This window comes from Electrophorus electricus, chromosome 6 (assembly GCF_041902795.1).
Source record: "Electrophorus electricus isolate QZ-2024a chromosome 6, ASM4190279v1, whole genome shotgun sequence".
NCBI classification, from domain to species: domain Eukaryota; kingdom Metazoa; phylum Chordata; class Actinopteri; order Gymnotiformes; family Gymnotidae; genus Electrophorus; species Electrophorus electricus.
The window spans coordinates 32,224,556-32,279,555 of record NC_137502.1 but is presented as its reverse complement, the minus strand read 5'-3'; the positions used below and the strand labels follow the sequence as shown (position 1 = coordinate 32,279,555).

General features: G+C 50.8%; 5 protein-coding genes across 10 annotated transcripts; 2 read left to right on the top strand and 3 right to left on the bottom strand.

Moving 5' to 3' along the window:
- Positions 1-11,221: 11,221 nt before the first annotated feature.
- Positions 11,222-38,509, bottom strand: tbcd (tubulin folding cofactor D). The gene is made up of 39 exons (XM_027021820.3): positions 37,856-38,509; positions 37,686-37,736; positions 37,506-37,603; positions 37,312-37,413; positions 36,685-36,831; positions 35,042-35,097; positions 34,503-34,635; positions 32,779-32,824; positions 32,544-32,676; positions 31,834-31,976; positions 31,354-31,414; positions 31,036-31,110; positions 30,677-30,771; positions 25,625-25,781; positions 22,680-22,737; positions 22,057-22,086; positions 21,729-21,814; positions 20,410-20,490; positions 20,255-20,328; positions 19,875-19,992; positions 19,223-19,283; positions 19,027-19,049; positions 18,861-18,892; positions 18,257-18,319; positions 17,931-17,983; positions 17,716-17,797; positions 17,158-17,276; positions 16,754-16,845; positions 16,386-16,526; positions 15,742-15,825; positions 15,388-15,546; positions 14,768-14,906; positions 13,305-13,426; positions 12,946-13,023; positions 12,721-12,810; positions 12,476-12,563; positions 12,191-12,300; positions 12,037-12,121; positions 11,222-11,463 (listed from the first exon to the last, which is right to left on the bottom strand). The coding sequence occupies exons 1-39, from the start codon at positions 38,025-38,027 to the stop codon at positions 11,449-11,451; spliced, it is 3,552 nt and encodes a 1,183-aa protein (XP_026877621.3). The 5' UTR covers positions 38,028-38,509; the 3' UTR covers positions 11,222-11,448.
- Positions 26,423-30,288, top strand: znf750 (zinc finger protein 750). The gene is made up of 3 exons (XM_081715307.1): positions 26,423-26,610; positions 28,386-29,566; positions 29,676-30,288. Exons 2-3 carry the CDS (start codon positions 28,413-28,415, stop codon positions 30,286-30,288), a joined length of 1,767 nt encoding a protein of 588 aa, XP_081571433.1. The 5' UTR covers positions 26,423-26,610; positions 28,386-28,412.
- A 143-nt stretch (positions 38,510-38,652) lies between the features above and the next one.
- fn3krp (fructosamine 3 kinase related protein) lies at positions 38,653-41,830 on the bottom strand. Of its 4 annotated transcripts, none has more exons than XM_035524903.2 (7): positions 41,721-41,830; positions 41,452-41,626; positions 41,104-41,255; positions 40,711-40,802; positions 40,293-40,375; positions 40,076-40,198; positions 38,653-39,660 (listed from the first exon to the last, which is right to left on the bottom strand). In XM_035524903.2, exons 2-7 carry the CDS (start codon positions 41,590-41,592, stop codon positions 39,322-39,324), a joined length of 930 nt encoding a protein of 309 aa, XP_035380796.2. In that variant the 5' UTR covers positions 41,593-41,626; positions 41,721-41,830; the 3' UTR covers positions 38,653-39,321. The 4 variants fall into 4 exon arrangements, with proteins under 4 accessions (XP_035380796.2, XP_035380795.2, XP_081572641.1 ...); XM_035524904.2 differs by lacking the exon at positions 41,721-41,830 and adding an exon at positions 39,816-39,894 and having other exon boundaries at positions 39,405-39,660; positions 41,452-41,714; XM_035524902.2 differs by lacking the exon at positions 41,721-41,830 and having other exon boundaries at positions 41,452-41,714.
- Positions 41,831-44,541: 2,711 nt separating this feature from the next.
- LOC113587308 (ketosamine-3-kinase-like) lies at positions 44,542-47,542 on the bottom strand. Of its 3 annotated transcripts, none has more exons than XM_035524835.2 (7): positions 47,489-47,542; positions 47,220-47,394; positions 46,872-47,023; positions 46,479-46,570; positions 46,061-46,143; positions 45,844-45,966; positions 44,542-45,428 (listed from the first exon to the last, which is right to left on the bottom strand). In XM_035524835.2, exons 2-7 carry the CDS (start codon positions 47,358-47,360, stop codon positions 45,090-45,092), a joined length of 930 nt encoding a protein of 309 aa, XP_035380728.1. In that variant the 5' UTR covers positions 47,361-47,394; positions 47,489-47,542; the 3' UTR covers positions 44,542-45,089. The 3 variants fall into 3 exon arrangements, with proteins under 3 accessions (XP_035380728.1, XP_035380727.1, XP_035380729.1); XM_035524836.2 differs by lacking the exon at positions 47,489-47,542 and adding an exon at positions 45,584-45,662 and having other exon boundaries at positions 45,173-45,428; positions 47,220-47,482; XM_035524834.2 differs by lacking the exon at positions 47,489-47,542 and having other exon boundaries at positions 47,220-47,482.
- A 1,986-nt stretch (positions 47,543-49,528) lies between these two features.
- LOC113587304 (4-galactosyl-N-acetylglucosaminide 3-alpha-L-fucosyltransferase 9-like) lies at positions 49,529-51,504 on the top strand. The gene has a single exon (XM_027025898.3). The coding sequence runs from the start codon at positions 49,849-49,851 to the stop codon at positions 50,968-50,970; it is 1,122 nt and encodes a 373-aa protein (XP_026881699.3). The 5' UTR covers positions 49,529-49,848; the 3' UTR covers positions 50,971-51,504.
- Positions 51,505-55,000: the final 3,496 nt, after the last annotated feature.

The following is a 55,000-nucleotide window of genomic DNA, read 5'->3' as shown; positions in this document are numbered from 1 at the left end:
TAGCCCGTAGCGCGAGCAGCCGGGGGCTGAGACGATCCCCAGGCCACGGCCATTAACAGAAACCTTCAGCTGCTGTGACATCACACGCATGAGCCATGCGAGCCTGCAGGGAAGACGGGAAACGGATGACAGTCTCTCTGCCAAAACACATGCTGAGGCGCAGAGCGAAGACAGGACCTGACAGAGAGCAGGAAAGAAAGAGGCAGCTGGAGAGAGAGAAAGAGAGAGAGAGAGAGAGAGAAGTAGTGTCTCTACAGACTGAGCCGCATAACTGCAGAGACAGAGGGGAGAGCAGCTAATGAGCGCAGCCTACTGTGCCCCACCCAGCATAGAGGAATTACACTACCTCACACTACCTCATTACACAACCTCGTACTCTCCTTACACTACCTCACACTACCTCATTACACTACCTCGTACTCTCATTACGCCACCTGATACTACCTCATTACACTACCTCACACTATCTCATTACCTCATACTGCCTCATTACACTACCGCATACTACCTCATTACACTATCCTGGAGGAGGGGTGGGGTCAAGCACACTACCCTGGTGGGAAAGGTTGGGTCAGGAACACTACCTGGGGGTAGGGGGTGGGGCCAGTTTATCCCCATAGATAAGAAACACACAAACACACACACATCACAATCAGCACAGAGGCATGTGGATAGAATGTGTTTACAGGAATGTGTGTGTGTGTTGAGAGAGGGGTGCTAGTGTGTGGCGCGTGTTTTCGATTGCTTTTGAACCCGCTGTACAAAGACATTGCCTGGGGACTGCTGTTGAGTGACATGTATCAAAGCAGATGTCTGTATTCTAGTCCCACGGAACCTGGCGGTCACAGAGCGCAGTGTATGGAGCGCACCCTTCCCATTACACACCTGAAGCACCATCTGAAAGCTCCCCCCTACACCTAATCAAGACCTGCTGGGTTGCTATCAGTGGGGGTTGCAGAGGACAAAGTGGGCTCCCAGAAGCCATGCATGGATCTGTGCTGTACACACACACACACACACAGAGGACTGAAATCCTCTGTGCTTTATTGCGCCACTCAGGAGTCTAAGCTGTGGAGCACTGACACACCCTGTCTACATGGATATGCTGTCTCCCTCCAGGTCTCCAGGTGGCGCTAATGAGCACTTCTTTATGGAAAAGTGGTGGTGGCGCACAGCTGGAACAAATAACTTCATTCAGCACGGCCTTCACTCACTATTCACTCACTATTCACTCACTATTCACTCACTGAAGTAGGATGCTCCATTTCAGAACACATCACGTGAAACATCACTATTAGAATAACATCACACTGTTAAGATATTAGGAAGTTAAAGTGCAGAGCTGTCCATGCATGGCCAGCTATATAATGTTGTTGCATGTATTATTTATAAAAATAACCTATACATTTCAAAGCATAGTCCTCTCAGAGGTATGAGGGCTTTTGTGTGTGTGTGGGTGTTAGCAGATACCACAGATGTCCACAGCATTTGAAAAGGTCTTTTGTAGCATACAGAGGAGGAGGAGGAGGAGGAGGAAGAGGAAGATTAGGAAGACAAGGATTGCTGAAAGATGGTCTCCATGTGCAAGAAGCATCGTCACCACATCACAGGATTCCCCAGAACAGCAGAGAGCAATCAGGGCTAATGGCCCAAGGCTCTGCCACCGCTCAGACAGAAAGCTTGTCACTGAGGGTGAAAGGATTACGCCTGGAAATGCCTAGTAAACAGCGTGGGGACAGTACTAATCCCAGTAAACAGCGTGGGGACAGTACTAATCGCAGTAAAGAGCATGGGGACAGTACTAATCCCAGTAAAGAGCGTGGGGACAATACTAACCCCAGTAAAGAGCGTGGGGACAGTACTAACCCCAGTAAAGAGCGTGGGGACAGTACTAACCCCAGTAAAGAGTGTGGGGACAGTACTAACCCCAGTAAAGAGAGTGGGGACAGTACTAACCCCAGTAAAGAGAGTGGGGACGGTACTAACCCCAGTAAAGAGTGTGGGGACAGTACTAACCCCAGTAAAGAGTGTGGGGACAGCACTAACCCCAGTAAAGACAGTGGGGACAGTACTAACCCCAGTAAAGAGCGTGGGAACAGTACTAACCCCAGTAAAGAGCATGGGGACAGTACTAACCCCACTATAAAGTGGGGACAGTACTAACCCCAGGAAACAGAGGAAACAGTACTAACCACAGTAGACAGTGGGAACAGTACTAACCCCAGTAAAGACTGAGGACGGTACTAAGCCCAGGAAAGAGTGGTACAGTAACGCAAAAAGAGGAAACAGATCCCCAATCAAATCCCTTTTGTTCCTAGTCCCCAGAGGGCGACCAGTACAGTATTTCAATGACAGAGCACGGAATACCTGCAGAAACCACACGGATATGCCTGTTCCCCTCAAGAGACAAGCCATCGTTTTCTCCCTGAAGGATGGCTTCCCCCAAAATACACCAGCAAAGCCAGCTGTGAACAGCCACACACAGGCTGCTGGTGGAATCTCACTGACTAGCTCACTAGCTTCCACTTTCCAGTGTGTGTGTGTGTGTGTGTGTGTGGGGGGGGGGGGGGGGGGGGGGGCATTCCTTATTAGCATGGCCAGGATTTCAGAGGTGAAGCTTTAGAAGACACGGATCACAGACAGATGAGGTTGGCTTGGTTGCTGGGCCGGAACAATGCAATGCAAACACTCGTGGGGGTGATTCTGAGGGACTGGGCCCGAGGATTCTGGGTAAGCATCTTTGTTGTGGTCGAATTCCATAACCACGGAAAGAAACCATCTACCGAGGAAATCAGGCCTCACAGTTCTAACATGAAACACTCCCCCTCACAACTCTCCACGGCTGATGGAAGTGATTAAAGTTATCTGGGTGTAATTCCACTCTCTCTGGGGTCTCAGGTCTTAAAATAGCGCTGTGGGGCGAGCGGATGTGGGAGTCCCGCCGCTCCGGCTGCGGGCTGTCATTAGAAGCGACGTGAGGCTGCCAGAGCAGAGCGCACGAGCCTGGCAGCAGACCCAAGTCCTTTCCCCAACCCCACCTGCTGACCTTGGGAGGAGGGGTGGTGGTGGAGGTGGTGGTGATGGTGGGTGGGTGTGGGGGGGTTAAATCGCTCCATCCTGCCCCGAGTCTCCTTCCCCCACCCAATCCGAGCCACAACTTCAAGCTCTGAGACATTCCACATGGATGCCCTTACACACACACACAGATATGCCAACATGGATGCTAGCACACTGGCACTTCCTGTGGGGCCGAGCGCATGTGGACAAGCTCGGTGGAGGAAGACAGCGACGATGGACCTACAATAAGAGTATCACGTAGCCTGCACACACAAGACTGCGTGCAAATGTATCCCAGCAGACATGCAGTCTGTTCTTCCTTACTGCCTCCAGAGTGATGAAAGGGTTCCTGATTAACGGATGGGCAGAATCTGGCATGCGTTAAACCATGGAGGAAAGAGCCGTATGAAGCCACTTTTCCCTCATTCCTCCATGCAGTGTTTTCTTGGCGCTTGTCCCGCGCGGTCAGTGCCTGCGTGGGAGGAAGCTTCGGTGGGGTGGTCAGGGGTGAGCCGCTCCGGCACGTCCGGAAAAAAAAACGGAGCCACGCATCACCGTCTGCCGACCCAAAATAAGCTCGCCACAGACCCAGGTTGCAGCAGGACCAGTGAGGGCACGTTGCCCCTCAGGTAACGACCAGTTAACGGGACAGACAGGCAGCACGTTTGCTTAGACCGGAGTAGCGGCACGGCTCAAAGGCACAGGCAGGGTGGCAGCTCGTGTCCAGAGCTCTGAAACAACAGAGCGGCTGCTGGCGTAAGTTCAACGGGCCAGAGACCATCAAACAAACAAGCCTGAATGTCTCTAATGAGTGTAACGTCAGCGCTAATGCGATACATTGCCTTAGCATAAATAAAGTAGCAAATTAAGTCATTTCTGATTTTTGTAAAGCAAGCATATTCAGCTTTAAAGAGTTCACTAGCAGATTAGTTTAAGTAGAATACAAGTCCAAGCAGTTTGGTGTCATGGACAACTGATGTTGAAAAGACTGCAGTGCCAACAGTTGCTCTCAGTCTGTCTGGGTATTAGCATGTAGTAGATATTTGCTAAAAAGCAGGAAGTGCGCCCATGCCCTGTCACCACCTTGGCACTTGGCAACGCAGCCTCTTCAACACATAAGCACACGTGTGCTAGTGCAGGGGAGCGCACGAAACTGTAGGGTGCTCCGGTGAGCGTTCAGGACAGGGGTCCCGCTGGAAAAGCCGGCAGGTCGTGCGAAGCGCTCTCCTATGGCCCGGTGTGACTCCCAACACGCGCCAAGCGACCGAGAGATTTCACATCCGTGAAGGAAGTGGTTTATGGGATGTGCTGAGCCTTCACCTCCCGGTTATCTTGCACAACGGTTTATGAGCAGAGTAGTGACTAGCAAACTGATGACTTCCAAAATTTCCCAGCTCATTAACACGGCTTTAGTCTATGGCTTTAGAGCAAAACTCCTGGAAATAACGCAGCAGAATTCTAAAAATAGAGAGAGAGAGAGAGAGAGAGAGAGGGAGAGGGAGAGAGGGAGGGGAGAAAAAAAAGTACGAAAGACAGCATGAAATAAAAAGGAATGTAAACATACAGGAGATTTCTGTCAGGATAATAAAGACGTCAAACAGTTACACTGAGCAATGGCGAAACTGAACAGTGCAGAGCGTGCTAGTGCGAAGTCACGCGTGACCTTGAATCAGACTGACTCAGATCCTCTGGTAATTCCCGCCAAATCCCAGGGCCTGCTAGAGTCCGTATTGGACCCCTGGGTGAAGGCAGGCCTTGGGAAGACCTCGTCTGGAGCGTCGGCCTTGGCTCGGCCTGATCCCGAAGATGACCTGCAGTTAATCTGGGAGGGGCGAACATGGCGTTTTTAATTAGCCAAGAATTCTGTTGCATAATCAGTTCCAAATGTAATGAGCACGAAAGGAGTAAGAGGAGGAGAAGAGGTAAAAAGATATGACTCTGTGGACGCCACTGACCTCTCGATGGCCCCATACTTGCTGGGTGTGTGTGTGTGTGTGCACGCGTGTCCATGTGTAGATTAGCTGAACGTTCAGGGGCTTAGCATGTCTGGTGCTATGTGATGGAATGACAGGCTGGCTATCGGAATCACGCTGGCCCTGAGTGAGTTATCCAGTTCCTGAACTCCGCATGACGCTGTGCTGTACCGGCTCCAGCCTGACCAGACACAGCGTGGCCTGGAAGAAGACCAAAGCGCGTGCGCGAGAGAAGGGCGGTAACTCTATCGTGCTCTGCAGACACAGGCCGTCAGACCCGCATGCAGCGTGAGAGCTCGCCATCGCTCGCCATCGGAGTGAAAGCGCCCGTGTCATGGTTGTGATGTATGACACTCGGCCCACTTGCAGGGTCCCACAATGCTGTGGGACTTCAGACAAAGGGGCTTCATGCACGCAATCAAAACACACACACACACACAAACAATGAAAACACGAAAAACCCCACAAACAATAACAATAAAGTGTAATGTCCACCAGTCATCATGTCAGAGGGGAGGCAGCATGTTGTGACCGGACCACCCTTTGAGAGAGACGACATGAGCCGGTCCAAAGCCACGCAGTTCTGGCCTCCGTCCAGAGTGAATCAGACCTCCTCCATGGTTCGCTCTGAAGTGGGCCGCCCAGGCGCCGAGCGACCGGCAGGAAGCCACTGGGTCCGGCTGAGGCGTTCCACCATCGCCGCTCTCTCACGCGGCCCAGCAGAGGCTGATCGGATTGGGGGCGAAGGGCAGCTGGCTGCCCCCATGTGGATGAGCTCATCCTGGAAACGGTCCAGCCCCCACAGAGCTTGGGAGGCTCGTGGAGTGCTGCCTTCCCTGCCAAGTCACCCTAGTGCCCCTAGTGGGAGGCCCCGCCACGACCGGGCGCCAACACAAGGCCCCTCTTCACACTGCAGGAAGGAAGAGGGGCACAGAGCCAGCGCCTCCCTTCAGGCCGGGCTCCGTAGTAACAGGGAAAGTCCTGAGCAGACATAAATACACTCTCCATATCACTTCGGAGGATGAGGTCACGGACAGGACCACGAGCTGGCACGCCGCCAGGGCCGGCCGATCGCAACGTGAGCTCGGTCGCCGCAGCCCAGCGGAGATGGTCGGTTAGCCGCGAGTCAGGGGAAGTGTCAGAAAAGGACAGCTATTTTCAGGCCGAAGTGGGACCTGGCGCCGGAACACGTGGCCAAACGGTCAGCGAGCGAGGCCCAACTGGGGCAGCGGAGGCGGTGCAGCGACCGGCTGGTTTGCTACGTGAAGGCGGCAACTGCAACCGCTAAAGGTGCTCACCGATGTGGGCGACTTCATCAAGCGTTAGCTACATTAGCATATTCCTTTAACAATAAAGATCCTGGCCCTTCCGCAGTAGAGACTGTTTTTAACGTGGAGGAAAAACGGAAGGAAAGTCATAAAGCCGCTTGAATGTGGCCCAGATCATATCCAGTCAGCACACTGAGTTATACTCGCAAAGCCCTAGAAGCACCCTGACCACACAGCTGGACAGCGACCCGCTGGTCTGGACAGGCAGATAAAAAGACTGCCTCTCCTCCCCCGGCTGCAGAGACATGGAAACACACACACGTACGCACAATTAAGTTCCGTCACCTTTATCACACAACCGGTCCACACAACAGCCTGAGAGAAAGCAGAGAAGCGCAGGGGAACTGCAGCTCTAATGGGCTCCACACGCTGATCTCATCGCCGGGCTCCGGGCCTTCACCGCACACGAAAACACAACGCATCATTCAGGCGAAATAACAGCTCACTTTGCGAGAGCAGCTGCACTGTTCATTAAAAGTATAATCAGGCCCGAAACTTTGCTGTAAAACTGGACAGCACGCTTGTTCCGCTCAGAAAATAAACCTGAGAGACAAAGCACACACACGACGTGTTGCGTTACACACGGAAGAATTTAGAGTAATAGGTCTGTAATATTTAATTCCACAATAACATCTTGAATATCCCGCTTTCCTCGGCTTCACCAGCCACAGGTCCGAGCCAGAATCTTGCCTCTCCGCTCAATTAACCACGCGGCATATAAACGTCTTTGTGCACGCGATATATAAAAACACACTGCCCATTAACCCGCGGGCTATAAAAACACGCGGTGCCGCAATTAGCCCACATTCCCAACGCGATCCAGCTGCCTCCTTCCTCAAATGACTATAATTCCAAACAACAACGTGGCAATTTCCGAGGCCGGGAGCGCATGCCTCTCGGACTATTGAATACGCCGTTTTGGCCAGATACGTAGAGCGGTTTCCACGAGAAAGACCGCATCAGCTGTCATGATCATAATTACAGCATCCCCGCTGTTTCTTCTATAATCGTGCAATTACAATATCTTTGCTATTTTGATCAATCATATAATTACATTATTCGACTATTTCCAAAGAAAATCCTCATTGTTTTGTAACTCTTTAGGTTTTGCAGAAAACAAAACAATTAACAAATATCTTTTTGACTGGGCACATGGCTTTTGCAGGCAGGTTTGATGAATGCTGGCCTCTTGGTAAAACACAGAAACAGCTAGCTTTGATGGTAGATAAAAAATAAGAATGAAGGACTATGTAACATATCTATTACACTTAAAGTCAAAAAAGAAAAAAGAAAACACATTCCTGACTGCTTCTCGGACACTCTACCCCAGTTTGGATAGCTAACTCCACGAGATTAGGCTTTCGAATCTAGCCTGCCTCTGAAAGAGAGATCTCTGTAAACATGTGCCTTACTGGAAACACATGCAGAACTGGCGACAATGCTGGTTTAAAGTACAAATCTCTCTCAGATGCCTGTAGTTATGTCATTTTCATCTTGATGCCATTGAAGGATCCTCACTCTCTTCTCACCAGAGGAACTTCATTAAATCAACTCCTTCAATTGCTTAGAAACCATCTAATCCAACGGCGAGAACGCCACAGTATCCTTCCAACCCAAACCCGTGTGACCTGGTAACACCCAGACTGCTCGCCTACGTGTTTTCCCCACTCTGCTTAGCTCCGACGACCAGCCGATGAACCGATGAACAGGTCCTGGGGCAGTCAACCTGGACCCGCTCTTATCTAGACCCGGTGTTCTACAAACTCCCGAATTACCTCGAATGTGTTCCTTGCCCAGTTCTGTCATGTGCCGTTACATACATTTTCCCCCTGCAGGGTCTTGTCAGTCTCTTGTACGACGTGACAGCTCAGTTCTGAGCAAGCGGAACACGGACTGGACCGCCCTGCCAACGTCGGGCTCCGTTGGCACACGTCAGTGGCTGCAGGGTTGTTAGCGCCCAGCCTCTGGTCAGAAACGCAGGCCTGTTGCGATGCGGCGAGGCGAACGTGCCGGGGCTCGTGGGCGGAGCGTGAGCGCTGCACGTGCCCCCTGCCAGACGCCCACAGCTGTCATAAAGACTGAATTCACAGATTGAACAGACCCTCACACAAGCTCGGTGTCTACGCGTGGGAGCTGTCTGACCTCTGCCAGCTGCACAGCTGGATCGAAATCTGATCAAACGTATATGGCAAAAAAAAAAAAAAAGACAAAAAAGACAAGTGACTATGGGGGCAATGAACCAATTAGGCAGAGGTTGAGCGGCAACATTCAGTCAGTGACCCCTTTACTAACAACATGTAGCTCGTAGACACTCGTGTGTCGCCAGCCTTTCACCAAGAGAAAGTAATTGTAGCCCCTCGGCAGCACACGAGGAAAAGGAAAAAGGAAATTGGTGAACAGGACAAAACACAACACCAGCAGACATCTGGGGAAAATCTGTGTGTCAGGCCAGCACGTTTCTCGGTAATGGGTATGTTTCTCTTAATGCTCATGTTCATGGACATTTCTCTTTCAGAGGAAGGCTATAATTAAAAGGCTTATTTATAGAGTGACCGGGCAGAGACTCTCAGCTCCAGCCCTAGTAACCCACTGCCCAGAACCAGGCAGCCTGGTCCCTGCTCCAGCATCCACGCTAATCTCAAGCAGGCTTCGGCTGTCAGATCCCATTAGGGCTCGAGATGCTCTCGAATGACATAGAAATGTGTCCCTGGCTCAATTCTGTCATAGGCCCTTACATCTAAACCTCCAGGGATGGCCCTGTCGTCAGTCTTGGTTGTGTCTGTAACCTTGGAAACCTCTGGTCAAATCCACTTCTCCGAGCAGTGTGCCCCAGCGTCTCTCTACTGGGCTATGCCATCAGAGCCAGACATTGCTAGCCAAACCCCGTGACACAGGAGAGGACAACATTCTCTTTCACATAAGCATACAGAGCCAGCTCCGTGACTGGCTGGTCACAAGTACAGCGTCGATACAAATAAACAGTGATGAAGACCAGAAAGGCCAGGCCCTCCACAGAGCAGAGACACAGTTATGGGTCTCTGTAGTCTTGGGCACCAGCTCTGTTTACAGTGTGAGCACCAGCCACCATGTTCCTAGACTGGTGTTAGACACAGTGCCGGGCTCCTGGGGAAAGTCCCATCAGCTCCGTTCCTACATTCACTCTCAATCAGTTTGGAACATCTAGTTTTCTCTCTTAAAGAGAGTAGTGCCTAAATTGTAGACTATTAAAACACTATTAACTTGAATAATCTCCGAACGTTGTGGAGCGCTATGGACACGGTATAATCCCACAGCAAACGGCTCAGGGGGAGCGGGTATCTATCCTGTTATTCTGATGGAGGGGGTGCGCGCAAACCCACCTTCTCCTGTGCTCTTGAAAGGCCTCCTTTGTGAGAGGTCCATCGCCATGACGACTGTCCCCCAACTGTAAGCCCTTTAGAATTATTAGCATTCTTGCTGATTCTGAGCAATGTAGGAAAAGCCGATTCATTTACCACAGATCTACCGAGATGAACACACACACGCACACACACAAACACTACGTCCTCACAAAAACAGGAATTCTCTGCCCGCACATTAATTAAAATCGAATTACAGAACGAAGGGGACCATGAAACCTGAGGCTGGAGGAAGGTGAACACACAGCCTCCCCCGCACAGATGCACAACACTCATACATCGCAGCCAGCAAGACCCTCGGAACTGGACCCAGAACCCACATCACGCTGGCCACCTTCACCTTTATATACATGCGTCAAAATGCCAGTCTGCCACTGTAATCCTTTTAAATTTCAGCTACATTCAGCTACTCATCCTAACAACTTAGAAGCTTGTGAAGATGATAGGCCAAGCAGGCCGAAGACCAGGTCTCTACCCATATAGGTCATTTCCTTAACAGATCATATGGCCGTTTTAAATACAAAGCCGTCCTGTAAGAGATACAGACAAGGGGTGTGACTGGGTGTCATTACTAATGCTCGGTCAGATAACATGATGACCTTGATTACTTTTATGGACATGCACAAAATCCAGCACGTCCAGTTCAGTTCACTGACAAAATGACTTTTGCCTAGCCTGTTACCTTTAACACCCAAGCAGAGCACTCTGCTTAATCAAATATTCAGAATTCAATACGGACACTTCTCCTGTTTGGACACTTTATCCTTGGGGCCAGCAGGGCTAACTGGTTCCTGTAATAAAAGCAGAGGTGGCATAACGCCAACACCACCTCCCGTGCGTGGAAACCATAGAGTGCAGGGTAGGGGTGTATCATGTTAGCGGGACGCCCGCTGCAGGGAGACGTGAGGACGGCATCCGGTCAAGAGCCAGCCATGTGATAGCCTGCCACGTCCCGCAGGCCTGTCTTGTTGTCCTGTCCTGCCAGGCCTGCCCGGGACCAGTCAAGCCGGGCTGGAGCTCGACAATCGCCTCTCTGTTGGCCTGCGGTAGAGAGAGAGCAGGGCTGTTCCTTCTCCCCGCTCGAGTACATAGTGAGAGCGAGAGGAAGGAGCCCCGCCTGGGGAGGAGTCACACCTCTGCTTCCCAGGAGGGTTAGGCTGAGCTCCAGTGCAGTCATCTCCCCAGAGCAGGCAGGTAATCTAACAGCTCCTCCTGCCCTCTACACTCGGGTTGTCTCTTAACCCAGTTATCTTAGCCTGGGAGGGTTCACCTAAAAGTTCCTCACGACGGATGTGCGTTTTTGAGAAAACTACTGGCGAGTCTACAAAACTGGACTCTTTATACACTGTCCAGTCTTGGAACGAAGGGTGTGAGATTTGAAATCATAATGAGGAACGGACACCAAAACCCCCCCAAAAACAACACTACAGAAACCGTAACACCACCCCAAAAAAAAAATAAAAAATGTGTTCTTAGATTTATTAACAGACAATAACAGTTACAGGAAGGTTAAAACATTCTGCCTGTTGTTGCCCACAGCCTATCAGAGGGCTGTCCGACATTCCAGCTCAGCAATCAGAAGACGAAGAGGAAGATGTGTGGGAACGGAGAGTGGCAGGGAGGCAACGGAACACCAGAGCACACGCAGTGGCGTCGGCGGGAGACCCACGGAGTTCCTGCAGCTGGGTGCATCTACTGCGCTGGACTCTGGAGGATACAAACAGGACGACACATGAGTGGGACGCAGGAACGCTCACAGATCTGGGCTTCAGCACCACTGGGGAAACCAGTGGAACCACCCGGCCTGCTGAGGAAGGTCCTGTGGCATCTGTATAAAACACAGACTTCCTAGGCGAACGGTAGCGCTAAAACACAGACTAATGATTAACGTCAATGTGATTCAGAAGCCAAAATGTCATTTACTTCCTAAACATGATGGGAAAACGCTGGGCTGGACGTGACTGTATCAACCCGGGATTTGATTGGGCGGATGTTACAAAACAACTCCGGTTGACTCAGACCTGGACACTAGTCTAAAGTCTATGGTGTAGGAGCGTGATGCTCTCAGGAACTGCTGAGAGCAGAGACATGAACGTCAGGTGGTGTGGGCTCATAACCATCATCTCCCAAATACACCCACCCATTACAAGCAGACTAAAGAAATTAATAATCATAAATAAAATAGGAAAAACAGCAATGAGAGTTTGCTGAGAGTTGTGATGAGATGAGAGTTGTTGTAGATGTTGGATTACAGTCTCTTAAAAGGTCTCAACATGTTACCTTGGCCAGCAACGTGGGGCGTGGCACTCCCAGCCAATCACAGAGCTGGTTTCTGTAGCCCCGCAGCGTGGTGAGGTCACTCTCCCTAGGAGACGGAACAATGAGGTCACTGAGGGCGGTTCAGGGTCAGAGGAGTCCTCATGTGGGCACTTACCAGTTAGTGTCACTGAGCACAGTCGTGACATCATTCAGCACGGCCAGATCGACAACATCATCGTAGGTCAGCAGCATCTCGTACACCTGACTAGCGGTAGATTTTCTGATCTAGAGAGAGAGGATTTACAAAAATACCAAACGAAAGAGTAAGAATCAAATGCGGAGACAGAGGAAAGGAAACGAAGAGAGAATGACATCGTACTGCCAGCATCAGAGTGGCTTGGCAGCTTTGCCCAGGTGGTGTGATATACAGCGGAATATAAAAACACACACACACACTCACCACAGGGAAGGGGTGACACAACAGGAGCATGAGCTGGACGAGGATCAACTTCCTCACGTTGCCCTGAAACTGGATGAGGCCGCAGTACCTGAGACAGAGAGAGAGAGAGCACAGTAATGATAGATAAATATAATTTAGGAAATGTTGATCTATTACTGTATCATCTGCACAGAATCCTAAATTATCAGTGATACACGGATGGTGATGGTGTGTGTGTGTACACGTGTACAGGAGGAAGTCCTTACACAGCTGCGCAGGATCGTAGCTTTTGAATGTCTTTCGACTTCTTGATCTCCTCTTTACAGAGAGCCAGCAGCTCAACACACAATGGATGACTGGAGGGATGGAGAGAGAGAGTGAGAGATAGCAATAATAGCATTAACCTCACACAGACACACATTCACGTGAGCAGGTTGGTGAGCCACTCCGCCTCCCCGGGGCGGGGCAGAGGCTGAGTGTGTACTGCTCACCTGTCCTCATGGACGAAGAGCTCGAAGCAGCCGTGAGACAGCATTTGGTCCAGCATCTTCAGCAAAGGCACAGACACTCTGATAGAGGGACAACCATGCGGGACAGGACACAAACTCACATGTATGGAGTCCCAACTCCCTCAAAACTGTAACATGTTAGGGGTTGACCTTCTGTGGTACAAAAGTCCCAGTACAAAATGTCTCAGCAGACACAGATAAACAACATTTTGACATTACGACATTGCTCAGACAGACACGAGTTCTCCTGGGATGTGCTGGAGGAGGTGTGATTATGTTAAGGAGGCGTGACTGGGAGGAGCTATAGAAGGCGTGGTTATGTTAAGGAGGCGTGGCTCCACCTGTCGTTGTGAAGGTGGTCTCTGAAGATCTGCAGCAGCGTGTTTCCAAACTGCAGCAGGGCAGCGCCATCCTGCTGGACAGTCTTCAGATAATCAAACAAGGACTGGGAGGAGAAGCGCACCTGTGGAGACACACACACACACACACACACACGCACGCACGCGCACGCACGCACGCACGCGCACGCACGCACGCACGCGCACGCACGCACACACACGCACACACACGCACACACACACACACACACACACACACACACACACACACGACAGCAATGAGCCTTCCTCTTCGCCACTCCCCCTCACGGCATCTCCACACAAGCAGGAGAGAGCAGATGCTGGGCGCCTGTAGGGCCGATCTAAACGATCGCTACGAGATACGCGTACCGAAATAAATGCACAGCACGTGTGTGATAATAAACTTTTATCGAAACATGGGGCATTATCAATTTTAAGGCTGTATCGCCCAACCCCAGCGCAGAACTTTCCTCGCATGCCATGGCAACAGTGAGAACGTCTCGCACGTCTGCTCATGCTGGCACAGTCAGCAAACGCTGCGCAATACTCATCAGAGAGGGAGAGGGAGAGAGCTGATCGGCCCGGGAGGGATAGGGGAAGTGTTTGTGCACGCTGCTGGTGGAGGAGCTGGAGCACACGAAGATCCCAGCACCTATTAAACAAACTCACCTTATTTTTCATGATAACGGAAGACCAGAAGCAAGGCAGAAGGGCTCCAAGCTGAAAGATCTCTGCCATGTGCACAGAGTGTAGAACGAGTGTGAAGTGGGGGGGGGGGAATGAAAGCGAAGTAGTGTAGAAGAAAACAGTGAGAAAAGACTGAGAAAGTCTGGCCTTGAGAAATGAGAAAGTGAGGAGAAAGACAGACATGGAGAGAGCAAGAGAGGGAGAGAAAGAGATGGAGCTCTCACACAGAGCGCTTTTACTTCAGAGGTCTCATTCGTCCGCTGGAGTTAGAGGGGCATAGGTACCAGCTCACCTCGCAACCCTACACGGACGTTTGCCCTCACTGACCTCTGACCCACAGCTCTAGCCGCACTCCTCACGTCCGAACACCTCTCCAGAACGAGCTGTTCACATGGAGTTCGTCCCATCGGACCACTCAAACCATTTAAAAGAATCATCTGGAAACCTGGAGGGCGCTGTGGATCTGCCCCGCCAAACCTGTCTTCTGAGATCAAACGGCAAGACGTGATGACATCCATGACATCCGAAAGCCTCTGATCTGCACTTACTGGCCTTTGACCCTCATACCTACACCAACCCATCGACAAAGGTCGACGCAGCTGAGTGGCTCATGGCGCCATCTAGTGGGCCGATTTGAAGAGAGCGGGCCCCGCTCCCGGATTGCCGAATTTAGGAGTGTTTACCATGGTAGTGGTGGATCGGCTGAGGCCTGCCTGTGTTTGTGGGGCGTGTCTGAGCTGCGGAGAGACAGAACGTACTGTGGACTCGGTGAGGCCGCCTACGGACACAGCCAGGCCCAGCAGTGTGTGGTAGCGGTAGAGGGGCAGGCTCAGGAGACGAGTCACACGTGGGAATGCCTCCGATGCCGACATCCAGTTCAGAGACTCCGCCTCCTCACTGCAAGACAGCGAGCAGGGGAACGGCACGTCAGAGGAGGTCAGACACACACACACACACACACACACACACAGTACCTGACCAAACCAGCCAATGATAAGGACACCATGGCATATTCCCATGCACATAATCATACGTTCCACAGTCCTCCACACATATCAAACCATGCAGTGAAGACAATCCACGCTTAACGGTGCTGTCGGTCTCTGGAGAGACGCACAGCCAACGTGCTGCAATGTGTTATTTATGAACCCAGAGACTCGTAAGCTCAGGTAGGAGAGCTGTTCCCAGGTCAGTCTCTCACTGCCACTCTCTCTACTAGCATTAGTAACACAAAAGCGCCCAGCCACTGAGAATGTGATGGTAAGAACTTAGACCCTCATAACGCGTGCACGCACACACACACACAGTCACGTGAGATTAGAGAGTGATATGTAAGGTTGTGCAGGCCGTGGCAACAGAGGCACCCTGAGTCACTCACGGAGGGAAAATGCTCAGCAGCTCCTCCCGGTGGGGGAGGTGGGGTACTGCAGGCTCGGTACTGTGGAGCAGACGCAGGAAGACAGCGCCGGCATGCGCCCGGTAGCGGTCGATCTTCTCGGCAGCCTGCTGGGCAAGGCAGCTCATCACGCGCTGGCAACTACACACACACACACACACACACGGCAAGCAGACAGTTGGAACTCGAATGTCTATTTATTATGTCAAAGAGAAGCGATATTGTCATGGTCACGGTTATGTCATGGTCTCACACACACACACACACACACACACACACACACACACACACACATAAAGGGATGGGTGTGTCAAAGATGGGTGGGGCCAGACTCACATAGCAGGAGTTAGGAGCTCGGGGGAAGAGCCAGCCACCTGCAGGGTCACATCCTGCAGACCCGTCATAGCTGCCGCGCGAACCCTGGAACGTAGCAGGGAGCAAGGGTCAAACACACGCTGAAGGTCAGCCTCAGTGTTGTAGCCAAGGTAGTCATAGTGACGAGTGACGAGATCCAGACTGTCAGAACGTGATTACCTCTGCTGGGCTTTGTGGTGGGATTTAGGGGTGTGCTGTTTGTAGCCAACACCCCACCTCTGATCTGAAGGATTCGGCCCTGGGGTGTGAGTGCACATGTGATTGTGTGTGAATGTATGTGTGTAAGTGTGCATATACATGTACATGTGCGTGGATGCGTATGTATGTATGTATGTATGCATGCATGCGCATGCATGTGTGTGTGTGTGTGTGTGTGTGTGTGTGTGCACGCCCGTGTGTGTCTGTGCAAGTCTTTCCACACTCTCTCTAGCTCCGGGTGCCTCCTGGAGGACCCCAGTGACTCTCCAGTCCGGCACACCTGACTAGTCCCAGGTTTGGACAATGTCTGCTGTGAGCAGTGGGGTGCGCTGGTGACCCAGAACCTTTCCAGCCCTCTGGCCCCCTGGTGGTGGAGGAGGGGAAGGCTTGGCGTCAGAGGGACTCACCAGGCTCCCACATCCCCTCGGCTGTCTGTGGTGTAGTCACCCATGCAGTCCAGCAGGGCCTCGTACACGTCGGCCACGTTCGCCTCACACACCACGTTGTCCGGACTGCCCTGCGATCTGGCTCCCACTGTGACACACACCCTAGGAGAGAGGAGGAAAGGTGTTGCACACGCACACGTAGAAGGTGGGTAAGAAAAGGCAGTGCTATAAAGCGGATCGTGACGCATCTTGTAGTAAGATCATGAAATTCAGGTCGGGTGGGTTGACGCGCCAGTCGCAAATTACCCTCCTTCCAACTTGCCCTGCACAGGAGAGAGGGGCAGAGCAGAGGGGTGGGGACAGAGAGGAGGAGCACAGAGGCCACTCACCTGGCCAGTGCCACGGCTGCATCCCTGCGGGCCTCCGTGAAGCCCTCCATCCCCCGCACCACCCTGCAGGCTTCCTGCAGGCCGTGGAGGATCTGAGGAACGGCATATCAGTCTCCGTCAGACACCCGCCTGCTCGGCCGGCGACCTAGACCCAAACCAGGCCAGGGCAAGGCCTGGCAGGCATTAAACTGGCCCCCCACTCTCAGCCTTCACTCCTGACACAAGCCTGAACACGTGTGCTGGGGAAACCACGGTCGCCGAGGACCTCCGGCGAGCCTGCCCACGTGCATCGACACTTAATCATGGCTTGTTTGTGTGAAGTGTTGCCTCGTCACAGGCGGTGACCGTAGACGGCTGTGGTCTGGGTGTGTGGGTGGGGCCTGGGTGGTGGTACGGGCTCCTACCTGCTGGAGTTTGTTGTGGATCATGAACGGAGGGAGAGCTCCCAGAGCTAGAGCACAACCACAGCGACCCTGGACCTCTGCAGAACTCAGTGCTGTTAGATACCGGCTCACCAGCTGCTCTGTACGCACACGCACGCACGCACGCACGCACACACACGCACGCACGCACACATACACGCACGCACGCGCACGCACGCACACGCACGCACACGCACGCACACGCACGCACACGCACGCACGCACGCACACGCACACGCACGCACACACACACGGAAACATACTTCAGACAAAAATATAGTCTGGAATCCTACCATTGGAATTCATTGAATACATGCACACAGGCAGGTATTTGACACACACACACACTTCAATGGAACTTACTTGCATGCGCACATGCACGTCACAAACACAGGCATACCCACACAAACTTCACGGGAATTTACTGGCATACACAAACACATTGGCATACACATTTACACAAACAATCCCCTTAATAGTGAAGAGACAGGCAGAAAGACATGACACCCTGCTACTGGACACACACACCCTATCAGTTACCTTGCATGTGAGGGTCCGCCAGCCCTGGCTGTATCTGGTAATACTCCTGACAAAGAGCTGCCAGAGCAGCTACTGCTACCGCCTACACAGGTCATACACACACACAGACACACACGTCAAGCAATGCACAAAAAACATGCATATAAAATGGTCAAGATAGAGTGCACACACGCACGCACAGATTACCCCACACGACTCCATGAGGACCACTGTACCTGTATGCTATGCTTGGCACTCAGAGTCTCATCCAGAAGAGACTGCCAGTCAGCTGTAACATACAAACGCCATTAGTGCACACAATCCCTCCCCTTTCTTACACAGCGCTCTCCGTTTGTCTTTGCTCTACCGTTCCTATGACAACAACCGGGCTGGGGGGGGGGGATGGGTCATCACACAGAGCAGCACGGGGGCTGTGTGGCCATAATGAACCTGACATGTTCTCAGATCTTGCTTGAGTAGTGCTGCGAGAGCTCATATAGGATCAACAGCTGTGCGTGACATGACCGACACGGAGCGGCGCTGACGAGCGGAGCCGGCTCACCGATGACGGGGTCGTCTCTGAAAGGCATCCTGGAGAGGGACAGCTTCTGGATGAGGATGCAGACTGCAGGCAGAGGTGAGAGAGAGAGAACAGACAGTCAGGGTCAGAGGTGAAGGCATTCCGCCGCGCGCCACAACGGTTTATGTGGTAGAAATGGCAGGCCCACGAAAGCATGCACGTCATTCTGTGACAGCCACTTCCTCGAGCTCCTGTCCCCTCTTGCGAGGCACGTTAAGTGCGGCAGGTGTTGCCGTCCCTTCCATGACGCACGAGAGGGCACCCAACCCGTTCCCGATCACCTCGGCCGAACCCGGGCGATCTGTGGCGCGTCTGCTGCGCCCACTTCACCAACACGCACGCACACACACACACACACACACACACACAAAAAAAGAAAGTGCCACGGGCGAAGCGCAGACGGATTTGCACGACAGCTGAAAGACAGGCCAGACCCCGCCCTGCTCCCGGAGCTTTTCAGGTACAGCCTCGGGAAACACACTCAGGAACACAGGCGCTCCGGACGCCCTGATTGGCCGCATAGCTTGTCGGATTAAGCGGGGATGGGCAAAGTCTGGCACATAGTTGGGAAGGAAAGGAACTTCACCTGCTGGTTTCATCAGCTCTCCGCCAAGACCCCTGCGGGAGGAGAAACACCGGTACAGTTCAGCGCTCCAACAGGGTGTCCCCTTCTACAGCGCGCTCGTGTGTGTGTGTGTGTGTGTGTGTGTGTGTGTGTGTGTGTGTGAGAGAGCAGGCAGAGAAATGCTCACCTGTACTGCTTTCTGTCACAGAGCTGCGAGGGCAGAGATGTTTTATGAGGGGAAATTTTAAAAACATACTGAACTTCTGACATGTCAGCAAGCAGCAGATTAACCAGCAAATTAACGAAAGCAAAACAACAGGCATATAAAATAAAGTTTTAAGGCATCATGAATAAACGTGACCAAGAGGTTAAACTCTGCTTGCCTTTTGGTGGAGGCCTCGGAGTCCCTGGATGGTGTCTGGGGTCAGGAGGTCAGTGACTGGCCTGAAAAAATTGTGTGTTAGACGCGTGTTTGGCAGCATGGAATGTTCATGCCTTCTGCATGGGTGGGTCTGAATGCCTTTACTGACCCAGGAAATATGCAAGCCATGTACAAACACACACACAGGTCCTACTGGTGTTCCCAACGAAGATGCCGCCAGGCGCTGAAGCCAAGCTGGGAGGTGGCGTTTACCAACCTCGCCTGAAGCCTAGAGAACGTGTGTTTGTAGACACAGTACCAACGCTTGAACTTAGGAGGAGGTCAGGGGAATAACCCCGCCTGACACAGCCGTCCGTGTCTTGGCATGTTCTTGGTCCCACACACCATGCAGAGATGGCGATTTGAGATAAACCTGGAGCACTCAGTGTGAGAGTGTGTGTGTGTGTGTGTGTGTGTGTGTGTGTGTGTGTGTGTGTATGTGTGTGTGTGTGTAGGCGTGCTGCTGTCAGACAAAGCAGCTCACTTTCAGGGAAGCTTCCGCTACATAGGAGCACGTGTCTTAACGATTATTTGCATGGTTAAAGTATAAATCATTATCAGAGCCTGGATGTATTTTTTTAGCTTGTAACTGTCAATCAGGCATGTGACGTTACCTGTTGCTCCGGCAGCCCAGCGTGTAGAGAGCATGAGTGATCTCGGCACACGCCAGGATGGCCCCGTGCCGGCCATGCAAGTCCATCCCTGTGGCCACCGCCAGCAGCCGAGGAAGCACTAGGAAGACAAGAACACCCTGATGTTTGTGTCTGGTTGCACCTACAGGTGACGTCCTACCACCAGAGTCTGACCTGTCAATCAGATCTGCATGTCCCAGTCACTACAAACTACTTTATCAGACGCATCAGGATGTGCCACATGTATTTGGAAAGATATTACGTCAGCGTTAAACCAACATCGCCTCTGCTCGGTGACCCGTGAGGCTTTATCTACTCTGGGTCACTTCCTGGCAAAAGCTCCGCCCACCCTCTGCACTCACCTGTGTTGGCCATGTATTCCGGGGCACACGGGGTCAGGTTGTGCAGTGCCCTGGTGGCCAGCTCACGGATTGTCCTGGACGCGGAAGCAGAGGGCTTTGGTTAGATGCCTTAGCAACACGCATGGAAAGGCCGATAGGCTGCTCCACTCCCTTACCCATCCCAGTGGTTGATCTTCCGGGTCACCAGGTGGTCAATCATTGGCTTGGTGTACTCCTCGAACCCTGCTACGTAGACACTGGGGGGGGGGGGGGGGGGGTGTAGAGAGGGTGGAGTTTTACCCCAAAGGGCAGCATGTCCTCAAATGGAAAACTCCTACCCCAAAAACACTAATCCATCCAACTAACACACACATACACACGTATTTGCATGTGTGGATCAGTTAGGAAGCTTTCATTGGTTGTTAGTGACACACATTTATTTAAAAGCCACAAACCAATCACGTCCTAATTAAAGGTGCAGTCAGCAGTTGGTGTGGGTTTCATTCCCAGGTAACACCACCTTTAATAGAACACTCAGTACACACACTAGCCCTCAGGCACGGTGGTTCAGGTTTCCTGACCAGTGCTTTAGGACTGAGGTTTTAAACTCCAGATCTCGAAGCCCACATCCAGTCCTGGATTTTACAAGGACTGTTAGTCAGTTTATACTACAGAACACACATGTATACCAGGCCAAGGGCCCACTGATTTTTCACCATCCCTTTACCCTCAAGATGGGTGTGTTGACAAAGAAGCCATATTGCTTACATTAAGTCTTCAATTAACTCAGAATGATGAAAAAATCCAGGACCAGACGGCGGATTCGAGGTCCGGCCCTGAACGCCTCTGCTCGGCTGAATGGTGATTTCCAGAGCGATGCCTCGGGCGGAGGCTCTTAGACAAAGGAGGATGTGATTTGCGGAACGTGTGGCTTTGTCGCCCTAAGGCTAGAATATTCTGCATTGTTCCAATTCTCGAGCAATGCAGGATCTGGACACCTTGCCGGGTAGCATTGCAGCCCGGGGTGGGGGCTCCAGTTGCGCTGCCAACTCCACTATGCAAATCAGCCAACACACGTCTCCTGCATCTGACTTCAGAAGAAAGCTGCAGACCTCCCGAGAGGAGACGCAGCGTTCCCCGGCACAGCCGGTGGACATCAGCGTGCTCAAAAGAACGGCTTAGGTTCTCTCTACCCCCCCACAAATATTATACACACTTGTTGGATAACACCTGACACCTGAATGCCACGACTGATGCAATTGCCTGTAGCGACCGAGTTACAGGTTGAAGCATAGCCGGACAGGATGTTCACACCACACAGTTATAACGTTTCGTGATTTTGGAGAGAACCCTTCTGCAGTATCAGTATCGCCAGGGCCGATATTGCGATAACAACGACCGAACGATATATTGTGCAGTCTTATCCGCTCATTAAAAAGGCAGGAGACGTGGCGCTCACAATGACGGCCTCTAGCCCCTGGTTCCTGTGCCTTACCTTATGGCCAGGTAGCAGTTACTCAGGTTCCCAACAGCAAAGTAGTCGGCGGCTGTTAAGATGTCGATGCCGTGGGGGAACGTACCCTGCAGAAAGAAACCCGGAGCTGAGCGCATTCTCGCCTGGATTCGGATACACTAGTCCATGCTGGAAGCATGCAAAAGGCATGATGGAGCGCACTGATGTTTTAGGAAGGACTGCACAGTAAGATTCTACATGTGTTTTTTTCACGTGTGTGTGTGTGTTTCGGCACGGTCTGTGTTAGTGAAGCGAGAGCTGTGGACGGAGACGGGGTTAAACGCCCACATTGGTTACGGTCTGCTCCTACCTGCCTGCCCACGTTTTCCTGGAAGGCAGCCTGTGGAAGGGAGAGGGAGCATGTTACTGCCTCAGCTCCACACACACACACACACACACACACACACACACACAGAGATGTGGAATTAACAGCACACACACACACACACAGATGTGCAATTAACAGCACACACACACACACAGATGTGGAATTAACAGCACACACACACAGATGTGGAATTAACAGCACACACACACACACAGATGTGGAATTAACAGCACACACACACACACAGATGTGGAATTAACAGCACACACACACACACACACACACAGATGTGGAATTAACAGCACACACACACACACACACACAGATGTGGAATTAACAGCACACACACACACACACACACACACACAGATGTGGAATTAACAGCACACACACATACACACAGATGTGGAATTAACAGCACGCACACACACACACACACACACACACACAGATGTGGAATTAGCAGCACGCACACACACACACAGATGTGGAATTAGCAGCACGCACACACACACACAGATGTGGAATTAGCAGCACGCACACACACACACAGATGTGGAATTAGCAGCACGCACACACTGACGCGGTGTGTTAACATCACTCACCGAGGCAGCTTTCCGACAGGAGATGTTCCGGTCAAAGATAGCAGTGATCACCAGGGCACTGAGCAGAGAAGAAAGAAAAAACACAGACAGATGAAAAACAGAAAGAAAAAATATTTGTTAAATTTGGAGGAATTGGTTTCATTCAGCCCAAGATCCAAAACCTGACACACACACACACACACACACACACACAGCATAATAGCATAATTCCCCACCTTACTTCTCATCTTACATATTTATCCCCATTTCTTACGTCTAAACCTTCTGAGTTTCTAACGTACGTTAACGTTGCTCAAGGCGAACCAGCTGAGTCGTGTACCACTGAACCTGTGACACACACTACGTTCTGCACTGGTTTCAGCAGCTGCGAGCTGTTGTGAAACTCTCTCCTGCAGCAACACATTCAGCTGTCTGGGCACCTTATCCCCTTACTGCAGGCTGCTCATGTGCTGGGGGGGGGGGTTTCCCAGCTGAATGCCCCCCCGCCGGTCGTGCCTGCTCCTTCACCTCCTCCCCCCTCTACCACACTGACAGGCTGTGTGAATGTGCCCACGAGGGATTCCCACCGAGAAGGATGTACTGCTGTTACTGCACCACGCATGCATGCATGCACACAGAGTTTGCAGTGGTTTCGATGAATTGACAATGGCCTGGAGCAACACAAAACGGACAGAAATGATATCTGCAGAGTTCACCAGTACACGCACACATGCGTGCACAATGACAGAGACAAAGTTGACTGGAGTGTCATTCCTTTAGATTAAAATGTTTTCCTTTTTCACACCAGTAAACTTTGCCAGACCTTCCGCTAGCACCTTCCCAACAGGGGTCGTGACCTCGGGCCACACGGCCAGGCGTGCATGCGGCAAGCAAGCGGGCGTGCCCGGGGGCAGGCAGGCAGAGAAGGGGGCCCCCCTCTGCGCCTGTGGGAAAGGGCCCCGGGACAGTTGGCGCGCGTGTACACACGGAGCGTGTGCAGGACACTGCCTGGAAGCGGCGACAGGACCTGACAGGCCCGCCGCCTCAGCCAGAAGGGGACCGAAACCAAGGCAACCGAGCCGAAACCTGGCAGCGCACAGAGACAAGGGGGGGAAGGTGGGTTGGGTTGGGGTGAGGTGAGGTGGGGTGACTAATAACCTGAACCAATCTGCACAGTCAATTATGGATAGGTCCACACTTGTCCCTGAGCGGGGGGGGGCAGGCATGTCAGATCACACAGCCTCTCGTCACACACTTGATCCTCTTTAGTCCTCGTCGTTACATTATCACAGCCACCTTTTAAATAACGAGGCTGGCCAATTACCTTCTCGGGTTTGTTTGGCTCACCCAGTCATCGTCCCACAGACACATTTATTTACCATCTACTGGAAACACAAAACGTTTCTAACCAGGTCAGCTTCAAACGTGGGTGCAGTGTGTGTGTGGATGGTGCAGTCTCTTAAACGCACTGCCTGCACCCCACACACACATCCACACCCACACACCACTATAACCTCATTTTCCCAGTAACCAAGAGCGCTGAAATGAGAACATTCAGGAAGGAATTAGGAAGCAAAGCGTGAGGCACTTGAGATGAGAAGCTTCTGTTGTTCCGCGCATGAACCTGAGAAGGAAGTATAACTTCACCCGGGAAACAATGGCTTCAACCGCATAGCCGCGAGGCATCGCAGGAGCCCCAGTCGGCCTGGTGTAGGTCGGCATGCCGTCCTCACGCCGGGGGCTGTCGCCTGGGACGTGCTGCCGCCCAAGGTCATGGGGCTCGGAAAACGCGTGTGGAAGGGACGTTTGTTACAAACTGTTCCGAAAAGTTCCGAAACTGGGAAGGTGTGTGGGAGATTGTGCCCTTTGACATGCACTTTGACATTTCTACAGCTTAGCTGGGCTGTCCTGTGAAATCCCGTTCCCTGGAAGGAGACGTACTTCCCTCATTCCCGAAGGGGAAATTCAGTCTCTGCATTTAACACGTGAACATGCGAGGTCCAGGAGAAAGACGGACCGCTGTCACCGCGACGCACGCACGCACACATGCATGCACATACACCAACAGATAAAACATGCATACCACTCAAACAACACACACGCACACATGCTTGGAGTGGTGGGATGATATTCAGCTGCCGTGCCTGAGGGGGTTGGGGGTTAGGTGCCTTGCTCAAGGCCACTTCAGCCTTCAACAGTGAAGGAGGAGACAGCACAATCTTCCTGTTCAGGGGACTGAACTGGCAACCCTTCAGCCCCTGAGCCCCCTTCTGTAGCCTTACACGGAGACGTGCTCGTGTGCATTCTTCTGAACATGAGAGTTTGAACTCTGAGGCAAACCAAAGGCAAAACGCTATAAATCAATGCTACAAAAAGAAATATTTCAAAACAAACTGTCAAAAATCTCGTCAAATCCAGTCAAAAATCACACTGAACTTGAGAATGAAAAGATGTGTGTGTGAGCTCACGTGGCTGTTGCTGGACAGACCATGGCACTGGTTGCGGGGCCACATGGGTCGGGGTCAGAAATCACAATGAACTTGAGAATGAAAAGATGTTGATGGGAAGTCGTGACCCTTAGAACTAAAAAGTGGCTTAATTATACAGTAACTCAGAACCATGCATGTTTCCCACAATGCACTTCTGTCAGTACTAGTATTCTATCAGCACTACCATTATACACACACACACACACAGGCACACAAAACCTGTCAAAAAATAAACTGAAGTGTGTGAGAGAGTCTAATAACTGGGAGAGGCATTAAAAACTGGTTTTAGGCAACAAATACCAGCGGCTGGATTAACAGGTGTAAGACATGCCTGTTACGAAACCCAGCATCCTTATGAGACCTTGGGTCTTGCGCACAAGAGGCAACCCACTTACCACTGTCACATCTGAATGACCTTTACTGGGGAAGCTTTTAGCAGTGGGTTCAGGGGCGGGGCTTTGACGTGGCCACGGTTACCTGGCGATCGGGTTGACGTACGGCTTCAGCTCGGTGGGGTCGTAGGCGCGGGCGAACGCCCAGCACACATAGCAGGCGGCATCTCGTACATTGGAGCCCAGGCTGCATGCTCCCCTTCGCTCGTCATACGTCAGGGCCTGGACGATCAGCGGAACCACTGGAGGACACACACACACACACACACACACACACACACACACACACACACACACCAATAGCTCATTGGTGGTACGTCTTAGTCATTATAAAGGTCCCCTACAAAGTCTGACTGACAGTGGGAGAGCACAGAGAACCCTACAGAGTAATTCTGATCCTCTCCAAGCACTTATGAGCATCATTGCATTAGCTGAGACTTTATTCAAATTTCCTCTAACACACTCCGACCAAGCTGTTGCGGTTGTGTGTGTGTAGTTCAGGTAGGACAGTACGACAGCTGCATCCTGCACATCCCTCACCCACAACCCCACCCCCAAACCAGGCTGGTCATCCATTCTGGGCAACTTTTATTAAAGTCTATCCACCTGTTGTAGCCGGTCCATGAGTTAAACTAGTAGAAAAAAGCAACAAAAGTGTGTGTGTGCGCGCGCGCTGATGTGGCTGTTGCTGGACAGACCACGGCACCAGTCGCGGGGCGGCACGGGTCTGGGTCACGGGGAGGGCGGAGTCAGTGGCGGGAGCCGTGGTTGTGAATTGTGGCTCGGGGCCTGACTAATATTAGAGCAGCAGAGGTGTTGCCTGAGGGCTCTACCTGAGAACAGACTCCACCCCACAGAGAGAGAGAGAGAGAGAGAGAGAGAGAGAGAGGAGGAGGAAAGAGCAGAGGCACATCACTCACACACATATACACACACACGACACTTCTCTGACAGCAGGACACGCAGACGCATCAGTGCTGCTTCCGCAGCCTTCCGAGAACAGCAGCACACCCGGACAGCAGACGCACGCTCCGGACCGTTCACCCAGCATCCACAGCAAGCGCCTGACAGGTAATGGAAGCAGCACCCACACAGTCAGCACCGCACGCCTGGCAGGCTGACTGCCACACACTAAAGCGTCAGATACTACTACAATCATTTCTCGTGATCGCCAACTGGTGAGCCAGAGTTTACGCAACTTCAGTTTTCGGTTTCTGTGATTTTGGCTTTTTTTGGGTTGAGAGGTTGCAGCAGGTGTTTTCTGAGGGAGTGTTTAGTGCACCTGTTACCCGTGTACCATACTGCACACTGGGAATACCAAACCTCTGTACAGACAGTTAGCGCTGCCTGCCAAACCTTCTGAACAGTTCTAACTTTTCCCTATCCACATCACACCTACAGGGCACGGTAATTGGAACATTAGTAACAAAATCATAACAAATAAGAAAATAATATCAACAATGTTAATAATACATTTTTTCTTTCATTGACAATAATGATATCTATGCGAATGGGAAAAATATTTTCTGTAAAATTCACAGCATTTATGTAGACCTCGTTAATCTCGATAATAACGTGTCTCTCAGAATACCGGTAAATATCTAGGCTGGATTGGCAAGGAACACAAAGGAAACCTAATTCCAGCAGCCATTGCGCAACTGAAACTTTGTGAAATGATCGGAGGGGGACTGGACTGACGACCTGTTGCGACAGTGCACGATGAGCAGGTTCCTGATGGGCGGAGCCCGGTCGGCCCCGCCCGCTCATGCTTCTTAAGGAAAACAAACAGAAGGAAAAAAAAAAAAACAACAGGTCCTCACCCTGCCAATATAATCCCCGGGGCTTCTAAAACTTCAGGCTCCGCTGACTTCTAATAAACCTTTCCTGAAGATTCAGCCGAGAATCTTGGGTTTGTTTGGGCTTTTTCTCCTGCGGTCTCTAACAATTCAGCTCACGGGTGATGTAAGCAGATGGCTTCCGATGCCGCAGTGGGGTGGGGTGGGGAGCCCCCACAAAGAGCACGGCCGCGTGTCAGCAGGGGAAACGGCTAGAGCGTAGCGAGTGAGGCCGTCATCTGCGAGTCTGCGTTGGTCGCGACTCAAACCCCACAGAGTACAGTCACAGAGGGCCGGGTGGGATTACAGGATCGTGTGTGTGCGTGCGCGCGTGTGTGTGTGAGCGGCCTGCAGGCAGGGTCATGGGAAGCAGTCATCTGCGGTTTCCCACGCCGTGAGCGCGGCTCGGCTGGTCGGAGCGAGTTTCCACAGGCCCGCAGTGCTTCTGTCAGAACCACTCCCACCTGCCGCCCAGGCCGCCAGGAGCGCATACGTAGCGACCAGGCCGGTGCCGGGCCAACAAGCCCTAGAAAAACAAAACAAACCCCCCACCCCCACATACCCCCAAACTGCCTCTGTGTATGCAAAGCTGCCCATAGTTTTGTGTAACGGCCAACCTGAGCCCGCGGCAGGTAAGGGGGAAAACAGCGACTCAGAGCCAACAGAGGAACGGTCACTCTTCAGGACACGGCTCTGTGTGTGTGTGTGTGTGTGTGTGTGTGTGTGTGTGTGTGTGTGTGTGTGTGTGTGTGTGAGAGCGAGAGAGAGTCACTATTCAGGACAGGGCTACGTCATGTTGATTAAGAGAGTGCCACTGTGGTCTACCATTGAAATTTGAAATTTGTATTGAGTAATGGCCTGTATTATTGTGAACAAAGTGATTTATGTTGGCATATGTAAATGCTGATCAAAACAACCGCAAAGTGCTACAAAGGTGTGATGAGAATGACACTGAGCATGAGTGTGAGTATGCTGTGCAAACATCACAAGCATTTTCTTTCATTCATCTAGGAATCACAAACGCTGAACCGAGTGAACATGGAAACTCAGGAGAGGAAGCCGAAGAAGCCCCACTACATCCCGCGGCCTCCAGGAAAGCCCTTCAAATACCAGTGCTTTCAGTGTCCCTTCACCTGCAACATCAAGTCCCACCTCTTCAACCACATGAAGTACGACCTGTGCAAGAACTCCATCTCCCTGGTGTCCCAGAGAGAAGAGCACTCGAGCAGAACGTCCAGGGCTCCGCTCCGCCCCCCGCCTTCCGGCCAAGCCCCCGCCAGAGCCGCCACGCCCACCGAGCCGGCCGCGGCCCGGCCATCGCAGCCCGTTGGCGAGGACAGTGCGGAGGCGCAGGTGGACGAGGCGGTCAGCCCGGGGGCGGGGGAGGGCAGGAGCCCCGCGGAGAACGTTCAGGAGACCGCCCCGGAGACGGCAGGCGTTGAGAGTGCGGCGCGCGGTGCGGAGCGTGCCTCGTCGTCCGCCTTCTCGCCCGTCCCGCGGAAGTGCGAGGGCGAGGTGCAGAAGCTGGTCCCGCGCAAGGGCGAGCGTGCCTTTCACCCCGTGGCGGGCTGGGCTCAGGGGGCCGCGCCCACCGCCCTCAGGGCCCCCGCGGCCGACTACCCGCCCTACGCGCTGGCGGAGAGACTCCCGCACAGCCTCTACCAGCCATACCTGCAGAGCCCGGCCGGAGCCCCGGCCTACCGCCTGCCCCTGCAAGAGCACCACAGACCCCTGGTGTCGGCACCCCTGCTACCCCCGAGCCCATCGCTCCTCCACCCTTACTACAGGTACGGCCCCTCCTTCCTCCCAGCTGCCCCGCTGCCCTACGGCCTTTACCCGCCCCCCGAGCAGGCGCCAGCCATACAGGGCCCAAGGTACCTACCGGTGGAGATGTACACGCCAGCCTTTGACCCCAGGGACTATGGGGGCTACAGCTACCTACACCCGGGTGCCTACGCCAGGCGACCCGAGGGCAGCCAGCAGCCTGGCGGCGAGCGCGCCCTGCGTCAGAGCCCGCCGGCCGGATGTGCTGCGTCGGGGTCGCCGAACAGGCCTCGCACAGCGGAGTTCGCGCGGCGCGCCGGACAGTCGGACCACGTCGCTCCGGAAAGAGAGCCAATCACGGAGCTGGAGGACTCATGTAAAAGTTCACGCAGCCATCAGCAAGAGAACGGTGCGCAAAAACAAGGAAGGTAGGTGAACTTTGATAAACCATATTAGCAGAAAGTCTGGAAAAATAGTCAAGACATGATACAAGTATGAGGCGTAAACCCCAACAATGTCATGTCTTTTCTCCTTCAGAGAGAGCGTGAAGCTTTCCTCCATGGTGACCTCCTCGAGCTTCTCTTCGGGAGAAGCTGAAGATGAGGACAGCGACGATGACAACGATGAAGCAGCGCCTCTGAACCTGTCCAAGAGGGCCCCGAGACCCGTCGCCGCGGCCGGCCTGGAATCGGACAGGGATGTCGATGATCGCTCCGGTTTGGACTCGGAGGGCGGCACAGAGGAAGACGACGCCCCGCTCGACCTCCGTCTCCGCCCCCAGAACGGGAGGCGGGTCCAGGTGGCAAGCCTGGCCGCCCAGGAGCCGGCGACAGTAGCTGGCGCCGCCGAGCGGGAGCAGCGTGAGCGCAGGCGCTCGGCCGCCTTCGCCCTGTGCCAGCTGGCCAGCTCCAGTAGCAGCCCCACCCCCAACCCCGCCCACGCGGCTTGGGCCGACACCCAGGCCCCCGGCTGCCGACAGAGGCCCCCTGGCCCGGCCCAGACGGCAGGCCCGCGCGCCGGCAACCCTGAGCCGGACGCCACGCCCCGGGGGCAGAAGCGGGTGGCCGACGGGGACGCAGACCACGGGGGGAAGAGATGGAGCACCAAAGAACCAGCCCGTCCCCAGAGGAGGAGGACGCAGAACTGCTGAACTACCAAAACACGAATTTCTGGACCACACGGAAACTTTAGAGGCTCGAACTGACGATGTGAACCGATTAACACCCCGCAGCACAACTGCAAACTTCACGTTTCAGTTCTGTTATGTATGTAATCTTTTAGCCAAAGGCTATGCTGTCTAAACTGACATTATACTAACATATGTTTCAATATTGAGACACCTAAACGTTGCGTTAAATAAATAAAATATTTATAAAACCTGCTCCATGTGCACGGTTCTTGTGCTCCCTGGTGAACGTGCCGTCAGAGACGGAACGATTATGGTGTCCGACACCAGCAACACTGCAGGCAGGAAGCTGGCAATAGGCGGAAAGCCGGCCGTATCCACGGCGACAAATTTAGTCTGCGAGTGTACCCACCATCGGGGAGCCGGGAGGGGAGAAGCAGACCCCTGCGACCCAGCTCAGCCAGCGCCAGGCAACCCCCATGCCATGCGTTGTCAGTCTCCTGGAAGCTGAAACACACACACACACACACAGTTATACTGAGAAATGTTAATAAAAAATAAACGCTGTTAAAGAAAGAGTACAACTGATTTGTTTAAAGGGACAACAGCTAAATGACACAGTACCATATTAGCAACTACAGGTCACGTCACCCACACAGTGATGTCAAAGTCCTTAAGCCAGAGTGGCAGGTTGGCTAGGATATCAAAATACAGCACACCGCTACGCACGCACACCTCGACTCCTCCGTCTCCAGCTAGGGTGGAGCTCACCTGAAGCAGTCCAAGACCGAGCCAACCACATCATCCGCCAGCTCTCTGGGCAGCCTGCCTGTCACCCTCCCAATCCTGCACGGGGTTATGGGAAGGCAACACGGTATTAATGCACCGTTTGTCCCTGGAAATAACGTCCGTCCGTCCGTCCGTCCGTCTCCGCTCCGAGTCTCTCTACCGAGATAGGCAGCGGACGGCGGGGACTCCAGGCCTAACGCGATGTACACGGCTAAAGTCCGCACAGAGGTGTCGTGACTTGGCTGTGTGAGTATGAGAACTGTTGGAAGCTGGAAGTGATTTCAGAAGACACGCGCTCACCCCTTAGCTGCAGACCAACGCACCACAGTCTCCTTGTCCTTCAGAGCCACCAGGAGTTGCTCTGCAAAAAAGCACTGGGGTTTTAGTTACGGCATTCACTCACACACTCACACACACACAAGCTTCCTTCAAAAATGCATGGTTCAGGTTCAAAAATCCACCTGGATATGCTAAGCCAGCAGGCAGTATTAATTACTGAAGTTAACTAGGAGCTACTGTCAATCGCTGCAGTCCTGCTCCTTATCGAACTTGCACACCTGGGTTCCTTTAACACCCCTCTGCCCCGCCCGGACTGCTGAGCCCTGGGTGTGGAGAGGTCCTGGGTTTTATGGGACAGAGACTGGGAGTCGCATGTTCTGTTACTGAAAGCTCGAAGCTCTGAGAGACTGAATCGGTTCGTCCCACATTTAGCAGGGAACTCTCCTCTGCTCCATTGGCATTTCTCTGCAGCACCGCAGAGAGGACGTGGCGGGCACTTGCCGATAACGCTCTCCACCTCCTCAGCTATGTCGTAGTCCTCTTCTGGGCTGGCAGCCTCCGGGTCGTGTTTTGCGCCCTCCGCTTGTCCCGCGACAGCAGAGTGGCCCAGGTTCACTGCCAGGGAGCGGCTTCCCCTCTGGTACCTGGTTGGGGAGTGGAAACGCGAATGATAGAGAAATGATCTGACGAGCTGTTTGCCCATCCCAAGCTTTCCACCCGTAATCCATCCACACAGCCACAGCACACAAACTTCAGAGTCAATTAGTTCATCTGTTAGTGCTCTGTTAGAGCTGAATTAACATGATTTAACAAACATGACCGTGGCATTAGTGATAATCCAGTATTCCTTATTGGAGACACACACACTACCGGAATAAGTTTAAAGACTTTTTTAAAAACACTATTTATAATGATTCCAGGCTACACAATGAAATTCAACACCGAGACATTTTATCATCGTGGGCGGCACCGGAATTGACAGCTAGCTTCCAGGGATTCTGGAATCTGCCTTCCAGGAATGCTTGGATCTATATATGAAAGTGGTGCTTTCGGAAAGGCGTTGAAGCAGTTTCCACCCACTGCGGGTCACGCCAGAGCTCAGCTCAGTCATTGCCTTACTCCCGCTGCCTCTGCAGCCTCGCTCCGTTAACCCGAAAGGGCCGCGGGGGCGGTAACAAGGGCAGAGGTGTGGCTTGCCCCGCCCCTCTCACCTCCACTTGGCTAGGCGGGGCTTGAGGAAGGTCAGGCCCAGCCTCTGCAACACCTTCACCCCGAGCTTGCGCAGCATGGCCTGGCTGCTGTCCGTCAGCTTCTTCTGGTCCAGGCACCGGAGCACCGTGGGAGCTGTCACGGGGGAGGGGAGAAGTTCGGATCTGGCTGGCGCACCACATACGGGGAGGGTGTGTTGGGGGTTGGTGTTGGGGGTTGGGCAGGAGCGTTACTCACCGTAGGGCAAGAAGTCATCGCGCTTCCCGTGCTTGAAGAGCTGCGCCTGGTGGACAGAGGAACGGAGTCAGGAGACGGACACGACGCCACGCCTGCTCAGGCTTCTCTGGCGTCTGGTTGGCTGCGACCACTCATCCCCCCACCCCACCCCCCCCTTCAAGCAGGAAGCCCCGCCCACAGCCGCATTCCAGACGGCCACGGATCCCTGTTTGAATCCCCGCCGCACCTTGCTTTCCCATCACACCCTGCATGACAGCAATTCGTTGGAAAATAACAACCCATGTCCCTCAAGGAGCCCTCATTCCACCTCATTGGTTCCTGAGTATCGCCTGGAGATTAAGGTTAGGTGCACAGGCGTGTGCCTTCCTAACCAGCGGGTTCAGTCAAAGAGGTACGCGTCCCTTGGCCCCATTTCCACAGTCGGTTACTTCGTGTTTTTTAGATCACGCGCCGCACCTGATCTTTACCCACGGGCCACCGCTATAAAACTGAATGCCGTTTCCATTCTGGACGCCACCAACTCGCTTTTCAGCGCAAAATTATTCGAGCCGGTGGGTCGTCTGAACACACAAGTCCACACCAGGTTTAAAAAAACAAAAAACAAAACCAAACCAAACAGACAAAAGGGCAACAACAATAACAACAACAACAACAACAAAAAAAAAACCGCTGTAGTAAGTAGGGTAATAAATAAATAAATAAGTCGGCCCAGTGCCTGTTAGTCGGATCATATGTTTATATCTGCAGCCAGCAGCAGCCGCTTGTAATTAACAACCTGTAAAGAATGCACAGCTTGTCTTTGCATGCCAAAGCCATAGCCTGGTGACATTTAACGACAGGCAAAGCTCCGATGGCGGTTTTGTCTCCTCGGGCACTCTCGACACACAGAGCCAGTTTTGAAAGCCTCGGGCATCAGAGATGCACCACAGCAAGCCCTAGCAGCAAGAAGCGGTGTGTGTGTGTGTGTGTGTGTGTGTGTGTGTGTGTGTCTGCCTCTCTCAAAACATGCAGGGCGAGTTTTAGAGCCAAGAGTTAAGTCCCTGATTACCATCACAGTAACGAAAGCAATTGGCAAACTCTGTCAGATCAGTGAATGCTGTCCCAGTGCTGAGGCTGCCAGGGTGGGCCGGGGTCGGCTGACGGCACCGGGGAGAGATATGCGCTGCTCACACGGCTTCAGCGCCTGTGTGAGCAATAGGGTGCGTTTTTATAACAGGTGGAGGAAACACCTGTCAGTGCTGTAAAAGTAATTATAGCTTAAAGGTAAACTCCTCAGTCCACACCTGAAAAGCACCTGTGTGTGTACACAAGTGTGTGCGCGCACACACACACGTAACATATGGATTACCTCACACGAACAAGTACAAACAATGGGAAAGTGGTGTGCTAATGGGCCGGGGACTCTGAGGTTTCGCAAGGCTAGCACATTCCTAACTGCTCCTGAGAAGTCCTATTAACTAAGCTCTCAATCTGCTGTCAGCAGAGCTCAACAGCTCCCCCTGCTGGACATAAACGTTGTGCAACTTCAGGCATCAGCACACCTTATAATTGCTAAATAACGATGCATTTTTGTATTTTTTTGAAAACAGTTGCCAGCCCCAAGCTTGTTTTGGCAACAGCAACTATGAGCTAAACACTGCAAACCCCCCCCCCCCCCCCCCATGTATGCATGATCACTGAAGCGAATAACATCACTGGATGCCAGCGTGCGAGCAGAGGTATACCAGAGACCGCAAAGCTCCGTCCAGGGCCACGGTGCCAGCCATGGTCCGGTCACTGGCCTCGGACACCATCGCCAGAGTCCAGTCCAGGAAGTCGCCTAGACGCTTCTGCTTCACGTCCGGCCGAGTGACGAACCTGCACAGGCAAAGTCGAACCTCAACAACAAGCACCTAACAGTAGGATGTGTCTTATATTATGCATGTATTTACTAGTACACTGGAAACTGCTTAAATAAAACCAAACCAATAAAAATATTAAAACGTAACGTAGAAGCTGATTATATTACACATCATATCATGGTACATTGGATAAAACTTGACACTGGAAGTCCAAAGGGCATCAACCCTTGAGGTGCTCAGAAGGAGCATGTAACATAGAGAACGGCACGCCCTCTACTGGTCAGGAACTCAAACAACACGCAGAGGACCAGCCCTTAATACACAGGGACAGCTCTGGCCCAGCAGCCAATGAGCCCCTTGTCCATTCAGACCCACCTCCCCACGCCAGAGCGGATGTGCGGTACAGGTGATTGCGGGCTTACTTTGACACCAGCACAGCCGCAGCATCCCGTGGCTTGTCACTGACTTGAAGGTAGGCCTGGAACACACACACACATACACAGCTCGTTAAAGATGCAGAACACGCAGTTTTAAAGCCTCTAGTGATAGCTTTGAAAAACTACCAACCACCAAGAAGACTACCAACATCACCTGGGCATTGTATGTTGTTTTAGGTAAACACAAATGGTCTTCATTTCTACTGTTATGCAGATGACACTCAGATCTATATTAACACGGAGGCCAACACTACCCTACCACCTCCTGTTTTACTCTCCTGTATCCAAGATCTCAAGCAGTGGATGAGCATAAACTTCTTAAAACTCAATTCTGATAAAACCGCATTTCTACTTATTTGCCCGAAGTCCAAAATATCAAAATTCTCCAATTTTAAATTAAATCTGGACGGTATCTTGATCAGTTCCTCTTCCACGGTTAGAAACCTTGATGTACTCTTTGATTCCTCTCTCTTTTGATCCACACATTAAGTCTCTGATCAAAAATGCCTTTTTCACCTCCGTAATATCGCTAGACTTAGGCCCATGCTCCCCACACACGATGCTGAGACCTTGCTTCACGCCTTCATCACCTCCCGTCTTGAATACTGTAACCCTCTCCTCATTGGCATTCCTAACACAGCCATCCGCTCACTTCAATATGTCCAAAACTCAGCCGTGAGAATCCTCCTTCATATAAGGAAATCAGTCTACACCACTCCTAGACTACATCAGCTACACTGGCTCCCCGTCCCTGAACGCTTTCAGTTCAGAAGCCTCCTCCTTACATACAAAGCTCTGCACGGTCTTGCACCTCCCTGTCTAGCTCAACTCTTACCCTCGTACACTTCGGTCCTCTAATGCAGGTCTCCTCTCCATCCCCAAGTTTAGACTCGTGTCTGCAGGAGGCAGATCCTTTAGTGTCATGGCCCCAAACTATGGAAAACTTTACCTCAATCTCTCCGTCTCTCCTACGCACTCTCCGCATTCAAATCTCAACTTAAAATACACCTCTTTTCCCAACACTTTTCGTAACCTCTTTTCTTATCCGTATTTGTTGCTTATTGTGTTGTGTCGATTTGTGTCAATTTTATTTATTTACTTATTTTATACCCCCCCCCCCAATCATTGTAAAGCGACCTTGCATCTGTGAAAGGCACTATATAAATTGAACTTAATATTATTATTATTATTATTATTATTAAAACACTTACAGACTACCAACATCACGTGAGCATTGTAAAATACTTATAGACTACAAACATCACCTGGGTATTGTTATTTGTAGTCTGTAAGTGTTTTACATCACCTGCACTGTAAATCCCCCCCAAAAATAACTGCCAAGTAGATATGAGACTAAACAAGACTTTTAATGGCAAATCACTCTGACAGTGTAAATATAGCTCAGAGCAGGTTCAGTATTAGCTGTTCAAACAGCCCTGGTATTAGTAGTAGTTCAGTGTAGTGTTCTGCCCTGGTATCCAGTAGTAGGTCAGTGTGGTGTTCTTCCCTGGTATCAGTAGTAGGGTCGGTGTAGTGTTCTGCCCTGGTATCAGTATTAGGGTCAGTGTAGTGTTCTGCTCTGCACTGAGACTGAGACCATCAGATCACCACGAACACCCAAAGGTTACCTTGGCCACAGCCAAGAGACGGTCCATGACAGGCTCCCGGTTCAGCCGGGGGTCAGAGTTCAGGTGGCCATCCAAGCGGGAGAGGTCAAACGGGATGAGGCAGGTCATGGCAAGCCACAGAAGAAGCATGTAGCGGGTCTCCCATGTCTGAGAGGGAAAGGGGGAGAGAGAGAGCATGCGCATGTTCACATAGACTTTCACATACACTTAGCTATGACAAACTAATAAGCTCTCCTATATGAGCAGGTCAAGGTTGATTCAAACAACATAACAGCAAATGTGACTCCCTCTTCTCTCGCACTCACAGGAATGTTGATCGCAGTAATAAACATTTACAGATAAGACATTACATTTAGCGGAAGGTTTTTCAGCTGATTGCTTATGAAACACTAAGCCAAGAAAACCATTTCACATGCTCGTGGACACACATCTCCTGAAACACCTTTTCACATAGATTAAAGCAGCAAACAACAGACAACCCAGTCCAGAGCTATGGAGATCGTGACAAAACCACAAACTGCGCTCATCAACACCAGGACAACCAGTCAGTCCTATCCTGAACATCTGCACACCTGCGACAGGTAATCAGACACTGGCTGGGGCATGCTGGGGAACCGGTCGCCTCACCTCCGTGTCCTTCGGGTCCTGCCTGAGCAGGAGGTCCAGCACGGGCTGCAGGTCGGACACCTCGTGAGGGAAGAGCTGCATGAAGACCTTGTAGCCTCTGACCTGAGGGAGCACCACATCCCACCAGGGTTAGAAAACCTGCTACACACGCCTCTGTGAAGGAGCGCTTGGTGACGGGCGACTGCCCTTCTTGCCTTTGAGATGATGTAGAGGAATTTGAAGCCAAGATGAACCAGGAGAGGAGGTGCTTTCTCGTTCCGGACCAGGTCCAAGAGCATGTTCATCATCCACTCTGAGAGAAAAGGCAGGGGAATGATCAGTTAAGGCATCGCTGAGCCTACACGTCGCATTTGGCGTTAGGTAGAGATCGTTACCGAGGTGAGGGTCGAGGAGATGGGGCTGCTCCTGATACCGGTCCATTATAACTGCAGTAATAAAAAAAAACACCACCACCGCTTCCTTACTTTTTCAGTTAGATTTGCATCACACCAAATACGTCTGGAAGCGTCAACGTCTTCCCCCACAGAGACGGGAATATTCTCACCCACAAATCTCTCTACTGCGGACTCCCTGGTGACAAGGTCGGCGTGCAGGTCCGCTAAACTCGCCAGCAGGGCCCGTGTCTCAGCGCTGTCGCCGAAGCCGGCGAGGGGGCAGGCGTCTGCGACCACATCGGCTCCTCCGGACCCGTCGTCCCCATTGCACACGTCCGTCATCGCCGTCTAGTCCGCAAGCTCTTCACTATCCGCCCGGCTAGGATAAGTGGCCAAATAGCCGGCTTACCGCGCACCGTTATAAGAGCAACCCTCAGCTAGCTGGCTCGTTTAAGAGAAGGCGCTCCGATGCCTGTCGCCTGACGGTGTGGTGCTCCTGACAGGATAAAAACGACACGCCAGAGACGCATAAACAAGCTAGCATAACAACACTAGCCAACCTAGCTAACCGTTAAACTGCTGTTTTGCAGGATGGGAGTGACTAGCACTTTTCAGTCTCTGAAATTATAATAACGAAATGATCGCCGTTAAGCGCTAGAGCCACTCGTCGCAGACTGTTGTTTTTAACCCCCTAACTCTGATACATTTGCAGTTTAGATATGAAATAGTTACAGATTATAAAACTGGCGATGAGCGCGCAGGGCAGCTCTGTTGGGGAGCTCGCGCTGTTATTGTGACGTGACGCGGCCCTGACGGAAAGCCACATGGCTCGTGTTGCGTTTCGTTTTTCTCCTCCGTCTCAGTATTGCTGCGAGTCAGCATTTCGCACTGCAACCTGCGTCGGCACTGGTATTTTATGTATGTTCTGCCTTATTTTAAGTTGTTTACAATCAACTGAAAATTGAGATATACTTCACAGAGATCATTTTATTTGCTTATATACATGTATATACATCACCGCAGCAACGTGCACTTTAAGCAGGTTTTAAGGAAGAGTAACCCTAACAAGTACTGAGCTATTCAAAGAAGCACTGAAAAATGAAAATATGACATCATAAGTGCTGTAATCAGTTTGACGCGACGACTGTCGTAACGTGCATTATATAAGGTGCTTTACTGACACACATGCATGCTGGGGACAATTTGCAGCCAGGCATGAGAGAATGTCAGCATGGAAGTGGAACGGCATCTTTTAGAGGGACTCTGCACTGTCCAAGCATTTAGTGAAAACAGTTTTCAGACAACTAATAGTCTGATGCTGTGAGCTTGGGAAGCACTAAGCAAAATCTGCTGTTATGAGGTCTGTAGCACGTAACCTCTTTAACCGTGTCAAAGGTTAAAGAATTCAGGTCTGTGCATTAGCGCTGCATCTGCTCCTTAAAAGCTAAGTGCTGATAAACAGACCGGTGCTTTCCTGTTCCTCAGGTGAGTAGCAAGTCTGAAAATCTGATCAGGCTGGAAGAAAACAGTCTGGGATTCACGGGGGGGATTCAGAAATCAGAACTGCAATTAGAATCCATTCTCCTGACTGTAGCAGCACACCAGCAGTACTGAGTCTAAACAAAGTAGGTTGCGACTACTTCGAGAGATCTTTCATTATACGTAGTGAAGATCCCCTGTAACCACTGCCGAAGTGATTCCAGTGGTTAAGGTAGTGGAAGAGTTGGTAGAGCTTCAGCCTTTGCTCGAACCCCGGGGCCTTGGGGATCTTCTGGTGGTAAGCATCGTAAAACCGCCTGCCGAAGCCGCCGAACATGCCAGCGATGGCTAGCTCGAACTCAGAGTGGCCATAAAACGAGGCCGGGTCAAAGATGATGGGGCCGTCCAAGTACTCGGCCACATTGCCGCTCCACAGGTCTCCGTGGAGCAACGCAGGCTCCACCTCCACGCCGGAGAACAGCTGCGGGACCTTCAGCTGGACACAGAGAGGACACCACACGTGAGGACCAATCAGGGACCGTCAGGGCAGAGTTTCCCCAGCCGGTCCTTTAGGACCGCTGGACGGTCCGCATACTCGTTCTGTCTTTGCGCCCATCACACACAAACCAACCAACCGAGAACACCACACACCTGGTAAGGAGGGCGCAGGTATTGGACACACGAAATATGTGGATCGTCCAGGGGTCCTTGAGGACTGGATTGGGAAACACTGTACAGCAAGAAATTCTATAAGAAAAAACCTACAAAAGGATTAAGTACAAAGAGGGAATGATTAAAACCGCTGAACATCTTCAACATTTTGTTTCTATTCAGACACGCCTGGTCATCGCACTAACTGAGTCAGGCAGGCTTAGTGCTGCATGCTTACTGTGGTTGACCATAGCCGTTACCTGGAGGCTGGCCCATAACTCCCTAGCTTCCCTGTCCCCGTATGCTTGCTCCACCAGTCCCAGCTGGTGCTGAAGTCTCTGCTGGGTGTAAAACGACACCCAGTCAGTCTGCCAGTCGTTCACCTGTGGGTGAGGAAGGGAGGCCGGAAATGCGTTCAGCGCCCTACACGGGTCCAGGTGCTGCTGTGGGACTCGACTCATGGCATTAATTTCAGACCTGAGGAATGTAGCCGCAGCACGTCACTACGTGGAACCCGAACCGGTCAACGACAGGAACCTCCGACTGGCCGGATCCTTTTCCTGCAGGGGTGAAAAACACTCGTTCGACGTTACGTTGCACCGGGGCTTCCCAATGCCAACCTGCACTTCCTGGTTTTTCCTTCTTATTGCGCTCACTGAAGTTACGCGTTGCTCATAGTCATCGATCGCAATGAAACCACTAAGGCTGCAGTGCTACGTCATTACAGGTGCTCTTAAACATCAGGTCCCACTTCTGGGGGGAGACACTAACCTGTGCAGTGCTGTTTTCCTTCCACCATGGAACATGGGTGCTTCTCTAAAGCAACCACAGATAATGCAGCACTCAATAGCAGCGCAAAACTGAGGTGTTAGACGCCAGAACCGCGTTGTCTTACCAATGGTTTGCTCAGCCTTGATCTGTTTCTCTTTCTGTCTTTTATTATGCAGGTGCAGGTCAGCTAGTTGCTCCCCCAGTTGAGCAGAGTACCTTTATGAATAACAGTATACACAAAATACATTTACACTTCTACACAAAGGAGTTTAAAGCAGCTGTCCACCGGGTGACTCTTCTTTTGGAGCTGCCTGGGGTCAGGTGTCTTTCTCAAGCACACAATGGCAGTGGCCATTGGTTAGGATCAAACCTCTGAACATCTGAAGCACAGCCAAGTTCTCTAACCACCTGTGTGGAATTAGTATACTGCCATTGGTGGGTGAACTATGATGCTTGTGGTTGAGGAAGCTGAGGAAGCTATGTGAGGGTGAGGCACGAGCCTGTGCGCAAAACCCGCCTGCTCAGCAATCTCATGTCCACGTGCTCCATAACAAACACGGCTCCGCCTTGGTTGAGGTCCACAACCTTCATTGGTCTCGGGGCTTTGATGGCGTTCGTGGACAAGATGGCTTCCAGACTCGCTTTCTCTCCATCAAACATCTGTCTAGCCTTGGTGTGAGGAGACAGAAAGCAAGAACCTCCGAAGAGCGTTTCATAGCAACATTTAACTAAAAAAAACCCACCCACGCCCACAAAGTACAAAGCAGTGTGACATCGAAGTTGTACTTTTTACACACACACCAGCCATATGGCTACTATATGTATTTACTCCCATCAGTGCGTTAAGGGTCTTTAAACAGAGCACCTGGTTCTTGTAGTTTATCTTGGCGAAGACTCTTCCAAAGTCTGTGTCATAGCTCAGGCCCTCGCTGATACATCCGCCCCCGGAGTGTCCAGTGGCTTTCAGCTTGGCAGTTCCCAGCTCCCTCTTCAGTAGCGCTTCCATGTCTTACCGTCGTACACACCGCAATGGGGAGCCGCTATTCGCAACACGAAAGGCAGTTGCGGCAGGTATCCAAGTTAGCCCGATACACACATACACGGCACACAGGCTATGTTTTGTGTAGCACCCACCTTTCTGTAGCCGATCGTACTGTCACGCGGGTTGTGGGATATGTCAAAATAAAAGTCATTTCTTTCACGCATGCGCTGCTGTGGCATATGAATACTGAGAATATTATTAACGCATACGATAATAATAACGAGTATGTTATTAACGCATAAGCTAATAATAACGAATATATTATTAACGCAAACGCTAATGTGGTATGTGAGTAATGAGTACTAAGCCATTTATATAATGAATAAATGTCCAACTATGAAAGTACTAGCAAACTGAGTGTTAACTGGGACGTGGGGGGTGGAATACTGTGCTTGGTATAGTGTACATGGCTAATACTCAGCAGGGTTTTTTTTTTGTTTGTTTCTTGTAATAACTGAACAAATGTCAGATGTCTAAATCATAGCTGCTTGGCTTGTTTTCAGGCCCCTCTGCTGCTCTCCTTCCATTGGCTCTCTGTAGCAGCTCACATCTGATTTAAACAATGGCACTTACCTACAAAGCCATAGCTGAACCAGCTCCCACATAGCTAAAGTCACCAATTCACCAACCCATTTACGTTCTTCACCACGCTGTCTTCGAGTCTATACTGCTGCTCGACACAAACCACCATCCCTCAGAACACAGAGAATTCACGCATCAAGACTCTTCTCTGACCTCGCACCCAGGTGGTGGAATAAACTTCTAGTGGCTGTCATAACCTATAAATGCACTCTCAGTTACGTCTTCTAGAGTTGCATGAGTGTGATAGGGTGTGATAGTGTGTGCTATGTCAGACCACCAGAACTGCTAGTCTGACCAGTCACCCCGTTCATAAACTCATTTTGACTCTGCTGGAGTCCATCATTTCATTTCCCAGGCAAAGCCAGGAGCAGTTAAAATGATCTTAATCTCCACTTAATTTGTACAAGACGCTGTCGTAGTCTATTACGGCTTTGCAGTATATGGAGATGGTTTAATAGTTGCTACGATGCCATGATGATACGATGTCCCTGAATCTTGACTCTTTGAAAAACCCCTGCGACGTGCACGTTAAGCCTGTGCCATGATAGTCATTGGACTTATCCGTCACTGCAAAACTACTACTGTCTTTTACAAACTGCTCCCAGAGTGTAATTGGAGATACTACGTGGTTACACAAATACTACGTGGTTGTTCCACTAGGACGAAACTCCGGATGTTTCCACACAATCCGACTTTGTTGCATCTCAGTAAGTTCCGTGAGGCGGAACAAGGGCGTCTCGTCCTTCGCGGAAAGCAAAGCGGGTACTTTCGCTTTCTTGTAAGAGCTACTTGTCTTCTCGAGTTGATCAGCGCTGCAGAGGGGAGAGACCTGCAGCGCAGGACGTGAGCAGGCTGGATGAACGCGCAGTTGATCCCCGGCTTGACACTCGGTGTGCACTTAAGCGCTATTACACGCTCCCTGTAGCTCGCATGAGCCTTGGGAGCCGCCGAGTGGGTTCTGTGTCTGTGTGTTCCTCCAGGGTCACCCCTCCTGTACTAGTGGCCATGCTGCAAGCCACCCAGCCAGTTCCTGTTTCCAGAGTGAAGGACGGCTCCCCAGCCTGTTTCTGTTCCTGTTCCCAGCGTAGTGGATGCTGCTCATCCTGTCCCCGTGCCTCATACCAGGCCTGCCTGTAGCCTCTGGACCTGTTGGACCTGCCAGATTGGGGCTAAGAAATGAAACGCACAACAAAGGGTCAAAGGTCTGTCCCAATTATGTCACCAAACGCACATCAGCCAGCAGCAGAACGTGCCCTGTTGGTTTTGTCAAGCTGTAGTTCAAATTTCCCACTAGTTTTAATATTTCCCAGCATAACATTCTTGATGTCAGCAGACATTTCGTCGATACATCTGAAAGAGGGAGCACCTCTTGCTACTGCTATTTACATTTATGGTATTTAGCTGACTCTTTTTATCCAAAAGTGACTTACAGTACATTTTTTCAGCATTCTCACTTATCATGGTGCTCACGATTGCTCTGCATGCCGGTAAGATCAGTGAATCATCCAGTGTGTTTTTTGCTTTAGCAACAAGTTCTGCGCACCGATAGCTGGCCTCCCCGTGCTCGCGCACCGTGGCACTTTTATCGCATCAGATTCACCTTCTTCTCAGTTTACTCTCTCAAATGTTTGTGTCCTTGATGACGAGTGAAGGACGTTTTAGTGGCGAGTTTACTGGGTACCATGATTGGACAGTTTCTCCCCACGGACACACGAACAGGCACTGAGATCTCCAGTAAGAGTCCGTATTTCATGTCCTGTGCTCAACAACTAGAGAAACAGCTAAGTGCTGAAAAACAGACCAATGTTTTCCTGTTCATGTCAGCATGGAAGCCGAATGGCATCTTTTAGAGGGACTCTGTACTGTCCAAGCATTTAGTGAAAACAGTTTTCAGACAACTAATAGTCTGATGCTGTGAGCTTGGGAAGCACTAAGCAAAATCTGCTGTTATGCGGTCTGTAGCACGTAGCCTCTTTAACCGTGTCAAAGGTTAATTCAGTTCTGTGCATTAGCGCTGCATCTGCTCCCTAAAAGCTAAGTGCTGATAAACAGACCGGTGCTTTCCTCTTCCTCAGGTGAGTAGCAAGTCTGAAAATCTGATCAGGCTGGAAGAAAATTTTGAAACAGTCTGGGATTTACTGGATTGGGGGCGGCAGGGGGGGGGGGGTGTTCAGAAATCAACTGCAAATAGAATCCATTCTCCAAGCATAATGACTGAAGCAACACACTAGCAGTACTGAGTCTAAACAAACTAGTGTCATTCCTAAATCCCCGATCAGCTAGTTTTACAGTTCTACATTCAAACAGAAAATAAAGATGCAGACTTCAGAATTAGTAGAAAAGAATATCTGGTCCTGTCCTTTATTGAAGGTTAACGTTAACAAGCATTATTGAGGCACCATCCGGAGAATAGTCTAACAATATAACAAAACCCCCACATTTTTATACATTTGTCAAGCAATTATGTATTCACCCCACCTTCCTTTGAATATTGGAGTTTGCATTTGCCTCCATTACATCCAAATCATACATTAGTCAATATATGTAAACTGATATATAACACCCACACCAGTTGAAAACCATTATCACTACATTCCTATGGAAGATTTCTCTTGACCTTGTCCTAAAGAACATTTGTTTTCTATACAGTCCTGATCCTGGTGGAGAGGTCATATATCTTACCCTGAGGTCCACTGAAGCCTACCCAGCATCCTTTGCAGAAGCCTGCAGAGGTCTCAGCAGAGGCCTCCGCCCTGTAAATAAGGCATTCTGAAAGGACACAGAATCTCTGTACTCTCTTACATTTGCATTAGACATACCAGTAACAATGTTCAAACACTTTTCCCTGTAAACATTCTTTTTATTACCTCAGAATGCGACTACTTCAAGAGATCTTTCATCATGCAAAGTGAGGACTCTCTGTAGCTGTTGCCGAAGTGATTCCACTGGTTAAGTTTGTGGAAGAGTTGGTAGAGCTTCAGCCGTTTCCCAAACCCCGGGGCCTTGGGGATCTTCTGGTGGTAGGCATTGTAAAACCGTCTGCTGAAGCCGCCCAACATGCTGCCGAGGGCCAGGTCGCACTCCGAGTGGCCGTAAAACGAACCCGAGTCAAAGATGATGGGGCCGTCCAAGTAATCGGCCGCATTGCCGCTCCACAGGTCTCCGTGGAGCAACGCAGGCTCCACCTCCACGGCGGAGAACAGCTGCGGGACCTTCAGCTGGACATGGAGAGGACACCACACGTGAGGACCAATCAGGGACCATCAGGGCAGAGTTTCCCCAGCCGGTCCTTTAGGACCGCTGGACGGTCCGCATACTCGTTCTGTCTTTGCGCCCATCACACACAAACCAACCAACCGAGAACACCACACACCTGGTAAGGAGGGCGCAGGTATTGGACACACGAAATATGTGGATCGTCCAGGGGTCCTTGAGGACTGGATTGGGAAACACTGTACAGCAAGAAATTCTATAAGAAAAAACCTACAAAAGGATTAAGTACAAAGAGGGAATGATTAAAACCGCTGAACATCTTCAACATTTTGTTTCTATTCAGACACGCCTGGTCATCGCACTAACTGAGTCAGGCAGGCTTAGTGCTGCATGCTTACTGTGGTTGACCATAGCCGTTACCTGGAGGCTGGCCCATAACTCCCTGGCTTCCCTGTCCCCGTATGCCTGCTCCACCAGTCCCAGCTGGTGCTGAAGTCTCTGCTGGGTGTAAAACGACACCCAGTCAGTCTGCCAGTCGTTCACCTGTGGGTGAGGAAGGGAGGCCAGAAATGCGTTCAGCGCCCTACACGGGTCCAGGTGCTGCTGTGGGACTCGACTCATGGCATTAATTTCATACCTGAGGAATGTAGCCGCAGCACGTCACTACGTGGAACCCGAACCGGTCAACGACAGGAACCTCCGACTGGCCGGATCCTTTTCCTGCAGGGGTGAAAAACACTCGTTCGACGTTACGTTGCACCGGGGCTTCCCAATGCCAACCTGCACTTCCTGGTTTTTCCTTCTTATTGCGCTCACTGAAGTTACGCATTGCTCATAGTCATCGATCGCAATGAAACCACTAAGGCTGCAGTGCTACGTCATTACAGGTGCTCTTAAACATCAGGTCCCACTTCTGGGGGGAGACACTAACCTGTGCAGTGCTGTTTTCCTTCCACCATGGAACATGGGTGCTTCTCTAAAGCAACCACAGATAATGCAGCACTCAATAGCAGCGCAAAACTGAGGTGTTAGACGCCAGAACCGCGTTGTCTTACCAATGGTTTGCTCAGCCTTGATCTGTTTCTCTTTCTGTCTTTTATTATGCAGGTGCAGGTCAGCTAGTTGCTCCCCCAGTTGAGCAGAGTACCTTTATGAATAACAGTATACACAAAATACATTTACACTTCTACACAAAGGAGTTTAAAGCAGCTGTCCACCGGGTGACTCTTCTTTTGGAGCTGCCTGGGGTCAGGTGTCTTTCTCAAGCACACAATGGCAGTGGCCATTGGTTAGGATCAAACCTCTGAACATCTGAAGCACAGCCAAGTTCTCTAACCACCTGTGTGGAATTAGTATACTGCCATTGGTGGGTGAACTATGATGCTTGTGGTTGAGGAAGCTGAGGAAGCTATGTGAGGGTGAGGCACGAGCCTGTGCGCAAAACCCGCCTGCTCAGCAATCTCATGTCCACGTGCTCCATAACAAACACGGCTCCGCCTTGGTTGAGGTCCACAACCTTCATTGGTCTCGGGGCTTTGATGGCGTTCGTGGACAAGATGGCTTCCAGACTCGCTTTCTCTCCATCAAACATCTGTCTAGCCTTGGTGTGAGGAGACAGAAAGCAAGAACCTCCGAAGAGCGTTTCATAGCAACATTTAACTAAAAAAAACCCACCCACGCCCACAAAGTACAAAGCAGTGTGACATCGAAGTTGTACTTTTTACACACACACCAGCCATATGGCTACTATATGTATTTACTCCCATCAGTGCGTTAAGGGTCTTTAAACAGAGCACCTGGTTCTTGTAGTTTATCTTGGCGAAGACTCTTCCAAAGTCTGTGTCATAGCTCAGGCCCTCGCTGATACATCCGCCCCCGGAGTGTCCAGTGGCTTTCAGCTTGGCAGTTCCCAGCTCCCTCTTCAGTAGCGCTTCCATGTCTTACCGTCGTACACACCGCAATGGGGAGCCGCTATTCGCAACACGAAAGGCAGTTGCGGCAGGTATCCAAGTTAGCCCGATACACACATACACGGCACACAGGCTATGTTTTGTGTAGCATCCACCTTTCTGTAGCCGATCGTACTGTCACGCAGATTGTGGGATATGTCAAAATAAAAGTCATTTCTTTCACGCATGCGCTGCTGTGGCATATGAATACTGAGAATATTATTAACGCATACGATAATAACAACGAGTATGTTATTAACGCATAAGCTAATAATAACGAATATATTATTAACGCACACGCTAATGTGGTATGTGAGTAATGAGTACTAAGCCATTTATATAATGAATAAATGTCCAACTATGAAAGTACTAGCAAACTGAGTGTTAACTGGGACGTGGGGGGTGGAATACTGTGCTTGGTATAGTGTACATGGCTAATACTCAGCAGGGTTTTTTTTTTGTTTGTTTCTTGTAATAACTGAACAAATGTCAGATGTCTAAATCATAGCTGCTTGGCTTGTTTTCAGGCCCCTCTGCTGCTCTCCTTCCATTGGCTCTCTGTAGCAGCTCACATCTGATTTAAACAATGGCACTTACCTACAAAGCCATAGCTGAACCAGCTCCCACATAGCTAAAGTCACCAATTCACCAACCCATTTACGTTCTTCACCACGCTGTCTTCGAGTCTATACTGCTGCTCGACACAAACCACCATCCCTCAGAACACAGAGAATTCACGCATCAAGACTCTTCTCTGACCTCGCACCCAGGTGGTGGAATAAACTTCTAGTGGCTGTCATAACCTATAAATGCACTCTCAGTTACGTCTTCTAGAGTTGCATGAGTGTGATAGGGTGTGATAGTGTGTGCTATGTCAGACCACCAGAACTGCTAGTCTGACCAGTCACCCCGTTCATAAACTCATTTTGACTCTGCTGGAGTCCATCATTTCATTTCCCAGGCAAAGCCAGGAGCAGTTAAAATGATCTTAATCTCCACTTAATTTGTACAAGACGCTGTCGTAGTCTATTACGGCTTTGCAGTTATATGGAGATGGTTTAATAGTTGCTACGATGCCATGATGATACGATGTCCCTGAATCTTGACTCTTTGAAAAACCCCTGCGACGTGCACGTTAAGCCTGTACCATCTGATAGTCATTGGACTCATCAGTCACTGCAAAACTACTGCCGTCCCAGAGTGTAATTAGTGATACTTAATCACAGCATTTGTACTTCCATCTGATTTTCGTAGCTTTTCCCGCTTATGACTTTGACACGTTTGATTGAGTTGTGTGCTTTCACAAGTAGACTTTCTGTGGTCTCATAATCAGCAGAGGACACGATCATGATCCCTGTGGTCTTGAGAGGAGTGTAATTACACGCGTCGACAGCTTGCCCTGCTCTATTTCCCATTGCCGGGCCCTGATCGCACATGGCCCGGAGCGTCGTTCATCCTCAGCGTGGGCACGTGAGCTCACTAGTGTGGGGCGTGGACGTGCAGACAGGCCCGGCACACGCAGGGTCACCCGCGCCAGTCCACGTCTGGTTGCTGCATAGCGACAAAGCTAATGCCCCCACCTGACTTCCACAGACACGTTTATTAAGATTTCACACCTTTACATGTAACAGAGTTCAAATGTTTACAAATTAATTTTATATGGGCCAGAAGAAGAGCTTATACAAGCTTACAAACAACCTTCGGCTGTTCTGTATGTTGGTCCTCTACCTGTAATGTACCTGTACCTTAGAGGTATAACATATACCCCATCTCTTTTGGAGAGGAGACATGCATAGAATAAGATTTTTGTTATATTTACATTAATTGTCCTTCAGGTTGTAAACAACATCTGATGTCCAAGGAGCAGCGCATGCAGATGTTGGTTCAGGTCATGTAGTGTTTATGTGTCAAGCTGTTGATACAGTGACATCTAAAGGTCTGCTTAGAAAGTGTGTTCCAGTCTCAAATGTCCTCTCTGGCAGCGTCTTCGACCTTGAGAACGTCATTGAGTGGGAGTTCCGATCTATATGTCATGCCACAGCACTAAGATATGAAAACAGGCCAGAACGGGGTTTTTTTCTATTAAAACAAATCTCCAAAAGCAATTCTACTGTCAATTATTTAATTGGTTTTACTTGAAACATTAAGCCTGACATACTAGTTTCTTTCTTGGAAAATGCCACCACCACAAAGTAAGTGTCCCATGTTACCTATGACTTATTAAAGAGTGGTCTTGATAAATAATTGATGAGGGGTTTTGGGGCAGAAGAGCATTGTGTTATAAGGTTGTGTACTAAAACAAACGTCGCAGGTGTTGGACCTGGATGTTAAAGTATAACCAACTTTACTACTGAAGTGATGAGTCTTCAAAAATTCATGATTCTAGCACACAAGACAGTTTACCACCAGTCAGACCTGCAGTGTCTGAATTGAGTGACTTTTAGAAAGAGAGCGTTTCATGTTCAAGCAGTCCTAGATGCGACGAATGACCCGTTTGTGTCCGCTGGCAGCCCCAGGGATGTGTCCTGACCTGGGCTGTGGCATTCTGCGTTTCCTGCGCTACAGCGTCCTGCTCCTGGTCGTCCTGATCTCGGTCACCCTGTACTACGGCCCTTCCTTTCAATGCCTGAGTCGGCAGCTGGAGCCAACCCTCAGCTCCCTTCGCCCAGTGCTAATCCTGGTCTGGCTTTGGCCCTTCAACAAGACCTTCGAACTCGACCTCTGCAAGCCGCGATTCAACATAGACGGCTGCATCCTGACGGCCGACCGGGAGCTGTACAGAAATGCCGATGCTGTCCTCGTCCACCACAGGGACATAGCCTGGGATCTGTCCAACCTGCCCCAGTCCCCGCGACCGGCGCAGCAGAAGTGGATCTGGATGAACTCCGAGTCGCCGTCCAACTCGCTCCGGATCCCTGGACTGAACAGCCTGTTTAACGCATCGCTAAGCTACCGGAGGGATGCCGACATTACTGTGCCCTATGGGTCGCTGGTTCCACTCGCCCAGGTGCAGGATGCACCCGCAACTCCAGAGAAAAGCAAACTGGTGTGCTGGATAGTCAGCAACTACAAACCGGAGCACATGCGGGCCCACTACTACAGAGAGCTGCAGAAACACGTCCCGATTCATGTCTATGGGGACTTCTTCAACAGGCACGTTTCAGAGCAGGAATACCGGGAGATCGTCTCCGGCTGCAAATTTTACCTCTCCTTCGAGAACTCAGAGCATGAAGACTACATCACGGAAAAACTGTTCAACGCTCTGGAGTTGGGCACTGTGCCGGTGGTCCAAGGTCCCTCCCGCCAGAACTATGAGCGTGTTGTCCCTGGCGACACCTTCATCCACGTGCAGGACTTCCCTTCCATGGCAGGCCTGGCCAGGCACCTCCTCCTCCTGAATGAAAACCATGCCCTGTATCACCGCTACTTCCGATGGAGGAGGCAATTCCAGGTGAAAATCTCCTCCTTTCCCATCGAAAATGCTTGCCACTCGTGTGATTACATCCGGCGGAACAGGAAGTACCAGGTGCTGACGGATCTCTACCAGTGGTACTGGGAGATGAGTGAAAGAGGAGATCTGGTGTCGTTTCTCTACTAACTCCTTCTCTAACACCACTCACTGGAGGAAGCCTTTTGCCATTCACCCATTAATCTGTTGATTTGTTTCGGAGTATATGATACTGTTTTTATTAAATAATATAAATGAATTAATTTTCCCCCGTGTCGGTCAAAAGGTTAGTTTACATTTCAGCCCTCAAGAACCACTTGGGAAATGGCACAATAGGCTCTCTCTCTCACACACACACACACACGGTTATTTATTTATTGTAGGCTTACAGTAAGACTCTATTCCACTGTCAGTTTATGTTAGAACAAACTTTGGTAGTCTGCTTTGTTAGGTATTGAATGTGGCGATGTTAATCAAATATTAAATATTATATTCGTTTTTAGGAAGGTTTGTTACAGTGGCTACTCTGCAGGTAGATGTAGTTGATGGTGGGGTGTCAATGCATTAACTGTTAAATTGTGTAATTTAACTGATTAATAGATATTAATGAATAAACTGTAGTGGTTAGCAGTGTCCAGTCAAAGTGAGATAAAATAACAAAATTGAATAAATTATGAAAAATCAGTGGAAAAAATTATCAACAATGTGTCGAGATTTTTCTTTCTTTCAGGAAATATTCTAAATAAGTAGCTCACGATACGCTAGACCACGCTGCCCTGTCAAACATTCACAGAAACACTTCTCCCATTGTAAATCCCCCACATTTAAGTCGATGTCACCTGAAAACCTCACTTTTTTCGTAGGCAAAGGCAGACTAGAACCCAGATAACAGAATGATTCTGGTCCGGCTCTGGCCCACTTTCCACATGGACGCACGGTACTTGGCCAGTCTACTCGGGGTTGCCAGATTGGGGCCAAGAAATGAAACGCACAAGGGGTCAAAGGTCTGTCCCAATTATGTCATCAAACGCACATCAGCCAGTAGCAGAACGTGCCCTGTTGGTTTTGTCGAGCTGTAGTGCAAATTTCCCACTAGTTTTAATATTTCCCAGCAGACATTTCGTCGATACATCTGAAAGAGGGAGCACCTTTTGCTACTGCTATTTACATTTATGGTATTTAGCTGACTCTTTTTATCCAAAAGTGACTTACAGTACATTTTTTCAGCATTCTCACTTATCATGGTGCTCACGATTGCTCTGCATGCCGGTAAGATCAGTGAATCATCCAGTGTGTTTTTTGCTTTATCAACAAGTTCTGCGCACCGATAGCTGGCCTCCCCGTGCTCGCGCACCGTGGCACTTTTATCGCATCAGATTCGCCTTCTTCTCAGTTTACTCTCTCAAATGTTTGTGTCCTTGATGACGAGTGAAGGACGTTTTAGTGGCGAGTTTACTGGGTACCATGATTGGACAGTTTCTCCCCACGGACACACGAACAGGCACTGAGATCTCCAGTAAGAGTCCGTATTTCATGTCTTCGCTGCGTCGGCTCCCGAACCGTCTGGAGTTTAACATTTTAAACAATTATTCGTCTTTTTCCAGGTGTTAAAAAAATAAATGAATTAAATAAAAAATCAAGCTTCAGAATCGCTGCGTCAGAGATCACGTGACAATTGGTGGCTCCTGGGTGGCGATTTGATCACATTTGAGCGGATTTATAATATCTTAGCGTAGCATCTTAATGATTCCTAACACAACCTATTTTAATTTTAGTTTGAAAAACGATTTTCTGGTGCAGCTTGGGGAAGAAATGTTAATGCGCATTAAAAATATTCACGGCACCCCTGGCTTGATCTTACGGCATATCGGTGAAAAACGCTGGCCTAAAGGGTCAACCCCCCCTTTGAACAAAACAAGGAAGGAAGACATTACCGGGAAAACAGGAAAGAATAAAAAATAAAAAAAACTGAGTGCAGCAAGCACCCGTAAAAGTGTATTTCTTGAAACACTTCTGGGTTCCCTCGCCATCGATTTGCGTTCGTGAAGAATAAAGTTGGATAAATTGAGGTCACTATTCTTAAAGTCGGTTTAGTACATGCGCGATCTCCGTTTTATCAGGTGAACGTGACTGCTACATAATGTTAAAATGACGAGAATCAGGCAAATGATAAACGTAGCCTACATCACTCACCTTTAATAAACCAGCTTAAAAGACAAGTCACCACGGGGTGGTGCTGTGACCCCATTATCTAACGACAGCTGAAATGAAAGCGCGCGGCGGGGACGCGATGTCTCTCCGTACACCGGGGGGAAAATAGCTACCCTTTATTACACTTAAATGTGCAGCTTGAGAAATAACGTTGGATGTTTCGTCGCTTGGCGGAAACCGCAAAGCCAAAATAGCACGTGTTTTCGTCCCAACTCCAACGCTCCAAAAACACTGCGCATAATCTGCGCGAGACCTTTCCAATTAGGCACGGTAACCACATGGAAATAATTAATGAAAAAACGGGAGCTATTTTTATACGCTAAATTGGACACATGGGTGTTGGTGCTACGCCGAGGGAAGGAGGCTGCCGACTCAGCAGCCCAGTCAGACGCGTGGAGGGTCGCGTGCGTATGAGGCGGCCGAGACACGGGGCCGCGCGGAGGCTTGATGGCCCGGGCTGCATGTGTTTTATTTACGCTGGGGCGCGAGGTCTCTTGCTGCAGTGCAACATGATTGTGGCTCCGCTCCTGCGTGCCACCGAAAGAGGACTCGGAGTGAGCAATGTGACGAGAGCTCTATCACCCCCAAACAAAACACTGCTGGATTAAAACTGCTGCACTCAGACCCATACACCCCAAACCCCCCCATCTCCGTTCCTTCGCCCCTAGCACTCACGTCTCCTAATGTCACTCCTGACAGGGAGGAAATCACACATCATGGCCCATTCTACAAACACACACACACGCACAAACATGCTCGCCTACACAAACCCTATCTCAGCATACACAGTCGTTTAACATTCTCATTCACCATCTCCCTCCTCCTATGCTCTGTGTCACTGTCACTTCCTCTCTCTCTCCCTCTCTCCCTCCCTCTCTCTGTCTCTCTCTCCGTTTTTCTGTAATGTCACGGCTCAGTGCTGAACGTCACTGAATTGATGGAGGGAGGAAAAATGGAGGACTGGGATGAGGGAGACAGAATTGATGAAAGGAAGCGCGCGTGCCTTGTTTGCCGCCGGCCGTGTGTCTGTGAGGAAGGCAGACGCACTGGTGCGAGCGCACAAACACACACTTGCCTGTGGGTGCGAGGGTGGCACAGGAGAGCTCGGTGAGGCGAGAGTGTAGCGGGTGTTTAATATGGTTCCCCACTGCTGCGAGGCCTGGAGTATGTGTGTCTGGAGGCCAGGCCCTGTATCCCCAAAGACAACACATGCTGCCAAAAGACACCTAAGCTCCCTTCTCTCTCTCTCTCTCTCTCTCTCTCTCTCTCTCTCTCTCTCTCTCTCTCTCTCTCTCTCTCTCATGTTGTCACCCAGAGGAAACCCATGGTTGGGCAGTCACACTGAGCTTCCCTTGTCAATGGAGCCCCTGGTCGGGGGTCCTGCTCCGCTGATAGCTCACGGCGCCGCTGTGTTCTGGCGGCGGAGGTGGGGTAGGAAGTCCATGAGACGACGGAGCGTGACACGGTGAGTTTCGCACGTAAGTGTTCCGTCTTCATCAATCCACGCACTCAGCGACTTCCGCTCAACCACTGCTCATGTAGGCAAGACACATAAGCAGGCAATTAAATACAAATGAAATCACTCTGCATTTGCACATCATAAAGCAATGCGCACACACGAGAGTGTGTGTGTGTGTGTGTGTGTGTGTGTGTGAGTGAATGTGTGTTTCAATACGTTTCTGCATGGATGGTGTTTGTCTAAAAGATGTTTGCTCAGTCGTGAGGTGCTGGACTGGACGGCGGGTGCAGAGAGAGAGTCCATTAAAACACGGCCAACAGATTACCGGGATGAAGTGGGGAAATCCCACATACACACGACGTCCGAAAACCCGAAGTCCAAAAGTCAAACTGACCAATGAGGCAGCTCAATCAAAACACAAAGGGTTTCTATTTTGTGTTTGTGTGAATGTGGTGTGTGTGTGTGTGTGTGTGTGTGTGTGTGTGTGTTGGCGGGGGGCAGCAGCTATGA

Coding starts and splice junctions, on each gene's coding strand:
- LOC113587304 (XM_027025898.3), top strand. CDS start 49,849: ATGCGACGAATGACCCGTTTGTGTCCGCTGGCAGCCCCAGGGATGTGT.
- LOC113587308 (XM_035524835.2), bottom strand. CDS start 47,360: ATGGAAGCGCTACTGAAGAGGGAGCTGGGAACTGCCAAGCTGAAAGCC. Junction 47,024..47,219: donor AGATAAACTACAAGAACCAG/GTGCTCTGTTTA, acceptor CCTCACACCAAG/GCTAGACAGATGTTTGATGG. Junction 45,967..46,060: donor GCTGCGGCTACATTCCTCAG/GTATGAAATTAA, acceptor CCTCACCCACAG/GTGAACGACTGGCAGACTGA.
- znf750 (XM_081715307.1), top strand. CDS start 28,413: ATGGAAACTCAGGAGAGGAAGCCGAAGAAGCCCCACTACATCCCGCGG. Junction 29,567..29,675: donor GGTGCGCAAAAACAAGGAAG/GTAGGTGAACTT, acceptor TTTCTCCTTCAG/AGAGAGCGTGAAGCTTTCCT.
- tbcd (XM_027021820.3), bottom strand. CDS start 38,027: ATGACGGACGTGTGCAATGGGGACGACGGGTCCGGAGGAGCCGATGTG. Junction 34,636..35,041: donor GCGGCTGTGCTGGTGTCAAA/GTAAGCCCGCAA, acceptor TTGCCTGTGCAG/GTTCGTCACTCGGCCGGACG. Junction 31,977..32,543: donor CCCCGCCTAGCCAAGTGGAG/GTGAGAGGGGCG, acceptor CTCCCCAACCAG/GTACCAGAGGGGAAGCCGCT.
- fn3krp (XM_035524903.2), bottom strand. CDS start 41,592: ATGGAAGCGCTACTGAAGAGGGAGCTGGGAACTGCCAAGCTGAAAGCC. Junction 40,803..41,103: donor GACATGAGATTGCTGAGCAG/GCGGGTTTTGCG, acceptor TTATTCATAAAG/GTACTCTGCTCAACTGGGGG. Junction 40,376..40,710: donor CAAGGCTGAGCAAACCATTG/GTAAGACAACGC, acceptor TCACCCCTGCAG/GAAAAGGATCCGGCCAGTCG.